Source organism: Nymphalis io, chromosome 29 (assembly GCF_905147045.1).
Source record: "Nymphalis io chromosome 29, ilAglIoxx1.1, whole genome shotgun sequence".
NCBI lineage: Eukaryota > Metazoa > Arthropoda > Insecta > Lepidoptera > Nymphalidae > Nymphalis > Nymphalis io.
In genome coordinates this window covers 1565332-1637420 of record NC_065916.1, presented here as the reverse complement: position 1 = coordinate 1637420, position 72089 = coordinate 1565332, and the positions used below count along the sequence as shown (strand labels likewise).

General features: G+C 38.8%; 1 protein-coding gene and 1 pseudogene across 1 annotated transcript; both read left to right on the top strand.

The window, feature by feature from the left end:
* Positions 1–28392: 28392 nt before the first annotated feature.
* LOC126779603 (uncharacterized) lies at positions 28393–39046 on the top strand. Its single transcript, XM_050503744.1, has 9 exons — positions 28393–28453; positions 29625–29684; positions 30449–30481; positions 30937–31062; positions 33326–33536; positions 34140–34247; positions 35151–35298; positions 37695–37884; positions 38905–39046. The coding sequence occupies exons 1-9, from the start codon at positions 28427–28429 to the stop codon at positions 39025–39027; spliced, it is 1026 nt and encodes a 341-aa protein (XP_050359701.1). The 5' UTR covers positions 28393–28426; the 3' UTR covers positions 39028–39046.
* A 15933-nt stretch (positions 39047–54979) lies between these two features.
* On the top strand, positions 54980–55968 carry LOC126779639 (uncharacterized; annotated as a pseudogene).
* The last annotated feature ends 16121 nt before the right edge of the window (positions 55969–72089 follow it).

Genomic DNA, 72089 nt, shown 5'->3' with positions numbered 1-72089 from the left:
CTTTTTACACTTTTGGTTGTGAAGGAGTCCGAATGTGAAACTAACGCTTAGCAATATGTTCGATAGTCTACTAACGGAACGAAATAAAAGTCACTAGTCGATACGGACACACGTATAATTCACTACATAATAAATAATATTTTAGGGATTGGAAATTTTTGAATAGCTTCTATTCTAGATTGATCAGGTTTTAAACCATCTTTATTTAAAACATGACAAAAAAAAATCGATTTCGTCTGCCATAAATACACATTTATTTTTATTTAATTTAAGGTTAGCTTTTATTAAGGCTTCAAAAACTTGTTGCACTCTAATTATATAGTCTTGTTTTGTTTTTGAATATACTATAATATCGTCTAAATAAACTAAGCAAATGTTACGCGAGATTTCCCTTTTTAAAACGTTGTTCATCATACGTTGAAATGTCGCGGGCGCTTTTTTTAAACCAATAGGCATATGAAGAAATTCATAATGACTGCGTACTAAAGGCTGTTTTTCTATTGAATCTCTATCCATTAAGATTTGATTAATTATTGGTACATTTTCAGTAAATGAATTATTATAGGTTTCATATAAATCTTTTATATTTAACAAATTATCATTTGTCAATTGGTAAACTAAAATTTCATTCGGTGGCAAAATTAATTTACGTTCCTTTAAATCACTTTTTGCATCCATTTGCTCCAGCTGTCATCCATTTATCCCAATCGCATTTGAGGGGCTGTTCATGAGAACAGCCCCTCAAATGCGATTGCCACATAGGAAAACAGAGGATGCTTCTATGAAGAAACATCCTCTGTTTTCCTATGTGACATTCTATTTTGAATATTTTGTCCTATAAAAGAATGGCACTTCAAACAAATAATTTCACCATACCAACATGTGTTTTTCAAATGTTGGTCTATGACAACGAATCTTGTATCATTCATTGACGCCATATCGATAGTCTATACGTCGAACCCCTAGCACCCGACATTGTTAAAACATCGTGCATCGATCGCATAACTACATATAATTATCACCACATTCAGGAATGTTCCCTCATGCTACATGAGCCCACCCTTGACACCTGGTGCATTGTATTCAGTCCTTCTCATGGTTCTCTAAGTACACTACACAAGAAGTGTTTATACTAGTGTTAGGTTTTAATGTTTTTTTTTTTAACTTTATCTCCTTTCTCATTTCTTTTGCCTTTAACCTTCAAACCTTTGGTCAGTTTTCCCTTCCCTTCTTCCAGTACTTTGTAATTTGGTTTAAATTTTTGCTTTTCATTCTCTTTTTCTTGAGCAGTTTCTTTGTTGGGTAATGAAGTTTAAATTTTACTTCGTTCACATTTTCTTTTACGTGCTTCTGATCTTTTTCTGGCAGCATTTGGCAACGGCGATAATTTATGGACAGCTTGGACAACGTCCAGATCAAAGCTAGTTGAAGGTTGAGGATTGCTTACTGTAGGTCGTGGTGAGATTTCCATAGATAGTTTTGTGAATTGTTACATTTTGGGGTATAGATGAGCTACCATCCAAGGCTAAATCAGTGGAAATTGCAGCACCTTCCTCACAGGAGCTTCACGTATTTAACGAATTCCCTGACTCTTCTTCTGGTGTATTGGTCATGTCTGCAGCTAAATAATCAATATCAGTAAACATGTCAAAATGCCCGTCAGACGAATATATGCCCGTGCATTTAAAGCCAGTTACCGCAATTTTCATCCATATTCACTACAAAATTATTCAATACTGTTGAAGCGCATATTGTTTTTAGAATGGCAACATTATTTTATTTTATCTACGTATAATTTTCTTTTTTACCTACCTACAAATTATTCTTATTCAATATCTTTCTTGTAACGTTAATGAACAATAAATCTATCTTGAAAACAGTAACTTTTTGATTTCCACAATCTCAAAACGAATACATTTGGCGACCGTGTGACAAAACGAATACATTAATTGCAATTTACGGAAACGATCAACTAGAAATAAGAAATACGCAATTACGTTTCGGCGGTTATTCGACGATCCAACTATTGCATCATCCGTTGCAAGAGTAACCCAGCTGGAAGAGTGATCGTATTTCTGAAGATATGAAAGACACTACAGAAGTCTGCGCGTAAATACAATCAACGCTTCGATCTAACTAATAAGCTAAGTGCCCAGCTATTTTCCAATTTTATACCCAATCCTACATCTAATACCTAATACCTATTTACCTATACCTATATACATTATTTTACTTTAAAACGTTCCTTAATCTCATTAGTTTTTATATACTAGTAAATATGATATATTTACGATTAATTAAAATATGAGAATATATTATTTACCTACCTACATTGAGAACATAAAATTTTAAATAATTTATAAAGCTGTTAGTATTTTCGTTCTTTGTTTTAACGAAGCATAAATATATAAATATATATAATTATTGAAAACGTATATGTATTTAACGTTTTTTTTGGCGACTATTTCAGCTTAATCGAGACGAAGCTGTGCGGCCATTTTGTACGTGCAACGGGTATTGCGATTCGTGATTCGCGAGCCAGGTGACACCAAATTGAGGAGGGTGAGCGATTATTTTAATTATTAATACGGTTTTATTATTATTATTACTATTTTGATTTAATATCAAAAATGATTAGCGACAGTAATTTTTAGTATGATCTAAAGACATTACTTACTAAGCGTTCTTCTATGAAAGGTCGTATTACTAAATTTAAAAATTATATTGATACTATTTCAATAAAGGAGGATTTATTTATCGGAATCAATTTATTTATCGGAATTATCAATTAAATTAGAAAAAAATTGTTTATTAGCTATTCAATAAGAATAGTTGCAAGATTCAATTGATGTTTTAAATTCAGATAATTTGGCATTGGCAATAAATGAGCGAGATGCTATTGAGCAAGATTGTGCGACATGTATTGCGATTGCTCAAACTATTATTACTGATTCTAACAGTCGTAAAGACGAGCAAAATACCTCTTCCTTGTCTCGATGTCATCACGATCATTTTGAAACAGAATATAAATTACCGCAATTACAAATTAGTAAGTTCAATGGTGCCTAGTTTCGATGGCTGGAGTTTCGTAACACTTTCTTATCAGTTGTACACAATAACGATCGCATTAAGCCTATTCATAAATTTCATTATTTGACATCATATTTAGAAGGTGATGCCGCTCGCATTATTTCAAAAATTGAGGTTTCCGAGGCTAACTATGATGATGCGTGGCGCTTGCTATGTGAAAGATATGACAATAACGACAGCTAATAAATCATCATTTAAATGCTCTTTTTAAAATTGATCAATTGAGTCGCGAATCTGATCGATCCCTAGGTTTTCTTGTGGAGCACGTTACAAAGAACTTGCGCGTTTTGTGTAGTCTTGGTCAGCCTACTCAGCACTGGGATATATTAATAATACACATAGTGTCATCTAAACTAAGCACGTACGTAGGATGAGGTATCTAAGATAGCTCAATTTAATAATTTCTTAACAAATCGTGCTGATATACTAAAAACATTACATCGTAATAAAATAGATAGACTAAAGGCGTCAGGTAGCTCTTCACGGCCTACAGGCCCTAATTTTAATAGTGAACGAGCGAAATCTTTTAGATCTTTGCAAAACAATTGTAACAATTTTAAATCTTGCGTTATTTGCAACGGAGATCACAAAATATATGAATGTGGCATATTTAAACGAAAGAATTTTGATTAAAACTATGCCTGAATTGTTTAAGGGGAGGACATCAAACTTATAATTGTAAACTAGACCCTTGTCGTACTTGAAACACAATACATTGCTTCATCAAACGAAAGAATTCGATACCAATTTGTCTTCTTTAAATACTACGTTTACTAATACTATTTGGAAGTCAATCATCATTTATTAGCAAACTATTAAAAGAATATTTAAGTCTCGAATCAATCCAAATAAATAAAATTAGCGTTATAGGTATTGGCAAAAACTCGTCTGACCACATAACAGAGAGTTGCATTGCTCAACTTAGTTCAATACAACTTGCCGATCCCAATTTCAACATTCCATCGTCCATCGATGTACTCAGTGGTGCAGACTTGTTTTGGGATGTTCTAGGTAACGACGAGCAGTCATTGGGTCCCGGTCTTATTAAACTAAGAATTTATAAACTTGGCTGGCTAATTACAGCTGCTATTTCTACCAATTTGCGTACAACTAAGAAAATTCAAAGTTTTAATTCTGTTATAATCAGTCAACAAGATGAAATTTGCAGACGTTGCAACGTGGCAATGGAAACATTTTGTCTTGAAAAAAATATAAACATATAAATTAATAAATACATGTCGGGAAACATCGTTCTCATTGTAATCATCATTAGGGCCTGGCCACACTTTCTGGCGGTGCGGTGCGCGGTGCGGCGGGAGACGCGGCAGACGGCGTGATTTGTGGTGGTATGTCTTAGCTAGACTAGTTACGACCGCGGTAGCGTCAGCAGTGGACATATTTAGAGAACGGCTAAACTATTAAAATAACCATATCAAAAGTGGCACGGCATTGCCTTGAAGCAAGTGCGTACTTAGCTCAAGATATCTGTGGCATACTTCATAGGTTGTATACAATTTGTTTTCGCCGCTCACCGCTTGCCGGCTCGTTCGAAGGTTGTTTGAAATGCTTAATGAAGCCCACGGCGTCGCGGCGTGGATGTGGTGGGCGACGATGCAGGCGACGCCCACACCTAGATTTATTTGTTAATTATAAAATTTTTTGTTATGAATGTTCTCATCAATCATTTCCTAGTCTTTGAAGTAAGCTGATTGATAATAATGAAATGAATGAATGATAATAATAGAAAACCGTAAAATATTTTTTTAACGGTTTTTGTTAGAATCTTACTTTTTTTCATTTGTCCCTTGGCTTTATTACTTCTCCACCTGGAGTTTAACAATTCTTCTAATTGCCGACACAGTCGGTCAGCTTTAATTTGGCCTTGAGGCCCTTGTTGTGGCCTCGGTATATGGCCATAAATAGAACAAGATAAAACTATTTTGATGCATTACTGAGTAGTTCAATAGACTACATTTAAGTACTTACTACTTACCTATCGGGTAGCGAGGACATGAGGTCATGATCTTAGCTGATCAGCTGTTGTTAATCGTTCGGTTGCAGTAGTAAGAAAATGAAGGTTAAATGAAAAACTTCAACTATTATGGCTATTTCTGGTTCCAGACAATCGCGATTAGAATCATGATCATGATTGTCAGGAACATCTGCTTCTGTATCAACAGGTTCAGTGGAATTTTCACTCAATAATTTTTCGTTCATTATCCCATAAACATCTTACCCCCTACTGCGCTCGCCAACACGCCTGCCCAGCGCGGCGAGTATGGGCAAACCACCTCCCTAAATGGCAGATGCGCCCAAAAAAAGGCCCCCAGTTACCGGCAAGCCCGCTAGGCCCGACCAAGGTAGCGGTCGCGGTATCGGCAGGGCAGGGGGTGCTAAGAATCACCGGTTCACGGCAGGCTACCGTATAAAACGACTGAAAATGGCAACGTATAATGGACGCTCGATGAGGCTGGACCATCACCTCGCCGAATTAGAAGTAGAGTTAAGTCATATAAACTGGCATATACTGGGGTTATCTGAAGTCCGAAGACAGGGGGAGGACACGATAACTCTAGAGTCCGGTAACTTACTCTACTTCCGCGAAGGTGATAACCTCTCCCAGGGTGGTGTCGGTTTTCTAGTCAAAAAGGATCTCATTAGCAGCATTGTGGAAATCAGTAGTGTGTCGAACCGGGTAGCGTACCTTGTCCTAAAACTTTCCGACAGGTACTCCCTGAAGGTTGTACAGGTATATGCGCCGACTTCGACATACTCTGATGATGTGGTCGAAGCGATGTACGAGGACATCGCAAAGGCCCTCAACGACACCTCGAGGGCCCACTACAATGTTGTTATGGGAGACTTTAATGCTAAAGTGGGAGTACAAGATAGCGGTGAATCGAAAGTCGGACCTTACGGCTTGGGCTACAGAAATCACAGGGGGCAAATGCTGGTAAACTTTCTCGAAGCGCAGGGGCTTTTTTTGATGAATTCTTTCTTTCAAAAGAAGCCTCAGAGGAGGTGGACCTGGCGAAGCCCCGATAACGTGACAAGGAACGAGATAGACTTTATCATTTCGAATAAAAGGCACATATTTAGAGATGTTTCAGTGATCAACAGGTTTAATACCGGAAGTGATCACCGCTTGGTTCGAGGCACTCTAAATATCAACTTAAAAGCCGAAAGATCGAGAATGATGAGGTCTACTCTCCGACCTACCATGCTCCAAGCTGCTCAAGGCTCCGAAAAGTTCCAAATGGAACTTCAAAATCAATTCACCGCGTTGGAAACCATAAACAGCATTGATGAGAGAACCGACACGCTGGTCAAAATACTGCAAAACACATCCCGCAAGTGTTTTCCGCCACAGAGAAGAGACAACGCACCAAAACTCTCTGCTGAGACACTCGAGCTCATGAGAAAACGACGAGAACTACCATCGTTTTTGTCAGATAAGGCCTTAAACCGAACAATAAAAACGCTGACGCGACGCGATCTCCGACGCTCCAATACCCGTGCTATCAAGGCTGCGATTGAGCAAAATCGGGGATCGAAAGTGTTCGCTCGCAAGTTTGGGAGGCCGCGTCTGACAAAACTTAAAACTGAAAATGGTGGGGTCGTTACCTCTAGGCCTGAGATTATCGGAGAAGTAGAGAGGTTTTATGGGCAGTTGTTCTCTTCAAGATCGGATAAACCCATGGGAATCAGTATTGATGACCAGCGCGCCCCTCTTATGCGCCATTACTCCGAGGAGCTCCCGGTCGTTGACCAAGGAGAGATTAGGGCGGCTCTAGAACAGCTTAAAAACAACAAATCTCCGGGAGATGACGGAATCACAACAGAATTGCTTAAGGCAGGCGGGACTCCGGTCCTGAAAGAGCTAGCAAGCCTCTTTAATTCCGTCATCCAACATGGCAAGACCCCGGAAACGTGGAGCGGGAGTGAGGTGGTACTGTTTTTCAAGAAAGGTGATAAAACCCTCTTGAAAAACTACAGACCAATCTCCCTCCTGAGTCACGTGTATAAGCTGTTCTCAAGAGTCGTCACGAACCGTCTCGCCAGACGACTTGACGAGTTCCAGCCCCCAGAGCAAGCCGGCTTTCGATCAGGCTACAGCACCGTGGACCACATCCATACTGTTCGGCAGATTGTGCAGAAGACCGAAGAGTACAATCAGCCGCTGTGTATGGCATTTGTGGACTACGAGAAAGCCTTCGACTCCATCGAAACCTGGGCAGTGCTCGACTCATTGCAGAGATGTCATATCGATTGGAGATATATCGAGGTACTGAGATGTCTGTACAACGCCGCTACAATGACTGTCCACATCCAGGACTGTAAGACGAAGGCGATCCAATTGCGCAGAGGGGTGAGACAGGGGGATGTAATATCCCCGAAACTGTTCACCAACGCGTTGGAAGACGTTTTCAAAACGCTGGATTGGACTAGGTATGGAGTCAATGTAAACGGCGAGTACATCTCACACCTTCGATTTGCCGACGATATCGTCATCATAGCAGAGTCGCTGGAACAACTCACCGAAATGCTGCGTAGCCTAGGCGAGTCTTCCCGGTGTGTCGGTCTCGGCATGAACTTGGACAAGACCAAGGTCATGTTCAATAGGCATGTCGTGCCGGGACCGATATACGTCGAGGGCAAACCTCTCGAAGTTGTTAGTGAATATACCTACCTAGGACAGATTATACAAATCGGTAGGAACAACTTCGAGAAGGAAGCCGATCGAAGAATTCGCTTGGGATGGGCAGCATTTGGCAACCTTCGTCAAGTCCTCAAGTCGTCTATACCGCAATGTTTGAAGACGAAAGTCTTCAACCAATGCGTCTTACCTGCCATGACATACGGTGCCGAAACGTGGACACTAACTGCGGGACTAGTCCACAAATTCAAAGTCGCTCAGCGTGCTATGGAGCGAGCTATGCTCGGAGTATCTTTGAAGGATTAGATCAGAAATGAGAATATCCGGAAAAGAACCGGAGTCACCGACATAGCTTGCAAAATTAGCAGGCTGAAGTGGCAGTGGGCTGGTCACGTATGTCGTAGGACCGATGGCCGTTGGAGCAGACGAGTCCTAGAGTGGAGACCGCGAATCGGCAAGCGCAGCGTAGGGCGCCCTCCAGCCAGGTGGACCGACGACCTTAAGAAGGTGGCGGGCACCAACTGGATGCGGAAGGCGGAGGACAGGGAGCTTTGGCGCACCTTGGGAGAGGCCTATGTTCAGCAGTGGACAACGATTGGCTGTTGATTGATTGATTGAATTTTTCGTTCCAAGGAAATGTTTCATCTTTCTCCCATTTGTCTCCAAATTGTTTTACCATGAGAGACTTTACGTTTGCTTTCTTCAGAGCACTTGGAAATTTATTTTCGTTAAGTGCCATTGGCTAGGGATGTGTCTTTCTTGATTTTAAGATGCTAAACCGTTTTCTTTCCTGATCAGACTCGTTAGCCAACTTGCGGAAGGTTCTCACCTCATATAGAGTTTTAGTTTGTCTCATTGTTCCTCGTCGTGAATAACATTATATTTTTTCAAATGAATACGTCTTAAATCTAGAGGTGTAACTTTAAGTAACGAAAAAAAGCGTGACCGTATGTATTTGTTATTATAACAATTAGTACTCGTTACTATAGTATCGTTATATATTACTCGTTACTTCTCATGAGAAATTCGGATTACTGTTTTCAAAATTTTACCTGTGAGCTTATGTTATATCACAGTAACATCGCAATCCATTATGCATCAATTATAATGAAAAAGCAACGAATAGGTGAATAATATTTAAATACAACAATAGATAATAATTTTTAAATAACATTCTCACCATCAATCAACATAAAAATAGTTTTGCTTAGAATGTAATTAAACATCAAAAATGAAATAAAACATGGCAAACAAAATTAGAACAACAACAAAAATCTTTTGTTCTTAAAATAAAATTAAACATATTTTAAACAAAACTAAAACAACAAAGAAAATCTTTTTCTTTAGAATGAAATTGAACCAATATATAATAACTAGAGTACCGCAATTGTTATAGACAGAGTTAACATTTAACATCTGTGACTTGCTCGTCGCGCCATTTCGGTAAAAAAACATATTAAATAAAAACATTTTATGGCCGGAATCTCTGGTTCATATTCAAAAATAAAATCTTTTCCATTCGCTTCGGTTGAATAGAGGTGCGCCTCGCACTTAATATTTGGCCCGATTAGGAAAAAGTTCTTTCAGATGGTACCGATGTAGCCATTACTGATACATATTTTTCAGACAAGTTTGAGAGTTCAGGGTATAGAATTGTCCACGCCTGCAACCATCTTGATATTGCGTCATGGTAATTATGCTGCTGCTAACTGTAGAGTTCGAAGCAAACGCTGACATTGGCAAAGCGTCAAAATCTTCCCATATTGAGGTGTAGCTAACGTCGATTCGTTTTCGTTAGGTTCTATTGGCTGCTTATGAAAGTTAATTTCATTTTGCAGCTCAGTTTTCAATGCATCTTTGGCAAACTTGTAACTTGATGCATCAAACTTAATGCCATCTTCTTAAAACGAGGGTCTAACAGTGCTGCTTTAGATAACACTGGGTGCCTGTAACAATTCTTGAATCTCCTTTTAAATTCCGTCATTATTTTATTTGTTCATTTATTTATTTATTAGATCACCTACAAAGTACACACAGATACATGATAGCACACAGTTCATAAAATAAAAAATAAAAGAAGTGGTACCTCAATTACAGATGATAACTGCATGAACAATATAACAAGGTAACATATACATTATAGCACAAAAAAAAAAACAAATAAAAGACAAATCAAAATTTCAAGTTACAAAACAAAAAAAAAACAATGAATAAAAAAGTAATAAATTAAAATAAAAATAATAATGAAAACCAATATTAATAATTAAGTAAATAATAATAATAACAGCCTTTATCAGACACATTTTTGCTACATTTTAAATTAATGAAATTATCACACTGGTAAATTGACATCGACAACTTAGTCTGTTAGCCACTTTTGGCAAAGGCCTCCTCCATTCCTTTCCATTCTATTTTATTTAGTGCGGTCCTGGTCCATGTATTCCCTGCTGTTGCTTTAATTTCATCTTCCCACCTTCGTTTCCTTTTAGCGTTTCTGGGATACCAGAAAACCAAAGTTTTGTTCCATTTCTCAGTACCTCTTATTATATGACCTGCCCATTTCCACTTGAGTTTCCGAATTCTAGTTATTACGTCGTCTACTTTCGTGCGCTCTCTAATGGTTCTATTTTGTATTCTGTCGCTTTTCCTGATATTCAGCATGCTCCTCTCCATCTCTGTTTGGCATGTCTTAATTTTTTCATTTAGTGCTTTGGTGAGTGCCCAAGTTTGACAGCCATAAGTGAGTACTGGCAGCACACAGGTATTATATAGCTTATTCTTAACAAACATCTTAGTTTCTTTATTTTTCATAACTTCTTTTAGTCTCCAATAACTTTTCCAAGCGTTACCTATTCTTGTGTCTATTTCTTTTGACATTGAATTAGTTGGTGAGATGAGTTGGCCTAAGTAAGTGTACTCTTTTACATATTCGATGGGTTCACCATTTAATACAATATAAATAAATAAAATAAATAATTTGGGAGTTAGGGGGTCTCCTTGGCGTATGCCTCTATTAAATTTTATTTCTTTTCCTTGTGTATCTTACTTTATTTTAGCTGTACTGTTTGCGTATATATTTTTCAAAATTCTTATGTATTTATGTCCAACTCCTTGGTTTTTTAGGCTTAACCAGATGCTTTCATGTTCTATTGAATCAAAAGCCTTGTTGTAATCTATGAAGCAACAGTAGAATGGTACATTATATTTTCTATTCTTTTCAAAGATTTGCCTTACTACGTGTGTGTGGTCTACTGTTGAGAATTTAAGGCGTTAAATCCGGCTTGTTCTCTAGGTTGGTTCTCGTCTAGAGTTCTAGTTATTCGGTGAAGAATAACCTTTGCAAATACTTTGTATATATTGGATATTAGGCTTATAGGTCTATAGTTATTTATTTGACTCTTATCACCCTTTTTATGGAGAAGTATTATAGTGGAATTCTTCCACTGAGATGGTATTGTTTCGGTTTGTAGTATGTCGTTATAAATAAGTTTTAGTATATGTACAACAACTTTTTACAGTCGATTAGTAGTTCATTGCTGATACATTGATGCTACCACTAGTGATTCTCTTTTGTTAAGATAGGATTGAAACCACTCCTATAAACATCCTGAGATGCCATATTCAGATATAAGAAGCCTAAAGTGGGGAACCTTGTCGAACGCTTTACTGAAGTCAGTGTAAATAACATCAACTACCTAACGAGAATCAACAGCAGTCGATATGGCATTAATGAATGATACAAGATTGGTTGTCATAGACCTACATTTGAAAAAACTTGCTCAATAATATTATAACTTTTTCTGGAGTCTCTCCTCCTACTACTTTTAACCATTGTTTAGCAAAATTTAAATAATTATATAACGTAAGAATATCACCCTTATACGTTGTTCAAAATTTAAAAGTTCTTTTGGATCCATAGACTTTTATAAGTACTTATGAATCGTCAAGCGCTACTACCGGATCGGAATGTGGATTCTACTTAAAAGAACCGGCAAGAAACTCAGTAGTTACTCTTTTTTGTGCAAAAATATTTGTATCAATTACATACAATTAGTTCCTGCGCGAGATCCCGCAATCAATCAAACCACGCATTGCAATGCCTGGATCCTAAATGCACTAAGTATGTTTTGCAGACGATGCAACGTGGCAATACAAACATTTTGTCATAAAATAAAATATTAACATACATATTAATAAATATATGTCGGGAAACATCGTTCTCATTGACATCATCATTAGGGCCTAGCCACACTTTCTGGCGGTGCGGCGCGCGGTGCTGCGGGAGACGCGGCAGGCGGCGTGATTTGTGCTGCTATGCCATAGCTAGACTAGTTACGACCGCGGTGGCGTCAGCAGTGAACGTATTTATAGAACGGCTAAACTATTAAAATGACCCTATCAAAAGTGGCACGGTATTGCCTTGAAACATATTGCCGCTCGATAAAGCCCACGGCGCCGCGGCGTGGATGTGGTGTCGCCGCAGGCAACGGGCTTGCCCGATGTCGCCGCCGCTGCGGAGACCCCCGTGTTGTGGAGGCGGTGACGTCACTGACGGTATGACGGCGTTAGCAGTGGTGGTGGAGGATGTAGCAATGAAGAAGGGAATGAAAGAAAGGAAGGGAATGAAAGGAAGGGAAGGGAAGGGTAAACTGTGTCCAAATTAATTTGCTTGGGCAACACATTGTATCTTTAAAAAGAAAAGGTACCTTGTATAGAATAAGAAGGAATAAAATCCAACATAATTTGATATGTGGCAGAAATTTGGGATGGACAGACTGTACGTGCAGAATCTCTGGTCAAGGATGGTAGATTCTCTTTGATCGTGGAGCCTGAAAAATATGAAGAACATGAATACACTTGTTAATAGAAGAAAATACACTAATAAACAAAGACTACAAGCAAAAAATAAACTAGCATCGAAACCTCTCTCATTAATTCCAGCTTAAACAATAACAGCAGTCAAACCCATTACGCCCAACACCCTCTCTTCTGAAGCACTGAGAGTTTGTCTTCTGCTTGGGCCAGCACCAGTACCAGAAGCATCACCACGTATCGCCAAAGCTTTTTCTTAGTTATTTGTTCATTTTTGTTATGAATGTTTTCATCAATCATTTCCTAGTCTTTGAAGTAAGCTGATTGATAATAATGAAAGAATGAATGATAATCTTCTTCTGCCTAGCGTTTTCCCGGCCTACTAACACCAGGGTCCGCTTTCCTGCATCTATGCCTCCACTTTGCCCGATCTAAAGCGTCCTCCTTAGTGAGATCGTGCTCTCTCATATCGTCCCTTACAACATCGAGCCAGCGCTTTTGGGGCCTGAAGCGGGGTCTAGGGCCTTCGACAACAAAGTCCAGGCATCGGTTCCCGACATAGTCTGGTGGTCTGCAGCTAATGTGGCCAAACCAACGCAGACGGCTTTCCTGCAACTTATCCGCTACATCGCAAACTCCAAGGCTACCACGGATGTGCTCGTTACGAATGCGATCTAGTCGCGTAACGCCACACATCCACCGCAGCATCTTCATTTCTTCGACGTGAAGTTGTTGAACGTGTCTCGCGAGAGCTGGCCACGTCTCGCTGCCGTACAATAAGACTGGTCGGATGATGCACTTGTACACAAGGCCTTTTAAGTTCACCGGTATCCTGCGATCACAGATTACCCCGCTGACTTCCCGCCATTTGGACCAGGCTGCGTTAATTCGACGCTGCTCTGACGTCGTGGTCGATTATACTAGACTCGTGCAGTACGGACCCGAGGTATTGAAACATTTCCGTCTTGATAACGGATTCTCCGCCTATCTTTATGGGTTCTGGGTCCGTACTGCCAGAGGCCATATACTCGGTCTTCGCAACATTTAGCATTAGACCTCCCCTCTCTAGCACTCCCTTCCACTGGCTCACCTTTTGCTCCAATACCTGTTTATCCTCATCTACAAGTGCAATGTCATCAGCATACATCATGAGCCAGGGAGACGGCTCATGGGCTATCACTGTGACAGCGTCAAGCACAACACTGAATAGAAAAGGATTCAGGGCTGAGCCTTGGTGGACACCAACTGTGATCGGGAAAGGGTGTGTGTCGCCAACGGCGGTCCTTACTATTGATTCCGAATTATGGTACATGTCTCGGATAATGTCAATATATGTAGATTTGTGGCACGTTCTTCATCTTCAAAGCCCACCATATAATTTGGAGTGGGACGCAGTCAAATGCCTTCTGCAGGTCTAGAAACGCCATGTACAGCGGCTTCTTCTTTTCCCTGTGGGCCTCGGCCAGTATTCTTAGGGCGAAGATGGGGTCTATGGTTCCATAGCCTGGGCGAAACCCATATTGACATTCCAAGACAGTACATTCTTGCCGGAGCCTTGAATCGATTACGCGTTCGAAGAGTTTTATGGTGTGGCACATAACTTTAATACCGCGGTAGCTTTCGCAGTCCTGTACACTACCTTTGCCTTTATATACTGGAGTAATGATACACAATCTCCAAGAATTGGGCATCTTTCTTTTCATTCATTTTCTATTTTACTCTCTAGAGTTATATTTTTATTTGTTAAGAACGTTAGGTCAGTTTTAATCATATCTTGTTCTATTGTAAGAGACTCAGTAGTCGACTTTATATTACTTACTTGTGTTTTAATTACAGTAATATCATCCGTGATTTTTTCTATGAAGTTTTTTGGACTGTTAGTTCTTAATGTCAATGTTGACATAATATTAGACATTTGCTGCCGTATTTCACTCAATTCATCCCTTATATGGTCATCCTGTTCATAATGTTTCCGTTTGCTGCGAAACGTTGTTTTAGTTGCGCCCGAAAATTCTTCTGTCGAATTCACTTTTGTAAGGTTCGGTTGTGATTCACTCCGTACTACGCTTGTGGCACTTCCAGTCGGAGATCTTACTACACTCATGTTGTTCTGTCACTTGCGTATGACGTTGTGCGTAGAGGACGAAAAATTATGAGCTCGTCTCGTTTCGCCGAGGTGGCGAGTGGAGGGCTAGTCCGTCACCGGCTTGAGGTATTATAATGTCAAAGGTCGTAACAACTCACAATATTTGTTGTCTCATCTCCTGGTTTAACAACGCAGACTCAGAATCACTCTTATAAAATTGAAAGAATACGCTGTCGTTCTATCTCTTCTCAATCCATTTTTTACTAAGTACCTACAAAAAACACAAATTAAATACATTGAACTTTATATCAGCAACTTTAATTGTAAACAACAACAAAAAAACAAATATGAAAGGATAAATACACCGAAGTTACGTTAGCTACAGTCGAAAGGCCGAAAAAAAACCAAAAACTTTAAAACTAATTTAATTAATTAAAATTAATTTTACAATTAAACTTAATGTACAACCTACTCGATGTAAGCTTTACAATACAATAATGGTGGTAAAGAAACTTATTTCAAAATTGCAATTTAGCATTTCCGAGAAATTCACGGTATTGTTTGGTTCGATGGAAATCTACGTCAGCTATCTTCCTGGAGCAGGTTTGTGTAACTCTGATAATAATAAAAATAATATTTATATACAATATGAGTGTTCTACCATATTAATGCTTAACGCGGCTTTCCCTTCTAACTTGCTCAATAATAACATAACTTTTTCTGAAGTCTCTCCTCCTACTACTTTTAACCATTGTTTAGCACAATTTAAATAATTATATAACGTAAGAATATCACCGTTATACGTTGGTACAAAATTTAAAACTTCTTTTGGATCGCTAAAATCACTAGACAAATTATTTGTCGAACTTTCAATACCCTCTATATTAGATGGAGGATGATTCACATCACTCTTATTTTTATATACAAAAGTAGGGGATTATAGATAGAAAGGAATTTTGAAAACGGATATGCTACTCAGCACTTACAGCAAATTAATACTGATTGTTGTCCTCAGCATTCTCTTTCTTCTTTTGACGTTGCAATTTCTTTTGTAGTCCTCAGCAATGGTATTAAGATACTACGTAAAACTTTTGAACGGGATTTTATGATCGCGTTTATATTTTTAATGAATTTAGCGAAGTTTCTACGCTGCTGAACTCACGTTGGATCAAATATGATCAAAATATTTGAAAAATAAATACTTTTAGAAAATAATTTTATTAAATATTTAATAAAATTAACAAAACTATACTAAAACAACTCTACTAAGTAAGGTGAGTGAATCCTGTGTTCTCTTCAGTATTAAGTCTTTTTATAGGCAGCCGGAGTGGTGGGACGCAGTACAAAGCGATATCTAGAAATGTTCCTTTGTCTTTTTAATTACTTCATTGCTTTCGTTGGGTCTTTGTGTTCGTCAGTTCATCGAAAAATGGCGTCTTGAATGTCGGCAAAACTGTTTCCGTAACTTTAGAAGTAGAATTAAAGTGGATTTAAGTGGTTAAGTGGAATATTGTTGTATTATAAATGAATATATATCGTTAACGGTTTGTTGTGCATAATACAGCGAAGTTATCAGCAATTCACTTGGAATATTTATAGATACGGTTTGTTTTTATCTATTACTGTTGTGATTGGAATAGTTATAGTATAGGTACATTACTGAGTAGTTTAATAGACTACGTTTAGTAAGTACTTACCCATCGGGTAGCGAGGACATGAGGTCATGACTTTAGCTGATCAGTTGTTGTTAAACGTTCGGTTACAGTAGTAAGAAACTGAATTTTATGCACCTCCGACAAGAACTTTATTTTATGTGTCCCAGTTGAATCACAAATTATCATATTTTTTTTCCTCAGGCAAACGTACATGCTGTACGTAACATGTTGTAAATACTGTTTTCATAATTATGTCTGGTCTGATCCTAAAAAATCAACAATCATTGCTAATGGCACTTAGTACCACACAGTCTATACGTCGAACCCCTAGCACCCGACATTGTTAAAACATCGTGCATCGATCGCATAACTACATATAATTATCACCACATTCAGGAATGTTCCCTCATGCTACATGAGCCCACCCTTGACACCTGGTGCATTGTATTCAGTTCTCCTCATCGTCCTCTAAGTACACTACACAAGAAGTGTTTATACTAGTGTTAGGTTTTAATGGTTTTTTTTTACAACTTTATCTCATTTCTCATTTCTTTTTCCTTTAACTTCAAACCTTTGGTCAGTTTTCTCTTCTCTTCTTCCAATACTTTGTACTTTGGTTTAAATTTTTGCTTTTCATTCTCTTTTTTTTGAGCAGTTTCTTTGTTGATGAAGTTAATAAGAATACAAAATATTTTTTAATTAAATTGACTTTTACAAGTACTTATGAATCGTAAAACGCTACTACCGAATCGGAATGTGGATTGTAACGAGAAGGACCGGCAAGAAACTCAGTAGTTACTCTTTTTTGTACAAAAATATTTGTATCTATTACATACAATTAGTTCCTGCACGAGATCCCGCAATCATTCAAATCACGCATTGCAAAGACTGGATCGTAAATGTAATAAGTACGTTTTGCAGACGTTGCAACGTGGCAATACAAACATTTTGTCTTGAAAAAAGTATTAACATATAAATTAATAAATACATGTCGGGAAACATCGTTCTCATTGTAATCATCATTAGGGCCTGGGCACACTTTCTGGCGATGCGGCGCGCGGTGCGGCGTGAGACGCGGCAGACGGCGTGATTTGTGGTGGTATGCCACAGCTAGACTAGTTACGACCGCGGTGGCGTCAGCAGTGGACGTATTTAGAGAACAGCTAAACTATTAAAATAACCCTATCAAAAGTGGCACGGTATTGCCTTGAAACAAGTGCGTACACAGCTCAAGAGATCTGTAGCGTAATTCATAGGTTGTCTACTTTTCGGTTCTTCATTGTACGAAGACATTTGAGTACTTCGTCAGATGTTACCGGTGCAACAAGTCCGAGATTAGTAGGCAGTTCTGGAGGAGAGACATTACCGTGTTGTGTGTTAAGTGTGAAAGAATGAATGATAATGATAGATAAAATGATGATAATAGAAAACCATAAAATATTTTTACAGCGGTCTTTGTTAGAATCTTACTTTTTCCATTTGTCCCTTGGCTTTACTACTCCTCCACCTGGAGTTTAACAATTCTTCTTATTCCTGCCACAGTCGTTCAGCTTTAATTCGACCTTGAGGCCCTTGCTGGGGCCTCGGTGTATCGCCATAACTAGAACGCGTTTTTCCAGCGATAAAGGGTCTCACAGACCTGTTCATTAGATATAAAAATTATTCCAATACTTTATAAAAAATAAAGTAAATATTTATTCGTGTTTAGTTGTTTAGGTATTTATGTAAATAAATGAAACATAAATATCATATTATATCATGTTTTAATCATATTTATTTGAGCTTTTAAAAAGAACGAAAAATATCAACAAAATCTTTCTCTTCCTCTTATATGTAATTCTATTATTAATTAACAGTCTTACTGTTTTAATTGCACTTTTTGTAGGAAACTAAATTATCTTTAGAAGAAAAAAAACCGCGATGGCCCTGTGGTAAGAACGCGTGAATCTTAACCGATGATCGTGGGTTCAAAACCGGGCAAGCGCCACTGAATTTTCATGTGCTTAATTTGTGATTATAATTCATCTCGTGCTTTACGGTGAAGGAAATCATCGTGAGGAAACCTGCATGTGTCTAATTTCACTGAAGTTCTGCCACATGTGAATTCTACCAACCCGCATTGGAGCAGCGTGGTGGAATAAGCTCCAAACCTTCTCCTTAAAAAGTGGAGAGGAGGCCTTTAGCCCAGCAGTGGGACATTCACAGGCTGTTACGGTTACGGTTACGGAAAAAAAACAATTAATCACTCCGAATCATTATCTTTGGTCCAGTCAGCACAGAAAGGTACAATATGTTCTAAACAAATACGTTTGTTGCAACTCTCGCAGGTGTAATTTGTTTTACGGTCATTCTTGGCTGGACACACTTGGCACCTTTTGCGAACATTAGCCTTTTTTGGCAAAAAAGATTGATTGAAGATTGAAGATTCAAGAAATCTTCCAATTTTTTTTTGCAACTCACGTGGTATCACTGATACATTATGGCGAAGTTTTAGGTGTTCCATTACAAGACCGAGGCCTGGGTTTTTTTTAAATCGCCTGCGTTTTGTTTTTAAGCAATTATTATTAATTTTGTTTATTTTTAAGCCATTAATGGCAGCTACGTTCAATGAGGCACAAAAAATTGCCAATGGCCACCTTTTCGAATTACGACTTACGTCGTACATAGCACTTAGCTCCTCGGCTTCATCCACGCCAAATTTTGTCGTGTTACAATATGTATTTATTTCAGGCTTGCGCTGTTCTCTTGTTGCTTCATCAACGGCGTCAAAGAAAACGCAAACTTTTCCTATCCGTTCGTCTATATCTGATCGTACGTAAGCATCAAGTGACCGTATCCACTATAATGAAATCTTACTCGGTAATAAATGTTACACTCACGATAACAATTAATTTATAATTATTATTATATGTTAAGATTAACTAAACAACAACTGCATCTACTATCACACATTCGAAAGTTTAAAACAATTTTACAAATAGTAGTCGAACATCATTATTGCAACGGCGACGGCACGCGGCACGATATGCTTCTTACGGTGGGCCGCGGGAGCCACGCTTACACTGCTGACATTGCATCGACCAATCATCGAGCGACGCTCACACTGCGGATATTTCATCGACCAATCATCGAGCGACGCTTACACAAACACATAAACGAATATCGAAAGATTGACATATCTTATCTGTAACGAAGACCGTTCAAAACAGTTGTACCATTCGAAAAATCAAACAGGTTTCACAGAATATATAACCGCGTAAAATAACTTTTTTTTAAATAATTAATGATAAAAATATTACTGATTTTGTTTGATCATCTCCCGCTGCCTTCCCGTCACTCCAATCGCGTGCTCTATGTATCGTTCACGTAATCCAATATACTCATCGATACTTACTCGTGACTTCCCGTAAAAAATCATTCGCATTCGGAACTCGAAAAAACCGTGGCACCCAATCATCGCCACTACATTACTTCAAAATACTGATTGTAATTACTTTAATGTCGATTATTATAATATAGTTGTTAATGTGTATTTAAGATTGTGTCACAGGTATGGGCCGACATACCATGTCTGAACTCGCTATTAACCGCGAAGCTTTCAATCAGTTTAGCCAACTTTAAATAATGCTGAGAAAGTTATAATAAAGAAACTTATTTCAAAATTGCAATTTAGTATTCCCGATAAATGCACATTATTGTTTGGTTCGAGGGAAATCTACGTCAGCTATCTTACTGGAGCAGGTTTGCGTAACTCTGATAATAATAAAAATAATATATATACAAAATGGCGCGACTTTTTACACTTTTGGTTGGGAAGGAGTCCGAATGTGAAACTAACGCTTAGCAATATGTTCGATAGTCTACTAACGGAACGAAATAAAAGTCACTAGTCGATACGGACACACGTATAATTCACTACATAATAAATTACTGGTGGTAGGGCTTTGTGCAAGCTCGTCTGGGTAGGTACCACCCACTCATCAGATATTCTACCGCAAAACAGCAATACTTGATATTGTTGTGTTCCGGTTTGAAGGGTGAGTGAGCCAGTGTAATTACAGGCACAAGGGACATAAAATCTTAGTTCCCAAGGTTGGTGGCGCATTGGCTATAAGCGATGGTTGACATTTCTTAGAATGCCAATGTCTAAGGGCGTTTGGTGACCACTTACCATAAGGTGGCCCATATGCTCGTCCACCTTCCTATTCTATAAAAAAAAAAAAATGATGTTTTAGGGATTGGAAATTTTTGAATAGCTTCTGTTCTAGATTGATCAGGTTTTAAACCATCTTTATTTAAAACATGACAAAAAAAAATCGATTTCGTCTGTCATAAATACACATTTATTTTTATTTAATTTAAGTTTTTTTTTTTTTTATAGAATAGGAAGGCGGACGAGCATATGGGCCACCTGATGGTAAGTGGTCACCAAACGCCCTTAGACATTAGCATTGATAAATAGGTATATGATAGGACGTTGATAAATAGGTTCATTATCTATTAAATTAATGTTATGTTTATTAGATGTAGTTGCACTAATTGGTACATTTTCAGTAAATGAATTATTATAGGTTTCATATAAATCTTTTATATTTAACAAATTATCATTTGTCAATTGGTAAACTAAAATTTCATTCGGTGGCAAAATTAATTTACGTTCCTTTAGACCACTTTTTGCATGCATTTGCTCCAGCTGTCATCCATTTATCCCAATGCGATTCGATCAAATGCGATTGCCACATAGGGAAACAGAGGATGCTTCTATGAAGAAACATCCTCTGTTTTCCTATGTGACATTCTATTTTGAATATTTTGTCCTATAAAAGAATGGCACTTCAAACAAATAATTTCACCATACCAACATGTATTTTTCAATTGTTGGTCTATGACAACGAATCTTGTATCATTCATTGACGCCATATCGATAGTCTATACGTCGAACCCCTAGCACCCGACATTGTTAAAACATCGTGCATCGATCGCATAACTACATATAATTATCACCACATTCAGGAATGTTCCCTCATGCTACATGAGCCCACCCTTGACACCTGGTGCATTGTATTCAGTCCTTCTCATGGTTCTCTAAGTACACTACACAAGAAGTGTTTATACTAGTGTTAGGTTTTAATGGTTTTTTTTTTTTAACTTTATCTCCTTTCTCATTTCTTTTGCCTTTAACCTTCAAACCTTTGGTCAGTTTTCCCTTCCCTTCTTCCAATACTTAGAAATTTGGTTTAAATTTTTGCTTTTCATTCTCTTTTTCTTGAGCAGTTTCTTTGTTGGGTAATGAAGTTAAAATTTGACTTCGTTCACATTTTCTTTTACGTGCTTCTGATCTTTTTCTGGCAGCATTTGGCAACGGTGATAATTTATGGACAGCTTGGACAACGTCCAGATCAAAGCTAGTTGAAGGTTGAGGATTGCTTACTGTAGGTCGTGGTGAGATTTCCATAGATAGTTTTGTGAATTGTTACATTTTGGGGTATAGATGAGCTACCATCCAAGGCTAAATCAGTGGAAATTACAGCACCTTCCTCACAGGAGCTTCACGTATTTAACGAATTCCCTAACTCTTCTTCTGGTGTATTGGTCATGTCTGCAGCTAAATAATCAATATCAGTAAACATGTCAAAATGCCCGTCAGACGAATATATGCCCGTGCATTTAAAGCCAGTTACCGCAATTTTCATCCATATTCACTACAAAATTATTCAATACTGTTGAAGCGCACATTGTTTTTAGAATGGAAACATTATTTTATTTTGTCTACGTATAATTTTCTTTTTTACCTACCTACAAATTATTCTTATTCAATATCTTTCTTGTAACGTTAATGAACAATAAATCTATCTTGAAAACAATAACTTTTTGATTTCCACAATCTCAAAAAGAATAAATTTGGCGACCGTGTGACAAAACGAATACATTAATTGCAATTTACGTAAACGATCAACGAGAAATAAGAAATACGCAATTACGTTTCGGCGGTTATTCGACGATCCAACTATTGCATCATCCGTTGCAAGAGTAACCCAGCTGGAAGAGTGATTGTATTTCTGAAGATAAGAAAGACACTACAGAAGTCTGCGCGTAAATACAATCAACGCTTCGATCTAACTAATAAGCTAAGTGCCCAGCTGTTTTCCAATTTTATACCCAATCCTACATCTAATACCTAATACCTATTTACCTATACCTATATACATTATTTTACTTTAAAACGTTCCTTAATCTCATTTGTTTTTTATATACTAGTAAATATGATATATTTACGATTAATTAAAATATGAGAATATATTATGTACCTACCTACATTGAGAACATAAAATTTTAAATAATTTATAAAGCTGTTAGTATTTTCGTTCTTTGTTTTAACGAAGCATAAATATATATAATTATTGAAAACGTATATGTATTTAACGTTTTTTTGCCAACTATTTCAGCTTAATCGAGACGAAGCTGTGTGGCCATTTTGTACGTGCAACGCGTGCAATTGCGATTCGTGATTCGCGAGCCAGGTGACACCAAATTGAGGAGAGTGAGCGATTATTTTAATTATTAATACGATTTTATTATTATTCTTACTATTTTGATTTAATATCAAAAATGATTAGCGACAGTAATTTTTAGTATGATCTAAAGACATTACTTACTAAGCGTTCTTCTATAAAAGGTCGTATTACTAAATTTAAAAATTATATTGATACTATTTCAATAAAGGAGGATTTATTTATCGGAATCAATTTATTTATCGGAACCAATTCAATTATCGGAATTATCAATTAAATTAGAAAAATTTCGTTTATTAGCTATTCAATACGAACAGTTGAAAGATTCAAATAATGTTTTAAATTCAGATAATTTGGCATTGGAAATAAATCAGCGAGATGCTATTGAGCAAGATTGTGCGACATGTATTGCGATTGCTCAAACTATTATTATTGATTCTAACAGTCACAAAGACGAGCAAAATACCTCTACTTGCCTCAATGTCATCACGATCATTTTGAAACGGAATATAAATTACCACAATTACAAATTAATAAGTTCGATGGCGCCTACTTTCGATGGCTGGAGTTTCGTGACACTTTCTAATCAGTTGTACACAGTAACGATCGCATTAAGCCTATTCATAAATTTCATTATTTGACATTATATTTAGAAGGTGATGCCGCACGCATTATTTCGAATATTGAGGTTTCCGAGGCTAACTATGATAATGCGTGGCGCTTGCCATGTGAGAGATATGACAATAAACGACAGCTAATAAATCATCATTTAAATGTTCTTTTTAAAATTGATCAGTTGAGTCGCGAGTCTGATCGATCCCTACGTTTTCTTGTGTACCACGTTACAAAGAACTTGCGCGCTTTGTGTAGTCTTGGTCAGCCCACTCAGCACTGGGATATATTAATGATTCACATAGTGTCATCTAAACTAGACACGTATACTTTACTAGATGGGAGGACATGCGTAGCTCCTTGGATGAGGTACCTACGCTAGCTCAATTTAATAATTTCTTAACAGATCGTGCTGATATACTAGAAACATTACATCGTAATAAAATAGATAGACTAAGGCGTCAGGTAGCTCTTCACGGCCTAAAGGCCCTAATTTTAATAGTGAACGAGCTCATACGAAATCTTTTACATCTTTGCAAAATAATTGTAACAATTTTAAATCTTGCGTTATTTGCAACGGAGATCACAAAATATATGAATGTGGCATATTTAAACGAAAAAATTTTGATGAAAATGTTTGCTGATGTTCAAAGATTAAAACTATGCATGAATTGTTTAAGGGGAGGACATCCAACTTATAATTGTAAACTAGACCCTTGTCGTACTTGTAACACAATACATTGCTTCATTAAACGAAAGAATTCGATACCAATTTGTCTTCTTTAACTACTACGTTTACTAATACTATGTGGAAGTCAATCATCATTTATTAGCAAACTATTAAAAGAATATTTAAGTCTCGAATCAAGCCAAATAAATAAAAGTAGCGTTATAGGTATTGGCAACAACTCCTCTAACCACATAACAGAGAGTTGCATTGCTCAACTTAGTTCAATACACGAAAAATATTATGTAACGCTAGCTTGTTTTGTGCTTAAAGAGTTAACAGGTTCGATTCCTGCTGCTCCTATTTACTTAGATAATTTAAAACTATTAAAGAAATTAAAACTTGCCGATCCCAATTTCAACATTCCATCGTCCATCGATGTACTCATTGGTGCAGACTTGTTTCGGGATGTTCTAGGTAACGACGAGCAGTCATTGGGTCCAGGTCTGATTAAACTAAGAAGTTCTAAACTTGGCTGGCTAATCACAGATGCTATTTCTACCAATTTGTGTACAACTAAGAAAATTCAAAGTCATAATTCTGTTATAATCAGTCAACAAGATGAAAGCATACAAAAATTATTACAAAAATCTTGGAGTTTTGAAGAGGTTTCACATAAAGCTTACTAATATCAAAAAGGTTTGTGAGCAACATTTTATAAAACATACTATTCGCTCGCCTAGTGGGAGATTTTCAGTTCAACTACCTTTAATCGACACACCTGATTGCCTAGGTGACTCTTACAAAATGGCACTACAAAGATTTCTTAATTTGGAAAGACGATTTAGGAGAAATTTACAATTAAAAACCAAAAAAAAGACTCGCACTCCTAAAACACTGGGTCAGGTTGGTAAAACATATCCCTAGAGAGGAGCTCGAGCGTCAGTGGCTCGTTGTTTCTCAGAGTGTGTGTCCAAAATATCATCGGAAAATAAAACATTTGAAGCGCCTCTGACATTTCCATCACTTACTTTATGATCAATAAGCTTGGTGTGATATGCAGAGGGAACCAATACTCCTGAGACGCTAAAGGGCCTCCAGGATAAACATCCTTTACCAATACAACCTTCTCAACCTTGCTTTCTCCCTGTAGACTCTATAACGCCTCTACATATTTCCAAAGATGCTATCCATTCTGGGATATATTCTTTCTCGAATGGTTCTGCTGGAGGTTTGGAAGGTCTTACTCCACAGCACCTAAAAGACTTGTTAAGTCCCTCAGTTCTTAATTCGAAAAATTAAAAAAAAATAATTCGGGAATTAGCAAATTTAGTTAACTTAATGTTCTCTGGTCGAGTTCCAGAAACAATCGCACCGGTCCTTTATGGTGCAAATTTAATAGCTTTATTAAAAAAAGATGGAGGAGTCCCATTGCAAGATCCCATTGCAGTTGGCAGCACCATTCGGCGACTAGCTTCTAAGATATGTTGCAATATATTAAGAAGCAAATTAAAAAATAAATTCATACCACAACAACTGGGTTTTGGTATAAAGGGAGGATGTGAAGCGGCAGTCCATTCTGCTAGAACCTTTGTAAGTCATTCGAAAATTATGAAATTTTCTTCAAAATTGATGTTCGGAATGCGTTCATCTCGGTTGATCGGGGAGCTACGTTAAAAGAAATTCAAAAAGAAATTCCAGAAATATTCGACTATATGTTATGATGGCAATGTTATGGTTCTCCCACAAAATTATTGTTTGGCGAGCACGAAATTAATTCATCAGTAAGTTGTCAGCAAGGTGACCCGCTTGGCCCCGCCATATTTAGTTTGGTTATACATCCAATAATTTCATTATTAAATTCAAAATTTAATTTATGGTACCTCGATGATGGTACACATCATCAAACATAATTTTAAGTGATTTAAACCTTTTAATCCCTAATATTATTACGGTGCCCAAGCACATTCTTTAACTTTACTAGGCGCTCCAATATTTGATGATGCATTTCTTCCCTTAATAAATTCAAAATTAGAAAAGTTTAACCTCATTTCGAAGCGTTTATTAGACATTAAGCCACACATAGCCATTTTCATTCTTCGGACATGTTTATTTGCCCCAAAGTTTATGTATTTATTACGCAGCAGCCCCTTTTGGAAATTTCCTTCTATTACAGCCGCTATTGATGCCTTACTTAAAGACACCATCGCCAAAATTCTAAATTTACATTTCGATACACGTTCTTGGACACAAGCAACTCTTCCAGTCAAATATGGTGGCTTAGGTATACGGTCTACGTCATCTCTGGCGCTCCCAGCTTTCTTGGCCTCTGCTAATGGTTCTATATCTCTCGTCAGTCGGATATTAAGCTTTCCAAGTTCGACTGATCTTGTAGTGAAGGATCTTGCTGAGGCTAAGACAGCTTGAAGTGTTTCTTGCCCTGATGAAGTATTTCCCTCAGATATAATTTGTCAGAAGAACTGGGATTCACCCCGCATTAAACTTACACACAATTTGCTCCTATCCCAGTGTACTTCAGATACAGACCGTGCAAGACTGCTAGCTGTATCTGAAAGAGAGTCAGGCCACTGGCTTCAGGCTCTCCCTTCTAAAAATCTAGGGACAGTACTTGATCGGGCAACGATACGCCGTATCGTTCATCGTACATCGCCGTATGTCTTCGCTTACGCTGAAAGGTGTGCGAGCCTTATACATGTCCCTGTGGTACCCAGGTGGACCATTTCGGACGTCATGGACCTAGCTGCCGCAAAAGCGCCGGCCGTGCATATCGTCATGGATCTCTTAATGACATACTTCGTCGGGTTTTTGCCACAGCATCGATTCCTACTACTTTGGAACCGAATGGTTTATGCAGAGATGATGGCAAAAGACCCGATGGAGCGACATTAGTGCCATGGTCGATGGGACGTGTTCTTGTGTGGGATGCAACTTGCGTAGATACGCTGGTGGTATCTCATATCAAGAATACGTCTCGTAAGGCCAGTGCAGCCGCTGAAACTGCTCAAATACTCAAGCGCCGCAATTATTCACTTTTATGCAACGATTATGAAATTGCGGGGCTGGGTTTTGAAACATTGGGTCAAGACATTAGAGTCGACGTGAGAGTAATGCCAAGAAGGTCAAGATGGTCAGTTATAGGTACAGACACATTTCGGAAGGAGGGAAGTAGCTGAAATTCCCTTCTTTTGGCGGAAAACAAACACGCCTGCGTCTAAGATGCATTGAACTTGACCAGATTGGCATCGCCCCAATCGAACACTGCCTTAAGGGTCACGCTCAGGCGTTCTACCATGGCCTCTCTCTGAGCCTGGATTTGGGCCTCACTAACTCGCGCGTTGGACTTGTATCTCTCGACAACTGTGCAATCATCTGCGTACCCATGGATACCGGGCATAAGCTCTATTAATACGAACAGTTCAGTTTAATAAAGAGCTTTGCTGGTGGTAGACCTTTGTGCAAGCTCGTCTGGGTAAGTACCAACCACTCATTAGAAGTTCTACCGCAAAACAGCAGTACTTGGTATTGTTGTATTCCGGTTTGAAGTGTGAGTGAGCCAATTATAGGCACAAGGGACATAACATCTTAGTTCCCAAGGTCGGTGGCGCATTGGTGATGTAAGCGAAGGTAAACATTTCTTACAGTTCCAATGTCTATGGGCGTTGGTGACCACTTACCATCAGGTGGCCCATATACTCGTCCGCCTTCCTATTCTATATGAAAAAACAAATAGCTCTTCAAATTTGGTTACTTCGTGCCGTTTCGCTCGGAGCGAAATATAAAAGAGCGATATATATCTTACAAGCGAAGAGATATATATCTAATTTCTTCTTACTAATATATTTTGCGTAACTCTAATCCTAACTACCCAACCGGACATCATATTGCAGACGTCATGGTACAGAAACCATCATAAGGTTCCTAATAACACCACTCACAGGCGGGTGATAATTTTAAGCACTTACAGTAACAGTAACAGCCTGTAAATGTCCCACTGCTGGGCTAAGGCCTCCTCTCCCTTTTGAGGAGAAGGTTTGGAGCTTATTCCACCACGCTGCTCCAATGCGGGTTGGTAGAATACACATGTGGCATAATTTCAATGAAATTAGACATATGCAGGTTTCCTCACGATGTTTTCCTTCACCGTCAAGCAGGAGGTGAATTATAATCACTTATGAAATATATAACGCACCAATTTTATGTTACCTTTTTATGTTCTTAGATTTTTTAATTGGTTTATTACTTTTACGTTCAATTTGTATGTTTTTTTTTTGTTTTAATAGTTTATCGTGGTAACGATTGTTGGTGCTTAAAATAATGTCGGCGTTTTTTAGAACATGTGTCGTAAGTTAATATTTATATTATATATTTTTTTATACATAACTGTAAATAAAATTAAAATTTTCAAAACTATATTATATATTTGTTGCATAGATATATATTATGAAATAGGTAGGCGTACTGCAAATGGGCCAAGTGATGGTAAGTGGTCAACATCGCCAATGTACCACCAACCTCAGGAAGTGAGATTTCCTTTGTGGCTGTACTTACACTGGCTCAATACCATAATATTGAATACATATTGTTATTAGTTGCCCTTTTATGTATAATAATAATAAAACTATTGTTTTATCCAATACTAAATGATATAATGAAGTTTTTTTTTTTATTATGAGGAATTTTTCTCTACGCGACCATATTTATATTTACTATCAAATGTTAGCATACACATGTTAGTTAGTACTACACACTATCTTCGCTTCTATGCTCTTAATAATAGCTATTTTTGCTGAGCAATTAGATAGTTAGATAGAATTAGACAACTGATGGTAGGGCTTTGTGCAAGCTCGTCTGGGTAGGTACCACCCATTCATCAGATATTCTACCGCAAAACAGCAGTACTTGTTATTGTTGTGTTCCGGTTTGAAGGGTGAGTGAGCCAGTGTAATTACAGGCACAAGGGACATAAAATCTTAGTTCCCAAGGTTGGTGGCGCATTGGCTAAAAGCGATGGTTGACATTTCTTACAATTCCAATGTCTAAGGGCGTTTGGTGACCACTTTCCATCAGGTGGCCCATATGCTCGTCCACCTTCCTATTCTATAAAAAAAAAAAACAAAAGGGCCACCTGATGCTAAATGGAATCTACTGAGACAAACCTATCTGGATGACCTATGATTTGTGATTAAGGAGATTAATAAATATTTCATATTAATACTTAATTTATTTTATTTAGTTTTCTCATATTAAATTGATTTTATTATAGTTTATAAATAAGTATGTTGTAATATATTTCTGTAATTGGTCTTTTTAATATTTTTCGAATTGCAACACCGTCTTTTTAGAAAAGGCGGTAAAAACAAGTCGTAACCGTTGAGAGCTGTAATAAATCGCTGCCGACTTGGATATTAGGTTTTATTTATTATCATACACGCTCATAGATATTGTCACCAAGAAAAATTCAATTCATTTGCCAGCCTGCCTGCTTATTTACTTGTTTCATATTTCGTTACAGATATTCGCGACATTTTACTGCACGTCAGCTAATAGTGATGGTCTGTCGTCGTTTCAATTGGTAAGTTTATATTCGTAAAAAACATTTAATTCACAGTTTACGCGGAACTAAATTCGGAGGATCAAACCGTAATGACTGGTGGTAGGGATTTGTGCAAGCTTGTCTGGGTACGACCCACTCATCAGATATTGTACCGCAAAACAGTAGTACTCGGTATTGTTGTGTTACGGTTTGAAGGGTGAGTGAGCCAGTGCAATTACAGGCACAAGAGACATAACATCTTAGTCCCCAAGGTTGGTGGCGCATTGGCGATGTAAGCGATGGTTAACATTTCTTACAATGCCAATATCTATGAGCGTTGGTGACCATCATTAATAATCATCATTAACCATCAGGTTGCCCATATGCTCGTCCGCCTAACTAAGCAATAAAAAAAATGAAATGCTTTTCACTTTACAATTATTGTTCCACTTTATATAATCAAAAGCGAATATTTAGACAGCGCAGAAAATTGACGTAATGAATAAGCGCCATCTATCGTCATCGGGTTGTAACACATGAGTTGATTAATATATTTGTATTAAATATTGAGACTGCCTCGTTGGTCTAGTAAATGCTACGTGTATTTCAATTCCGCATTTTAGCAGCATGGGAACTTCAAACCTTCACCTTTAAGGGTTCTACCCCAATTGGACATAACACGGGCGAAGTCGCTGACAGAAACTAGTATTAAACAAATACTTTTTGATTTCGATTCTTATGTGAATCTTGTAGATATATATTTATCATAAAATAGATTACTTTTTGATTAATTTCTCTTTCAGCTTGCTCGATTATCTTTCCCGACTGTGGAAACGGTAAGTTAAGAACTTTTCTTTGAAGACAATAAGAGGAACTAACGTAATACAACAGTCTTAAGAAAATATGTATAATAGAGTATAAATATAATTACATAAATATGCAAAGACAACAGTTAAATACTGCCGTCATCTTTTATCCTGTCAGTGTCACCAGGAAGTGTTTGGGCGAAAGTGGAGTACCAGTGACACACGACCACTTATGACCACATTCTCTTTATAACTGAAAATCACATATTCAACTTAAACCCACTACAAGCTGTTATTCCTTTGTTTGTTATTGTTTTTTCATTTGGTAGCTAATGAGCTGATTATAAATATAAACAAATTTGGAAATAACACTAAATAGACATTGGTGATGTATATAAGCATTTATTATATATATGTAGCTATAACTCCCTTATCCTTAAAATCGGAACACAACTGAACCTAAGATTTTTTTAACACATTTCTAGAAACCCTACAATATGCCGAGCAGCAAGGAAATAGACCCGAAACACAGTTACGCAGATGAGAAGTTTGAGAAATTAATGGACTATACGAAATATATGAATAGTAGAATTAAAGAGCCACATAATCCTGTAAGTGTGTGTGTGCGTGTGTGTGTATAAAATGTTGGATTGGATTATCTGTGTAGTGGCTAGATATATGCAGATCCCGAGGTCCAGGGTTCAAAGGCCGGGCTGATATAATAAAAGTTAAGTTTTTCTGTCGATAAGTTCTCCCGTGCCTCGGAAACTTGTGCACTATAGTATGTCGTCAGGAGGCACTATAACCCGATCCGAATATTTGAAGCCGGGACCTTGAGTTCTGGCTTGATTTTATAAGCTAGCCACTTAGTATGACTGAGTTCTCGCCTGCACGGTACAGGGGCGCGGGGGTATAACGACTGTGTCCGTTTACATAGACCGGTTTAGAGAGGAGAGTACATTTTTATTGCGTTTAAGAGTTTTGAGGTCATTGAAATAGTCGATTTTTCCAGCCGGTCTATTTGAAAAGGCTTTGTCGGTTCCGGCCTGTTCCAAGTGTATAAGCCGCACCGGTCTTTGTGAAAAGAAGAACGCCGTTTGATGCTCTCTGTGCCGGTCTATGTGAGTGGACACTAAGTGGACTGAAGGAGGTGTGGGCGGCGATTAGCTAACCGCGTAGCCTAGTTGGCTGTTCTGTCTAAAATGCGTTCGACGCCTGCACCTCCCTTTAGTAGTCATACCCCGCGCAGACGAGGAGTCATTAAATCAGTCATACTATAAACTAATATGGTTATGATGCGGTACACAATTAGTTAATATATTATCAATACATGTTGCAGTGGATTTAGTGATTGTAGTTGGTAGATATCATTAGAAACAAAGATATATTTATTAAATCCAAATTAATTAGACAATACATTTGCCATTATTTTCTTAAATAATTCACATCACCCGCTAAATACGCGTACAACAATGACACGCTCAAGCTCTGCACAGGCTATTTCAATAGTCTGCCCAATAGAAAGGCTCACACAGTGTCGTAGCGCAAATGTCACCTGTCTAACGACCAGGCTATCAATATAACAGTGCAAATATCAGTTCTCAATATAACGATGTCCTAAAGACCAGTCTGCCTGTATTATAGCGCAAATGTCAGCCGTCAATATAATGACGTCTTGACGTCCGGTCTGCCTGTATTATAGTGCAAATGTCAGCCGTCATTATTATGACGTCTTGACGTCCGGTCTGCCTGTATTATAACGCAAATGTCAGCCGTCAATATTATGATGTCTTGACGTCCGGTCTGCCTGTATTATAACGCAAATGTCAGCCGTCAATATTATGACGTCTTGACGTCCGGTCTGCTTGTATTTAAACGCAAATGTCAGCCGTCAATATTATGACGTCTTGACGTCTGGGCTGCCTGTATTTAAACGCAAATGTCAGCCGTCAATATTATGACGCCTTGACGTCCAGTCTGCCTGTATTATATATAATTCAAGACGTCATAATATTGTTCAATCTGCTTCTTTGGTCTAGTGGCTTGGTGTAAAGCCGTTGGTCTTCTTTTTTTATGAGAATTATGAGAGTGAGGGAATAGAGAGTGCACCTGTATTTGCGCACTCACTTGTGCACTATAATATCTCCTGCGCAGTTTGCTAATCTCTCTTGAGATTGCTATGGCCGAAATCGGTCTGGGGGAAATTATTATGTCAAATTATTATTATTACACTGCTCAATAGAAGCAGTGGTCTGGTCAACCAAAAATTTGGTTGGTTTTGTAAAAATAAAAGATTTACTAAGATGTACATTTAAAGAAATTAAAATAATGACTTCCGCTTCTCAATATGTATTTCATATTGTTTTGTAAGTACACAAAAACATAAAATATTTTCACAGAAATTGTGACGTACATACTGTTAACACCAGGAACAAGTATAAACTTACAACCACTATTACTAGATACAGGATTAGTAAGTCTTTTATGGGACAATGTATACGCTTTTACAACAGGCATCCAGAAAACGTTCAAAAATATTCAATTGTGAAATTTAAAAGGATTGTTAAGGAACGCTTGTGTGCTAATGGATATTACACATCCGACGACTTTTTGGATGATTGCACACCCTGGGAATGAAACGATAGCATTTAAGTTATTTTAAATAAAAACAAATTATTCTGTTACTGTGTAAATTACCTATGATTGTAAAAGATGAGATATAAAAAAACCCGCTGAGTTTCATTCCCCGGTTCATCTCAGGTCTGAGGTGTTTATTTCCGAAACCGATGGTAGATTTATGACAATCAATAAGTAAGTGTAACGCTTCTATATTGAATAAAGATTTTTGACTTTAATGCATTCAAACTTTTTTAGACTGAACGGAGCGAAATCCTAAAATCGTCAGAGAAGAAATTATATGCCTTTATAGACACTCACATAAAAGACTTGAAGCGGTTGCTGTTTGAAACCGACATGGCGCTCATGTCCATGGTACTGCTGAAGATGAATAAAAAAATGGACACTTCAGAGGCGAAGATAAAGTCTACTCAGGCGAAAATACCATTCGGATTGTACACCAGTCCAGGTTAGCACCAAAAGTACCACTACGTAAGGGTATGTATCACCCACTCAGCCCCACATTCCAGCTCATGATGTTATTCATGGAAAATGTTTCTTTCGCAACCTCCTACAGCGAAACTCACCACTACTTGCAGCTGACGGTCGGTTTGCTTATTAGCTATATAAGATCTACGATCCATGTCATCAGCCGGCTTACATTACTTTTGTAAATGCAACGCTACCTCCCGGACCATACCGCCAAACTGCAATACTTCGTATAGTTGTGGTCCAGCTTAAAGTATGGCACTTCTGTGTTTAAAAGCTTTGGTCTTATTTATTATTATTTTTAAAATTAATTTGTTTTTGTTAGTCAATTAATTTGAATGTTCATCCTTTATTTATTAATTTATGTTATGAGCATGCGGTGTACACAAGCTTAGGAATATAATCTAGCTTAAATTTTTATAAGTTCGTAAATTTAATGTATATCCCGATTGTATTCTATTTGTGTACCTAAATAAATACTCTTAGAAAGGGTACTAGGATATATCCTGGCAATTTGGCTAGTCTCTTGAATGCGATGAAAATGATTTTATATTTTAATTATCATTGGTTTACTCTTTAATAGAATTCAAATGTCTTGGTACGTCATACTACATCGCTTCTCCTCATAACCAAGAAGACGTCCAGATGATACTCTCCAGTGAGAGAAAACCGCACTGCTATACTTTCAGAGGTAAGTTTGGAAGAAAGAACATTTTCTTTTTAAATACGCATAGAAGATTACATATTAACAGTAGTATTGACTGACTTGACGGAAGTCCTGGGTTCAATTCCCGGGTCGGGCCAATAAAAAGTTATTGTTTTTTTGTCAGAAAATTCTTAGTAGCAACCCGGAGTCTGGAAGTTGGAAGTGTGTACACTCCCGTACCTCGGAAAGCACGTAAAGCCGTTGGTCCTGCGCCTGAACTCTTTCCGGTCGTGTCGGATTATGAGAGTTAGGGAATAGAGAGTGCACCTGTGTTTGCGGACACACTTGTCACTATAATATCTCCTTGTGACTATAATAGTTGGGTAATCTCTCTTGAGATTGACCGCCGTGGCCGAAATCGATCTGGAGGACATTATTATTAGTATGAGTATTATTATAGTCTTTACTTGATGGTAAAGCTGTTTATAAGCACGTCTGAGTGGGTACCGCAAAATGATCACATATTCAACCGCCAAACGACAATACTTAGTATTCTTGTGTTCCACTTTGAAGAGTTAATGAATAAATGTACAGACACAATGGACATAACATTTTAGTTTCTTAGGTTAGTGGCGCGATAGAATTAATAATTAATATTTCTCCTTACATTGGCTATGGGCGTTAGTGGTCATATACCATTAGGCAGGCCTGGACTTATAGATCCCCTTTATCGATGTAGAGTAAAACTACATTATCTTTGGCTGAATAGGGCTTCTAGGTACTAGGCATATAGACCAAGGTATGATTGCGGGGCTGCAATCAGGTGATATTTACACGTCCGCCTATTTATTATATAAGAAAAAAAAAAAAACAAATCGCTTCTAACTACGTCATTCTAAAGATTTATTATAGATATATTTATTTTCTATTTGCTATGACGTATTGCAGGTGCGTTCGCGTTTTCTGGCTTCTATCATCGTCACTCCGAAACCACGTACGTGGGTCCGCACGCTGAACAGTTTCAAGCTAAAGATCCAAGCCAAGGTCTCTACTGCCATTCCGATGACAACTGGAGCGACGCGCAGTGTATCTATAAGTATAAACGATATTTATCGATCGCTTATAACGAAATAATCCTAATAGGAAAATGTAAGGTCGGTAAAATATTATACAATTAATATCCACATTCTGGAAACTTAGGGTAGCAAGTTATTTATATATGGTGTTTACTATACAGTAACAGCCTTTGAATGTCCCACTGCTGGGCTAAGGCCTCATCTCCCTTTTTGAGGAGAAGGTATGGAGCTTATTCCACCACGCTGCTCCAATATGGGTTGGTGGAATACACATGTGGAAGAAATTCAGTGAAATTAAACGCATGTAGGTTTCCTCACGATGTTTTCCTTTACCGTAAAGCACAAGATGAATTATAATCACAAATTAAACACATGAAAATTCAGTAGTGCTTGCTCGGGTTTTAACCCACGATCATCGGTTAAGATTCACAAGTTCTAACCACTGGGCCATCTCGGATTTTGTATCTACTATATGAAAGCTTAAATAGATACAAATAAAAATTAAAAATAGCTATTGTACAAATCGTAACCACGTGGAATGAATGGGTGAAAAGTGAACCAGCCCTCCTGTCACTAGTATATATATAGTATTAATCCTGTGTTCGAGAGGTTACTTAAACAAGACCAAGAACAAAATGCAAAACTTACGTAGAGGACAACGATTGGTCCTGCAACGAAAAATTAAAATAATAACGGCCTGACCTATCAATTGAGTAAAACGCATATCATTCAATACGTTTTTTATTTTAATTCCGATCGTTAACATACTGTTAAGTATGTTTTTTTTTTTTTTTATAGAATAGGAAGGTGGACGAGCATATGGGCCACCTGATGGTAAGTGGTCACCAAACGCCCTTAGACATTGGCATTCTAAGAAATGTCAACCATCGCTTATAGCCAATGCGCCACCAACCTTGGAAACTAAGATTTTATGTCCCTTGTGCCTGTAATTACACTGGCTCACTCACCCTTCAAACCGGAACACAACAATATCAAGTATTGCTGTTTTGCGGTAGAATATCTGATGAGTGGGTGGTACCTACCCAGACGAGCTTGCACAAAGCCCTACCACCAGTACATACCATGTGATTAAATGAAATGAAATGTTGATTTCATGACACAGGTCTATCGCCTAGAACAAATCTATGTACTTTATGTATGTAGCTTTTTATATAATAATAGTGATTTTATTTATTTATTTTCAGTAATATAAAACTGTACTTATATTTGTAAGGCTATGTTTTTCACAATAAATGATTACTATTATTATTACATTAGATTAAATAACAATTATCTACTTTATACTTAATAATATTAAATAAGAAAAATAATATACAAATCATATAATATATAATTATAAATTTGAAGTCAGTCTGGTCAGTGTCGTCTTAAAGTGCAGACGTGTCTTATGTTGTAACTCGAGTGAAGCTTTAAGTGAAAAACGGTTAACAATATGTCAAATCATTAGAAAGTACTAAAAATTTCTATGGTTTCACCTTTGATCAGATGACAAGGTTACGTGTGTGTAGTCTATGTCGGATACATGTCATAAATAACACGTAAAAAATTAAATAATCAAAATTAATATATACAGTGACAATATTTGGATGACCTCTTTATTGTCTGTGTGTGAGTGTGTGTGTGGAATGTGTGCCAGTTAAAGCCCTTGTTGTTGTGGTTTAACCTCGTGGGATTCTGGTCCTTAGTCGGTGGGGATGATAATAGGTCAGTCCATAATTGGGTCATCTTTATTATTATTTCTAACCACTTGGACGCGAGTCCAACATCAAAATAGTGCGTTGAGATCCTGTTAGTTTTTTTTGAGGTATTTTGTTTTTTTATATTTGTGTTTTAATGAAGAAAGCATAGGTCAATAATAATTAATTTTTTACTTTATGTTGACGCGAACCTTTGTAAATGTTGTGTACACTTGTAAACATATTATACAATTGTAGGGTACACATATACATATCATAAGTTGATTATTTTTCTTTGGATAATATATATTGCAACTATTTAATATGTAAATTATTAGTCTTATTAAATAAATAAATAACTACTTGCCAGCCTGTCTGCCTAGCTAGTACATGAAAAAAAAACTATCCTACAAATTGTGTACCACCTGTGCGAGTTGCTTGTTGAAATAAACTCCGGCTCCTCAAAAATGTGAGGAAATCTACTCCAGGATCTTAAGATGTGAATACTATAAAAAGTAGTAAAGTCGTCTATGTTTTCATCTTGATATCATTCATAAGATAGAATTGAAAGTCCGCCTCGAGGCCGCGTGTGAGCAAGGTCTGTCAGTTAACTCAGCAACAATACGGAAATAGTATATAAACAATAATACACAGGAGTGAGGTATTTATAGACTTTTAAAGAAAAGCATATACTTATGTGTGTATTGTTTTTATTACAGGATAAATCCTCGAGAAGAATTCCCTGAGTCAGTGGAGTACGAGCCGAAAGTCTCGTACTACTGCGGACCCTATCGCTACTTCATTCCCGCCACCACTGACATCAGATGCATCTTCTCAATATTCTCCATGAACTTCATCTTGCGTTTTGGATACGATGGAGTCACCTACAAGAGCTCGGATTTGACATTTGTTAGTATATTTTTTATTTAAAGTAGGAGTATAGATAAACGAACCTTAGATTAAAATATTCCACCGCCGTCGCTTGCAGCTTTACTGTATAACGCACTATAACCAGTTCTCGATTAATATATCTCTATTTATAATACAAAACTATTACACTTAAGTACTTATATACACTTTAATTTACGTCCAGTTTCAATTACAATTTACCATGTTTTCGCGAATCCATATGACTATACTATAGACTATTAAAGATCGATAGATAATTCAAGAACTCATATTATGGTTGGAATAGGCTATGGAAGTGTCGTCACGGTAGCATGCGAAAGCGATCCCGTGGCGCTCCTCGTTAAGACGAAAGGGTACCGCTGGTTTTTTAGTGGATATTCCGATGTTCGGGACGAACTCGGCGCCTTGGAAACCGGCAAGCCCCACATACCCCCCACTGTTCCCGTGGGGGAAACGAGTAACGAGTTTTTCCAGCGTTAAAAAAAAAGGCTATTGAAGTGAATGAAATGAAAGTCAAAATCAAGTGTTACTTGTTTATTAATTGTCGAAAATCTACCGCTCGTTTAGAAAGAAACACTTCTTAAATAGTTCATATGGAGATATTTTCTAATATTTTGTGGTAGGGCTTTGTGCAAGCCCGTCCCGGTTCCCCCACCTCATGTGGGGGAAACACGTGATGTGTTTTTCCAGCGAGAAAAAAAAGACCCGTCTCGGTAGGTACCAACCTTTCAATATATATTATACCTCCAAACAGTAATATTTAGTTGTGTTCCGGTTGGAAAGGTGAAGCCAATGTGTAGTGTATTATTTGCAAAGTTATTTTGTAGGTTTTTCAATAGTTAAGCTGTTACTTAGTTGTATGAGATGGATACTGTGGGTTCTTGTAACTGTGGGAGCACATAGACTTATAACTAGCGTAATGTATTTAAACCTTGTCATGTGTATTACTTGTTGGAGATCCTATTAAAAAAAATTGTGTGTATGAGTCAAATTTAATTTTAAAACCATTAATATTTTCAGATGTATCAAAATGGGCAAGTGTTTTACACGGATGAGCCGTGGGCCGGCATGTCCTGCTGGAACTGGGCCTGCAAATGGCGCCACAATCAGAACCAGCGATCCAATGAATTCTTCGTGAATTAAAATGTTATTTTATATCTTAAAATTATTTGTGTTCAAACCTTTTTATTTAAAATAGGAACTAGCCAAATACTGTAATAAATAATATTATTAATACTTGATATGATGATATATAATGTCAATAGCGGGAGTCTCTCAGAAAGGAATGTTTGTTAAGTGGTTTTCTATTATTGCTTAATTAACTTGCCTGTAATTTTAGAAGATTCATTTCATTTTATTTCGTGTACAGGACGTAATTGAGTGCTCCAATTCGAAAAATGGCTAAGTCCACTTTCTACGTCCACAAGGCAAAGATAAAATAAATTATTTTATGGATGCTATTACTAGGAATTTTAGTGCATGTTATTCACATAAAAGAGAACTATGAATGAATAGGTTTTGTTATTTAGGAGGCGTTTATTATTTAAACAATATATAAAATCAAAAAAGCTTATTTGTGTTTATAATTCATCTCAGGCATGACGGTGAAGGAAAACATCGTAAGGAATCCTGCATGTGTCTAATTTCACTGAAATGCTGCCATATGTGTATTTCATCAACCCACATTGGAGCAGCGTGGTGGAATTAAGGTAGCGGTATCGGCAAGGCAGGGGCATCATGGCAGGGTATCATAAAAAACGACTACATATGGCAACGTATAATGGACGCTCGTTAAGGCTGGACCATCAACTCGCCGAATTAGAAGTAGAGTTAAGTTATAAAAACTAACATATACTGGGGTTATCTGAAGTCCGAAGAGAGGGGAGGACACGATAACTCTAGAGTCCGGTAAGTTACCTCTACTTCCGCGAAGGTGATAAACTCTCTCAGGGTGGTGTCGGTTTTCTAGTCAAAAAGGATCTCATTAGCAGCATTGTAGTGTGTCGAACTGGGGGAGTCGAGATGTCCAGGGGGTTTTTCAGGTTATACATCTATTTAGAGATTATTATTCAAGATTTTTTCCCCTTAAAAAAGGCACTACAATTTATATTAGGTCCTTACATATGAAATTAGCATTTTGTCGTACTGACCACATTGATCTGAAATATCTCCTCTTTGGTTAAGAATTCCAAATTCAAATTTATGAATTGATTTTGCTGGTACATTTGAATTTTGAAAACTCTTTCATTTGTTTTTTCCTCATTATTTTTTTCTTTGGCGTCGCACAATGGAAAACATGAAATATCAGTATATTTACGAGTACGAGATCTACCGTGGCACCAGTGCTGCAGAAACAGCTCGAAGGATTAATGATGTATACGGCGGTGGTGTTGCAAAAGAAAGCACGGTACGTTTTTGGTTCCAACGTTTTCGTTCTGGTAATTCGACCTTCAGAACCAACCTCGTGGACGGCCAGAGACCAAAGTGGAAAATGAAGAATTAAAGGCTTTTGTGGAAGCGAATCCATCAGAAAGCACTTCCGAGATAGCTGCAGGCTTCGGGGTAAGTAAAAACACTGTATTAATCCACTTGAAGCAAATCGGGAAAGTAAAAAAACTTGAACGATGGGTACCTCATGAATTGAGTGAATCGAACTCGCAAACACGCATCGACTGCTGTGTTACTTTGCTCAACCGACACAATAATGAAGGGATTTAAAATCGAATCATTACTTGTGATGAAAAGTGGATACTGTACGATAATTGGAAGCGCTCGTCACAATGGCTGAACCAATGGAGACCCAGCCAAATCCTGCCCTAAACGAAAATTGACTCAGAAAAAGTTACTTGTAAGTGTTTGGTGGACTAGCGCCGGTGTCGTTCACTACAGCTTTCTAAAATCTGGCCAAACATGAAGGAAGAACTAGCTGCTAAACAACCGAGATTGGTCAATCGCTCTAGGCCACTGCTGCTTCACGACAACGCAAGACCACACACTGCACAACAAACAACCACTAAGTTAGATGAGCTACAATTGGAATGTCTGCGACATCCACCGTACACCCCGGACCTCACTCCAACAGATTACAATTTTTTTCCGAAATTTGTACAACTTCTTACAAGGAAAAAAATTCAACTCCGATGCGGCAGTCCTAACCGCCTTTAAAGAGTTTATTAATTCTCACCCCATGGTTTTTTTAGTAAAGGGATCAATGAACTACCTTTGAGATGGCAAAAGTGCATAGATAACATCGGTGCATACTTTGATATATTCCTCCCGTACAAAACGCCAATTTCATATGTAAGGACCTAATATCAAACCTCGAACCCGATTTTTTTTTCCAATTGTGTTTTATTTTTAATTTAAAATTATCTTATATAATACATATCCCATCACCCTTTGATACCAACTTGGGGGTTTTCAATTTTCAATTTACAATAAACTGAAACAATAACTAAAGAAAAGTACAAAAAGCTCTGAAAATAATTTATTAATAGAATATGAGCAAAAAGCAAAAAAAATGTATGCCACGAAAAGTTAAGAAAATCTAAATTTGAAGAAAGAAAAGTTAATGAATGAGGAATTTCAAGTTGGTCCCCTAGGGGAACATTCTGAAGGTTGTTCCACACGTTCTATCCTAACATTTCATCGTCTTCGATCGGTTCCGATGTTAACACTTGACCGAATTCCCAGAATGCCACCCAAATGAATGGATTTAATTCCAAATGTGTTTTTTTTTAAGTTATATTATTTTGTTCGTTCTTGTATTGCGTCTCGAGTGTTTTTGCTCTGCAAGTATGTCCCTATGTCGTAATTGCTTGCCGAGTATAATACACAATTTTCGATCAGTAGAGAGGCAATAGTGTCAGCGTCTTGGGTACAATGCCACAGGACAATCTTTGAGACGGCGTGTTTTTGCTATAAATTTATAATGTGTATTTTGTTTTATTATTTTAATTTTATATATTATAAAAATGACTGTACATAGATCAGTAATTGATTTATATATCTTACTTCGGTGTTCATGACTCGTACTGCTTATAATTTCCATTGTTGGAATTGATTGTCTGTTATTCTACACTCATCCATGAAACATGCATTTCATACAAATTTGCGAAGTTGAATGATGAATTTGGTTGTAATCCTGTCAGTATCGTAGTTATAGTGCATTTCCACTAAAATATTTCATAATCATAGTTTTTCCTGTGCTCGGGGGTCCGTAGAAAATTAAATTGTTTCTTTCTCCGGTTCCTGAATAGAAGTGATGATTAGTTAATATTAATTATGTTACATATGTATTCTAAGTTGGATATTCCGTCTAATATTATATTCATATCGTTGGCTCGTATTTAATTTCACGCATTTTTGTTTTTATCGTTGTAGCATTTGTTGTTGGGATTCCTGTAATACCAATGTTTTTGAAACTGATAAAGCGGTTTTGAGTTCGTTGAAGTTTCTTGTAAACTGAATGGTAATCCCTTGAGACGTTCTGCGTAGTTGTTTCTCCTTCTTCAAAAGCTTGGTTTTCACATAAGTATAACACAAGCTTTTGATTTTATTGTTGTTGTTGTTGTATGTTTTAAAATGCATTCGATTTATTTCCAAGTTCATCGCATGGCATTTGTTGATATTAAACAGTAGTTGGAACTGTGTATTATGTCTTAATTGGATGTAGTTTCGCCTGTAACCAATCGTCGACGTGTGTCAATCGCCTTACCCCCTGGCCACAGCCAAGAGCGGCGCGGATTGCGGCGCGGCGTGAGGCGCGGCAAGTGCTGGTCGCGCGCTTCGGGTGACACAAAAAATGGGTGATTACTAATTTGACTATGGTACATATATAAACAAATACCTAGTTATAAACAAATTAATACTTTTATTTATCTATATAGGTTAGAAACAGCTGTTCTAGAGGTGCAACAATTTTTTTAAATTAACTTTAGCTTACAAGTCTTCGTGTATGCGGCCAAATATATAATACCGTGCCACTTTTGATAAGGGCATTTTAATAGTTTAGCCGTTCTCTAAATACGTCCACCGCTGACGCCGCCGCGGTCGCAACTAGTCTAGCTGTGGCATACGACCACAAATCACTCCGCCTGCCGCGTCTCCCGCCGCACCGCGCGCCGCATCGCCAGAATATGTGGCCCTAATCCCCACCCTCGTGAGGTTCGGCAATGGCGGGTGGAGGCCCGAGAATGAATTCGCCCAATGGGCGGAGAAACTAGGTGTCCCGGGTGCTAGTCGGGACCTCGTTGCGGCCATTCGACCGGTGTTGAAGGAGTGGGTCGAGCGCAAGCAAACGTATCACCTCACACAGCTTTTGACCGGCCGCGGTTGTTTTGGCCTGTGTGAGGTGGTTGGTAGGGAACCCTCGGTGGTGTGCCACCATTGTGGCGGAGGAGCCGTGGATGCGGCCGCGGTCGCAACTAGTCTAGCTGTGGCATACCACCGCAAATCACGCCACCTGCCGCGTCTCCCGCCGCACCGCCAGAAACTGTAACCAGGCCCTTATAGGGTTCCGCGCAGTAACGCGCCGCTGGTCCGTACCGTCAGGCGGTGTACGTGTGTTAGGCATCAACGGATTACTTGCAAGACAACGCAACGTAAGGCCCGCTTTACCGCCTGCCGCGGCGGTGCGCGGCGTCGTGTGTTAAACGCCTTAGTAATTGTTGATTCAGTTAAATAACAAAAAATTGTTATATAGATTGTGACAATTCCTTTTGATAGCAATTGATATTATAATTATGGTTGTCATTAGGTGAATAATTAGAGCTTCGATTATGGATTCCGCAGGCGCTGACTAGAAACCACCGACGTACTTCTTATATGCGGTATCAAACAGTACGCCGAAGTCGGCGTACCAGTCCCGTTGCAAGCAACGTGCAAGGTCCGAGCGTGTTACTGAGCCGCAGTCATGACATTTTTGTTGTAAAATATGAAAACGAGAATTTTAGTATATTTCCGGGAGTTTCCCAGCATATATTGTTTCTTCAAAAGTTTATACAGGTGGCTTGTAAAACACCAACATCGTCGCTGGACTAGGTAGCTAACACCATAAGCAACGACTTTAAATATTATTTGATTATTGTAAATACGCTGATTCCACTTTTCAGTTGTTCTATTTGATGAACTGGTTGGAAATGCACCTACTTTAGGGTCCCCGGTCATTAATAACAATTAAAATTGAACAATAGATTTGACATGGGGACATCGTGCCTATTATTGAGTAAAAATAAATTAAAAAAATACTTTAGAATTAATAGATATATAAAAACACACTAAAATTAATAAAATCAAAAATATTTGCATAAATTATGATAATATTTATAAAGAACGAAATGTAAATTTAAAGAAATTAAAATATTAACTGTCGCTTCTCTAACATATTGTGTAATGTTTTGTTTGTACGGAAGGTGAAAAAAAAATACATTTAAATACCACTAAAAGCTAAAATCGTATCATGAAACGTCAATTAACGAACGACAAGTGTCAAGTAGGCCGCTCAAATTATTTAAGACGTCGTTATTTTTGAGAGTGGTCGCCAGCTATCTTAAATCTATTTTCGTTGTTTTATAAACTTTAAAAATGTCGTTATTTTTACTTGTTGACGATGAAACGACATCTCGTAGCAGTCGTAGGAATGAAGAAAAGTTGAACGCTTTTGAAAATATTATGATAACCTGTTTCAAAGTCGGTTCCGTGTTTCTAAAGACACCGTGTTGTACCTAGAGTCATTGTTTGGCAAGGACATCGCGCCTTTGACGAAACAAAATCGAGCATTACAGCCAAGAGACCAAATTTTGATAACACTACGATATTACGCTACTGGCAATTATCAAAAAGTGATAGGAGATATATTCCATGTCGAACAAGTTACTGTTCACCGTGTGGTACATAAGGTTACGCCTGCAATTGCAAAACTTAAATGCCATTTCATTAAAAGGGCCGATTCCCAAGAACGCAGAGATTGCCAAAAGACTTTTATTCCATAGCAGGATTTCCGAAAATTTTGGGAGCTATTGATTGTACACACATAAAAATCAATTTATCAGGTACTTTTATATACATTAGTACTAGGAGTAATGTAAATGGAACTCAATGATTAATTTTAATATTCAATGAATAATGAGTTGAAAGGTTTCGGAACAGAAAATAATTTTTTTCATTAAATGTTCAAATGGTGTGTGATGCAAAATTATGTATCCAGAATGTGATAGCAAGATGGCCAGGCTTTCTACATGACAGTACATTTTTTAATGACTCTCCGTTATGTGCTCAAATTGAGCGTAGTGATTATGCCAATTTTGTACTTTTAGGGGATAGTGATTACTACCCATGTCGACATTATTTGCTAACCCCTTTACCTCCTGTACCCCTTTAAAATCCATGTACACTCGCAGAGTACTCGCCTATACACGGTCATAAATACATCGGCTCAGCGTTAAAAAATCGTTAAAATTCGAAATCCATGCTAATCACGATAAAAACGAGTTCTCATGAATAATAAACGTGTGATTCACCGGGATAAGTGTTTGTGGCGCTTTACTACTAACAGTTCCTGAGGGAGAAGACAGCAAATTCCCAAGAGAATAGCTTATAGAAGGTGTGTCATCTATAAAAAATTGTAAATATCCAATAAGAGCGGAAAAACACCTATCCTCAGACTCCCTCCACGAAGAGATCGGACAAGAACCGGTGGAGTTATTAGGGTGAACATATATAAGAAAATAACCCTACAATCCACTTGGTCTGCACGCGGCAACGCGAAACACATGTTCGTGGTAAATCGCATAGGGCGCCGCTGTGGACGCGACATAACTGAGGTCTCCACCCCATCTGAGGAGCAGAAACACCACATAGGAGCTGGCTGCCAGGTGAGGGTCCGGGGAACCTACCCTTCCCCTCCATAAGACCCCATTGCGACGGCTCATTAAAACCGTCTCAAGGAGATCCTTCCAAAAAAAAAGCTCCCCCACAAGCTCTTATTCTTGACTGAATGATATCTTGAGCTAAAAATGCACTTGTTTCTAGGCAATACCGTGCCACTTTTGATAGGGTCATTTTAATAGTTAACCTGTTCTCTAAATACGTCCACTACTGACGCCACCGCGGTCGCAACTAGTCTAGCTGTGGCATACGATTACAAATCACTCCGCCTGCCGCTTCTCCCGCCGCACCGCGCGCCTTACCGCCAGAAAGTGTGGCCAGGCCCTAAACTATTGCCGAACCTTCGAAGGGTTCGGCAATGGCGGGCGGAGGCCCGAGAAAGACTTTGCCCAATGGGCGGAGAGACTAGGTGTCCCGGGTGCTAGTCGGGACCTCGTTGCGGCCATTCGGCCGGTGTTGAAGGAGTGGGTCGAGCTCAAGCACGGCCTACCCACGTATCACCTCACACAGCTTTTGACCGGCCGCGGTTGCTTTGGCCGGTACCTGTGTGAGGTGGTTGGTAGGGAACCCTCGGTGGTGTGCCACCATTGTGGCGGAGGAGCCGTGGATGCGGCCGAACATAAGCGCGCAGAGTGCCCGGCGTGGGCGGAGCCTCGCGCCGTCCTATCCACGGCTGTAGGAGGGGACCAGTCGTTTCCGGCCCTCGTCGAGAAGGTAGCCAGAAGCGAAGAGATCTGGGCGGCAGTGTCCGCGTTTGGCGGTTTATAATTAAAAACGCTCCCGCAACGAAGGAGACCGGGTCGACGGTGAAGGGCCTTCGCAGGCCGAACGCTGCCGCAGTGAGGAGGTATAGTTGGCGGCGGAGTATTGATCTGCCGCAGGGCGTCGAGCCCTGATGCCCAGCCTCCAGTGGCTGATCTCTCCTTTTCGGGTTACTTTCGCTCCTATTCTTGACTGAATGATATCTTGAGCTAAGAACGCTCTTGTTTCAAGACAATACTGAGCCACTTTTGATAGGGTCGTTTTAATAGTTTAGCTGTTCTCTAAATACGTCCACTACTGACGCCACCGCGGTCGCAACTAGTCTAACTGTGACATACCACCGCAAATCATGCCGCCTGCCGCGTCTATCACCGTACCGTGCCACAAAAAAAACACGCCACCTCCTACGTCCACACAAGATACTTTAAGGTCACATCCACCGAGATGATCGCATAACGTCTTTTGTTTGAACGCCGAAAGACAAGATGGTCGCTCGTGAGTCTATTGTCTATGACTGACTACGTCACTTGTAGGTGTGGCCACTCATGCGCATTATTTATTATTTTTGTGTATAAATAGTGTGTTGTCCTTTAAGTAATAATGCATTCTTTTGTATACGCTTGATATAAACAAAGTCTAAATTCGCTTGACTTTTTGTTCTTACCGTCAATACTTCGAACTAATTAAATATTATAAGTAAGTGGTATCTGTATATATAGCCATACCACTTCAATTTCATTTGATTTATTATGTATGTAAACGAAAATAACTAAATCTGGGCTAGTGCTTTAATATGGACTAGTAACAATTTTCAGAAACAAATTCAGAAAATTTAATACTTTGTTAATATAATTATCTAATGTTAAACGTAAAGGTAGTTTTAAAGATGTAATATTTGAGTTGAAACAAAAAATATTTTTTATTAAAAGCAAATTGTTAGATAAATATAGTGATCCAGTAATCGTAGAAGAAATAATGGAACCTTATAATAAATATGGCTCGGAATACTTTAAAAAATAGTTTGCCTATTTATAGGCTTTTTATAGGCCTTCTATATCTAACTGGTATTTACCGATCAAGTAGACAAAATTTGAGCGATTTATGGGCTACTCATAGCAAAGGTGTGGATATTTTTTGGCTTGTATTGTTTTTGCAGAGATTTCATTTTATTCAAAGTTCTTTGACCTTTAATGATATTTCTTCCCATCAGCAAAGAATGCAACTACTGTCAATCTGGCTGCAATTAGAGAATTTTTTAAAGTATAAGTAGAAAACTGTAAAAAAATTTACATACCAAGTGATTGTCTAACTATTGACGAAATGCTTGTAGCTTTCCGAGGTAGATGTAAATTTCGTCAATATATACCATACAAACCTGCTAAATACGGGATAAAAATAATTGACCATATTGTACAGCTTATTACCAAAACAAACAGAAACGTAACATTTGATTTAATAACGTAATAGTAACGCAATTTAAAAAGGGGGCCATTGATAATTTTTTATGCCTCATTGAAAATAGCTGCCATTAATGGCCTAATAACAAATAAAATTAATAATAATTGCTTAAAAACAAAACGCAGGCGATTTATAAAAACCCAGGCCTCGGTCTTGTGGAACACCTAAAACTTCGCCATAATGTATCAGTGATTCCACGTGAGTTGCGACAAAAAATTGGAAAATTTCTTGGTGAATCTTCAAGAGAACCTCCGGCAAAAAAGGCTAATTTTCGCAAAAGGTGCCAAGTGTGTCCAGCCAAGAAAGACCGTAAAACAAATTACACCTGCGAGAGTTGCAACAAACATATTTGTTTCGAAAATATTGTACCTTTCTGTGCTGACTGTAACAAAGATAATGATTCGGGGTGATTAATTGTTTTTTTTTTCTTCTAAAGATAATTACTTAGGTGATTATTTGAGGGATTAGTCGAAATAAAACTCTTGAACGAGACGCTGTATTTTACTGATCACCTTCGTCTGTACCAATATACTAACTTTATTAAAGTGCGTGTTTAAAGGAAAACGTTATTATAATAGCCGAGCCGGTTGGCGTGCTTGCCTTTTACGCCGAAGGTTGTGGTTTCGATTCCCACCCAGGATAGATATTTGTGTGCATGAACATGTCTGTTTGTCCCGAGTCTGGGTGTAATTATCTATATAAGTATGTATTTACAAAAAGAAAAATAGTATATGTAGTATATTAGTTGTCTGGTTTCCATAGTACAAGCTCTGTACAAGCTTAATTTGGGATCAGATGGCCGTGTATGAAAAATGTCCCAGGATATTATAATTTATTAGAAAAACGATATTATAAACACCATCATTTATGTGCTTGCTGTATGAGCATACATATTTTAAAATATTATTCCACGATGTAACGTAAGTTTGTATCCTTTGTTGGAGATCCTTCTTAAATAATACTCTCCCGACCGATTTCGGCCACGGCGACCGCTTCAACTCCCTGCATGGTGTCGTTCATGTGCTCGCATGTGGCTTATGTAGCCAATCTTCTTACTGATGTTCCTCGCGCATAGCGGACATGTGAGCACTCCATTGATATAATTTTAGTTGATTGCCGCGCGTGGTCGGGCTTTCAACTGGTCGCGTCCCGAGTCGACGTTCGGACGTCGTTGAGTGAGGTTGTGTTTACTGCGAAGATTGTTCGATTTGATGAATTCAAACGACATCTGGCGTTGTAAAACTGTGTTGTTATCTCTTATGCGGCACATCTGGACATTCTGCTTTGTACATGGACTTTTGTTTTGCCTAATGAGTGGATTTATTGTTTCGGACTAGGTCTTTGTAGACCCTGTTTTTTTTTGTTTTGTAATTGTTATAGTGCTATTGTTATTCGTGTAGGACTATTTGTTTTCGGCGATGGACGTCGACACTGAGTTGCCGTCCGACGCCTTGATTGGCCGAAAAAGGCCTTATGATGGGCTCACCACTTCTGACTCCGACTCCGATACGGAGACGGAAACGACAATGGCTGCCAAAAGTAAGCTTGATAGTCGAAGTAAATTAGCGTCGAGGAGGCGTGGTAGTGGCCTCGTTCGGGCTAAGGCCGAGCTCAAGGAGAAGGTCGCCGAGGCCAAGGAGGAGGCATTTGAGCGTTCCTTGAGGAGTAGGACGTTCAAAAAGGACGTTTCGCAGGCGATACTGGACTCCGAAGAGTCCGCATCAGAAGCTAGGGAGGATCCTGCGAAGATGAACACAGAGGAACTTCGCGCACAGGCTGGCCGCAATGCAGCCCTCATTTTGGACGTGGCGCAAAAATCCTCCCTAGCGTCTCGCACGGAAGCGGAGGAGACACGAAAACTCCGTGCCGATAATGTCCGCCTGCGTAAGGAAGGTCGGTCTCAAGGACGAAATAAAGGCTAAACAAGATAGATAACGAAATGAAGATATCTATATTAATTGCGTCTAAGGGGACCAGACATACCAATTGCTAGCTAATTTGTCGAGTCCAAAAAAACCCGCAGATATAAGTTTTATCGAAGAGGTGGAGTTATTGCGGCATACATACGACATTATAGCGAAATAGGTATGTTTTCCATAAATGATCTTGGTAGCCCAAACAGTTCATTTGACCTTAGATACACACACATTTCCTTGTAATCTTCATTCTGACACTCCACCTAATTGGAACCCCTCTTTAAGCCGCGTTAAAACCATCAAGTATCTTGGATGTTATGTTTGATAAACATTTAAAATGAGATTCTCATATTTTTCTTAACTCTAGTTGTTGGAGCGCCTGATTATTATTTGAAGCATCAATTTAAACCGGTGTACTGTCAACTTAATTTTACTTATAATTACCGCTCACCGTCACCGTTTGATGGTGATTAGCGTTCTTACCGGCAACGAGTTAATACACGTTTTCTAAGTTATCCAAATTCGCCTGTTTTATTTCGTCGAGCCAGTTATTCCTGTACATGGTCCATTATCGAGTCTGATTATATCTACTTATGTATAAAGAAGATAATTAATGAATCAGAAATATTAATTAACAACGGAATTAAAAATAACTGCAACTTGAGGAGTTACATGTTGGCAGAGTGAATTTGGATTAAGTACACACATTTCAACGGTGTTAAGTATTCTTGTGGATAATATCGTCACCCAACACTCGTACGTTAATACAACCATTTAACTTTAATATATATTGTTTGTACCTGTATTAATTATTTTAATTAAGTACCAACTTGCATTGTGAGTGGTTCTCATTTTTCATATTATATAAATATGATTAGTAGAAATAATATACATACAATACTAAAAATATTATTGTAGAAGTAATTACTTCGTTTTATAATTTCAAAATTGCATTTAAGAGACATACATTCAATTATTACAGTTGCGTAGGTACTTGTTAAATATAATGTATTAATAAGTGTTAGGTATTTTTACAATCCATTTACTTTTAGTATAGTTAATTAAGCCGTAGTGTACTTTAAATAATTATTTATTTACTAATATATTAAGAAACACGTGTAGGTTAAATAAAATTTGCCGTTTTAAATTTAATAATTATATTGTTAACATTTACTTTAAAGATTACCTATTTACGTTGTTAAATAAAATAAAATTAATTCTAAAACATAGTGCCTAAAGTTTGTAATTAAAATAGTACATAGTTATATACTTGCTATTGTTTACATTACACGTCGACGACGACCGAATTCCAGTATGTCCGAGGAAAGGGAGTTAGTAAAAAAGCGTGGATGTTTTAAAAGTCGCTTAACAGCATTTATTAATTACCTCGATGCATTAAATGATAAAAAATTAAGCAGCTGTGATGTCACTGAATTGCAATTACGGAGGGAACGGATCGAGTTGTTGTACGTGCAATATGGTGAGATACATTTGCCTTTAGAATGTATAGTTGACGATGTAAAATGTACAGTTTTCTGAGCGTTCAGAGTTTGAATCATTATATTATAAAGGCATTGTCTAGATCGCAAGAATTTTAGTTAGAATAAAGTTTTACTATAAAGGCAATGAGTCTATATGTAGTGATAGGAATACAGGTGTCAGTATTCTATTCTATATAAGCCTATTAAGTTGCCTACAATACAGCCACCACGGTTTAATGGGTGTTATAGTAATTGGCTAGAATTTCGTGAAACTTTTACTAGCCTCATCCATAATAATGATAAAATTGACCAAATACACAAATTCCATTATCTGCGAGCTTCTCTGGAGGGATCTGCTGCTGTGATTATTCAATCGATTGAGTTTTAGTAATTATACAGTTGCTTGGAGTTTAATATGCGATCGTTATGATAATAAAAGATTATTAGTGCAGAATCACGTGTCAGTCTTATTTAATATCGAAGCTGTTACTAGGGAGTCTTCTGTGGCATTAAAAGGGTTGATAGACCAATTAAATAAAAACTTGCGTTCTTTAGAATCCTTAGGTGAGCCAGTTAAACAATGGGACACTTTATTAATATATTTAGTTACTCGCAAGTTAGATCAGAAGTCTTATCGTGAGTGGGAGGAGTTTAAGGGCTGTGTTGACAAGAATAGCAAAATCACATTCGATGCATTCATTCATACGCGCGCTGACTTAGTTGAAACTTTAGAGTTATCACGCAATAATACGCCTGTGACTAATAAATACATTCCAAAGATAAAATCCATGGTAACGACACAGAGTCCTGGTTGTCCAAGCCCTGAATCTGTCACTAAGACTTGTCCCTGTTGTAAAGGTGACCACAGTCTAACTAATTGTTCACAGTTCCTTGCATTAAGTAATGAAGCTCGTCTTAAGTTAATACCGAATTATAAAGTGTGTTACAACTGCTTTCGTTCAGGTCATTTTGTTAACAATTGTAAAAAAACCAGGGTGCAAATTATGTAAGCGTAGGCACAATATATTTTCACGCCTCTGATATTAAAGGTAATCGCTATGACATGGATAACAATATATCAGCGTCTCAGTCAACGTCTGATGCGCCTGAGCGCTCGATTCACACTGGCGCTGGTAAAGTCGCTTTATCTGCGAACCTCTCGCCTTCGTATAGCAAAAATAATAATAAGCAGCGCGGCGTGTTATTATCAACCGCTTTAGTTAAAGTATATGATCATAATTGTGTTGAACATATAGTGCGTGTGGCACTCGACAGTGGCAGCACATTATGCTTTATGACGGAGCGATTATGTAAACGGCTCAAGTTATACACTAAACAAGTAGATGAGTTTGGCATTAATAACGTGAATTCTCGCGTAGGCAATACATGTCAGGTTAAAATGACGTCACTAGATAACAGCTATAGTGCTAAGTTATTTTGTTTTGTATTGCCCTTAATAACAAATGACATGCCCTGTTGTGAAGTTGATTTGTCTAACCGTTCTAAGTTTAGCCGACCCTACTTTCTACCAACCGTCAGAAGTAGATATTTTAATTGGTGCTGATCTCTTCTGGGACTTGCTAGGTTTTGAAAAAAATAAGTTAGGTGTTGGAAAGCCTGTTTTATGTGAAACCAAACTAGGCTGTTTGTTGATCGTTTCTGGCCCCGTTACCTATTATAATGGTAAATTATTTAATAAAATGTCATGTAATTTTACTCAAACTAGTTCTCATGATGATACTGATTTTGATTTCATTCGTAACAATTTAATGCAATTTTGGAATCTCGAGATTAACTCTCAGTTATCTGATTATATGCCAGAAGAAAGGCTGTGTGAGGAACATTTTATTAAAAATAGTGTTCATATCCCTTTAAAGAAAGACCCTTCTATTCTTGGTGACTCATTTCGTAAGGCTAGTAATTGCGTATACTCTCTTGAACGTAGACTTAGAACTAAACCCGATAATAGTAAATTATATCATGAGTTTATGTCTGAATATGCGAAATTTAGGCCACATGACTGAGAATAAAGAGATAGACTTGAATGCCAATAATTATTTCATTCCGCATCACGGAGTACTACGCGAATATAGTAGCACTACTAAACTTCGTGTAGTATTCAACGCAAGTTGCCCTACTTCATCAGGAGTTTCTTTCAATGATTTACAGATGGTAGGTCCTACGGTTCTGGATGATCTGCTGTCCATACTTCTACGGTTTCGACAGTATAGGTATGTTTTATCAGCCGATGTTGTAAAAATGTACCGACAAATTGTAGTCCATCCATCTGATAGGCACTTGCAGCAGGTAATTTGGCGTGAAGTGATTTCAACTAATCCAGTGAAGGTTTTTAAATTAAACATTGTCACATACGGTACAGCTAGTGCACCATTTCTTGCGACGCGTTGTCTTAAGCGATTAGGTTTGGAGTGCACTAATGATAAGATTGCCACTATTATAAAACACGATTTTTATATTCGTAATGAAATCACCAATATACTTGCATCAGCTTGTATGTTACTTAGGAAGTGGAAATCTAATTCACCTCAAGTAGTATCGGCGGATTCTCAATTATCATTAGACTTAAATATGGGATCCGGTAAACATAATTAATTATTAGGACTTGACTGATTTGCTACTTCCGACGAATTGGATTTCATAATTGGCTCCAAGATTCCCTCTCATAATAGTACTAAACGTGAGTTGCTGTCAGTAATTGCACGTTTTTTTGACCCTTTAGGTCTTTTATCACCCTTTGTAGTCTCCATGAAAATATTATTCCAAAGAATGTGGTTAGATAAAATATCATGGGACGAACATTTACCTTCCAAACTCAATTCCAGTTGGAGTGCTATTGTCAAGACTCTGCCTCTTTTAAATAATTATCGGATTCCACGCGTTGTGATATGCAATCCATGTCAAATGTTAGAACTCCATGTATTTAAAGACTCATCTGAGCGCGCGTACGGTGTATGTGCTTATATCCGCAGTGTCAATAATGAGGGTGAGTGCATGATTCGTTTATTGATGTCTAAGAGTCGCGTGGCACCGATCAAACCTACCACCATTCCACGATTGGAATTATGCGGTGCTTTATTGGGAGCTCGAGCTTATGAGAAGGTTGTAAGCTGACTTCGAGTCAAGTTCGACCGAGTTTATTGTTGGACTGACTCAACCATCGTCCTGGGATGGTTACAAATGTTGCCCTTTAAGCTTAAGTGGTGGAACGATCCTGAATTTTTAAAAAATAAATCCCATTGGCCGACTCAAGTTAATTTAGAATTCGAAACGTTACCTGAAACTCGTCCTCATATTTCACTGACTGCTGTCGCAGATAATATTAAAGATAACACATTAATAGATTTTAGTTTTTCGGAGGTAGGCGCAACAAAGTAAACACATTATAATCAGTTCTCGTTTTTAAATAATATTTAATATTTGTTTCAACAAGTGTAATAATAAATAAAATGTACCTGTGAGTTCAGTTATCCACCGGCTTCAACATTAAATAATTGTTTGAACCCTATTCTAAATTACTAATCTAAAAATTTGCCACATCACTGCCTACCACTCACTTTTACAAACACTACAATGGATCAGCTTTAAAAATCGATTGAGCAGCTAGCGGCCACGTTCACAGCTCAAATGAACGAGTTGCAGAGGGAAGTTCGATCGTTCATTCCTGCAGCCAGCCCGACGTCCAATATACATGCGCAATTTAGTGCATTTCGAGCTTTTGTGATGACGGCGCTGGAGAACTTGCAGGTGCAGCTTCAAATTCCCTCCAGACAGCAGGAGGACATGGAGGTCCGATCCAGAAGGAATATGTTGCTTGTTCATGGTGTGCCCCAAACCCACAATGAAGACCCAGCGGAGATTGTGTGCAAGGTGTTAAGAGAGCGGCTATTCTTGGCAGAAATCACAGTAAGCAATATTAAGAGGTGCCATCGCTTGGGCCGTACAAATAATAGGAATAAGCATCGTGCTATCTTGATAAAATTCTGTAATCAGGGGCTCCGCAATAAGATATGGTACGGCAAATGTAAATTAAAGGGTAGCGGTATCACATTGTCTGAATTTCTGATAAAGGGCCGACACGAAGCGTTTGTTGCGGCGCGCAAACGATTTGGGGTATCCCGCAGCTGGACGAGGGATGGCTGTGTTGTTGTGGTCGGCCCTGACGGCAAGCACCATCGAATCGTCTCTGTGGCCGAGGTTGACGCTATTCCGGAGTCGGCTGGCAGCGTCACCAGTGCAAGCCACGTTGTGACAGCGGCGCCGGCAACTTTGATGCAGGTGGGAGCAGGGAAGCAGACCTGAGTGGCTTCGATTACCCCGAAACTAAATGTTAATGTTAGGCCCAGAAAGCCCTATAGAAAATAGTTCTATTTAACTCATCTGTGTAATCTTTGTTTATTTTCTTGTATTGATTAACTTGTTAGTTATAAGCGTCTTAAATAGCGTTTAAAATTTTCGATTTTCATTACTTTTTTTTAAAAAGCAACTCTTTGACTATATTACTTTGATTTATATTTGATTACGCTGCAATGGAAGTCGCACTCTTAACGAGTGACGCGGGCTCACTATTTCACGGCTTCTTTGCAACTGTTTATCTTATAATTCTAATGACCGTCACAGGCCTCGTAATTCGTTGCGTTGCTACTACTATTGCGTTGTTCAGTTGTAATGCTATTTGTTACACAGGTAGGCAATTTATTTTACCATATGTTCAACTTATTAACTGTGTTAATTGCACTTCATTTAAATTAGTGCTACCTTATATTTATATATGTATGTATGTATGTATGTGTGTGTGTATATATATGTATATGTATGTATATGCGTATGTGCATGTGTACACACATGTACATGTATATATATGTATGTATATATATAAGACAATTACTAATTTTTATTGCAAGAGGAGAAATAAAACTTCAATTTGTTGCTCTGTAAACAAAGGATGCAAAATTTTATTTATCGAGTAGGTCACACAATCATAATAAACTTTACAAAAATAGCACAGTCTTACCTGTAAACAAAGAAACGACAATAAAAGTTTACTGTTATCACCTCTCGATTGCACTAATTAAACTTATTACAATTAACTTTAAATCAAAAAACACCAATTCATGCAAATTCTTCTTTGACAATGACAGCCAGCTTGGCCGGAAAGTTGCGTGTTAGCCGCCTCCAGTCGCGCCACCTCCTCCGTCACCGTGAGGGCCCTTAGATCCGCCACCGCACCTTTAATGGTGTCGACGCCTCCTGCACTGCCCTGTCCAGCGCGGCAGACATCTGCGGCACGTCCTCGGTCACGCCGGGTTGGCGTTTCCGAGCACGGGCAGCCCTCTAATCCGTGGCCACCTTGGCTGCCGCACTGTACGCGGCCAGTGCGTCCTCCACCTCGTACCGCCGCTCCTTTGCCTCAGCGGCCTTCTGCTCCTCGCGGGAGCGCCCGAGGCCGACGTATTGGCCCGTCGTGGGCGGTCGACCACGCCCCCTTTTGGGGGAGGGCTTCACCCATTTGCTTCACTTCACTCATAGCCACGTCGCTCTCGGAGCACGAGCAGCTCTCCGGCCCAGGACGGGGCCGCTTCTCCACCTTCCGCCGACGACAGGCGGTGTCTCTTGAAGAGACCGTTATCACGCTGGTGGCCGACAAGTCCGACTCTGAGAGCCGCTCCAGCCGGACCACCAGTTCTTTTGACACGCCAGGGTCTTTGGTTTCGGCGCGCGTCATCGGGGCGCCCGCCTCCACCGTCATGTTGTCCGTTAGATCGCCAGGGTTGTTGGTTTTTAGATTTATTTTCTTTCTTTGCATATTAAGTCCCACGAGTATGGGGGAAATAAAAAAAAAAAAAGTCCACCAAGGCAATGCCCCCTGTACTTTGGTAACCCTATATACACCGTGAGGTCGGGTGGTATCACGGGTTCTACAAACTAATGTTTTTATTGAGGTTGTCTCCTCTTGGCCCAGCCGGTTAAGGCAAGGCCCTCGGTCCCACCACGGGCTGCGAGACATGTCCACAACACCCAGATGGGGAAACGAGTTCGGGAGGCGGTGACCATAGTCTGTCCACTCAGCATCGATACCGATACTGAGCGAACCCGCCTCTCCCACCTCCTTTCTCCGGCAGCCCAAAAAGACCCCGGAGACCTGGCAACTACTCCAGTCGCCGACCACCGTGTGACTACAGAATCGGGAGGCCCGCCAACAAAATAAAATAAAACAAATCAAAATAAAACAAGAGCAAAGAAAGACAGTAAAACAAAACAAAACCAAAAGGAAACAAACCAAAACAAAATGGAACAGAAAAGAAAGAAACCAAAAGTGTTCCTTCCTGCCACCTACTGCTTGCCACGAAGCCGCTCGCATAGTCCACTCTGCTGAACAGAGAAGTACCAGGAACGGCCCGTGGCATTACCGTCGCGTCAGTCTCAGCCGCGGTCGACAGGCACTCCGAGAAAACATCGGATTACTTGTCGACCCTGTTGCCCAGGGTGCACCACGTGGAGGTGACTGACATGCACCCATTTTTCTTTGTACCTGTGTCTAGGTCATTCTTAGGACTTAGTGTTTATGCAAGATATGTAATAAGTTCGGAGTGTTTATTTTTTTTTTTTAAATTGTATACATACTTAGTATATTGCATTACAAAGTAAAATAATATTATTCGGTGGACTCAACCGAGAAATTGTTGCCGATTTGGAGCTGTTGGAGCCTCTGCTGTTTTATAGAAGAGAGGCTGCTTGTCCAGTGGCCTGCTGTTGCTGCTGGTGCTTTTGGCTGCTTCGCACTGCTTTTACTTATTTGCTCACTCATTATGACACAGCGTTCAGAGTTTGCACTATCCTGCTTATCTATTTAAATCTATCACTTAATTTTAACTAATGTGAACTTAATTGACCAAATACTGTCAACGGCCCACCCCCTGATTTTTATGTTGTAAATTTTATTATCTTTATGACGAGTTTAATTAATGTAGGGTCTTGATGGAACGAACCCCTTACACACGTGAACCCCGTGACAGTTTTTGCGCCCAACGTTTGAGGTCTTTGACAGTATTTTTAGCATTTTTGTGATCTTTTGCTGTCAAAATTTTTTGGTTATAAGTTAGATTTGTTTTTATTAGTGGTTGGCATCTTTAACTGCATTTCATTTTGTAGTCCTATTTTTATACTTATTTTAGAATATTGCTAATATTATATATTTTTTGTGTCTGGCTTAGCTTAAGGTTAAGTTTATTTAAGTTACTTTAAATATCTTACTGTGTTATATTATTGTTCAGCATTGTGGCTTCTGGTCATTTAAGTTTAATTTTGCACTTTTGATTCTTGCTTTTAGCTATTGCATCATACGCTTTAATACTTTTTAAAATGGAGGATTGTTCAATTAATTTTAATTTACTACATAAGTATGAGTTACAATCGTTAATGTCTAAGTATATTTTTTTTCAAATTCACTTTGATCCTGTGTACTGTCCGCAGTACAATACTGTTGAGCGTTATAACCGTACTGTTATGACTGCCGTTTCTTCTTTAGTGGGATCATCGCACGTGGGATGTCAATATACCAAAAATCCTATTTGCAATGAACACTTCGGTGAACGATGTCACTTCGTTTACTCCTTTTGATGTTAGTTCATTTTTCTGAACTTAGAATTTGTCGTTTGGTTTGCGTTGTTAGTATGTTGATAAGTTAATTACTTTAAAAGATGTTTTTGTTAGTGTTAAGAATGAGTTGAAGGAGGCTCATGATAAAAATTCTAAGTATTATTATATTATAAGCGTCGTAGGGTAATAAGTTTTGAGGTTGGTGATTTTGTTTGGATGCGAACATACAAAGTTCCTCTCCCAATTATTTTTCATAGACATCTCCACTAAGCTCATTTCTAGTCAGTAATCATTTTGAACATCTTCACATAGATATTGTTGGATGTCATCATATTGTCAAGGCTACAGATATATCTTAATTATAATAGACAGAGCGATAGGAGGGCCGGAAGTAGAACCGTTAAAAGACGCGTCAGCTGAAAGTGTTTCAGCGGCCCTTTACAACCGCTGGACAGATCACGGCCGGCAATTTGAATTGCATCTATTCAGTAATCTCGCAAAATATATTTTTATATTGGGTATATCAAAAATTTGTACCACTGTATATCACTCGCAAGCCAACGGCATGATAGATCGATGGCACAGAACGCTTAAAGCAGCTTTAATGTCACGCGGAAATACCGAGGATTGGGTAAACGAACTGTCCACCGTCTTAGTAGGCTTAAAAGCTAGCTTACGTGACGATACGGGCATATCCGCAGCCGAGTATGAGCCTATGGAACAAGTATAAAACTCCCAGGAGATTTTTTTGAGCCGTCAACACCGATATCTCCTAATAATGAGATATTTTTACAGAATTTGCGAGAAAAAATTCGAAATTTAGCAACAGTTCCTATAAAACCGCATAGTCAAGATGAAATTTTTATACATCCTGCTTTGAAGTCATGCATACATGTTCATTCGTTGTGACTCTATAACAAAGCCCTTGACACCTCCTTACTCAGGACCGCATAAGCCAAAGAACGTGGAGAAAAACATTTTCCAGTTATAATCAATGGCGATATTAAAACAATATCTATAGATCGCTTAAGGCCTGGATTTCTAGTAGACAATGACTCAGAAACACGCTCTCCCAAATAAATCGAAAGAATGCATAACAAACTCCGAGGCACTTACCAACACATCAAATGAAAACAATTTAGAGCAACATAGAACACGACCCGGGAGACTTGTAAAGCCGACAGTGCGTTTTATGCCATTATAAAACATTTATATACGTTCTTATAGTTATGTAATTGTAATATTGTATTCCATTTGTTTTTATTTTTGTCTTACTACTTTTTTTTCAAATTTTTTTATATAAACTTTTTTTTAAAGGAAGGGAATTATTGTGCTTACCTATAAATTCATTTTTTATTGCACGTTAGCACTTTTGATTTGTTTGAATAATGTTCCCTACACGCTATCGCGCTCAAGAGTCACTATCGGAACTTCGCCTCTAACGCACGTGTAAAACTAATTTAGATCGTTATTAAATATAGTTCATATATATCGGAGTACTTGTTCTTTTACTTCACACTTACAACAACGAATATTAGACAAAGATTTTTATTATTATTAAATTTATTTACACTATTTATTTTCAACACACAAAACCACAACAAACAATAAAACGCCGCAAACAAATTACTAATAATTAGCGGGCGACGAAACGACTGAACTATTTCAAAGAATGACGAAATCTATTAAAAATTCAAATTACCTATTAACCCTAAATTTAAAAAAATCCAAATCCAACGGGAATTACCGTAACAGCCTGTGAATTTCCCACTGCTGGGCTAAAGGCCTCCGCACCTCTTTTTGAGGAGATGGTTTGGAGCTTATTCCACCACGCTGCTCCAATGCGGGTTGGTGGAATACACATGTGGCAGAATTTCAGTGAAATTAGACACATGCAGGTTTCCTCACGATGTTTTCCTTCACCGTCAAGCACGAGATGAATTATAATCACAAATTAAGCACATGAAAATTCAGTGGTGCTTGCCCGGGTTTGAAACCACGATCGTCGGTTAAGATTCACGCGTTCTAACCACTAGGCCAACGGGAATCGCACATCGCGAATTAGCAACCCATATTGTGCTTTATTACCAAGGCATAACGTAAACATTGTTAAACAGTCATACTGGTGGTAGGGCTTTGTGGAAGCTCATCTGAGTAGTACCTACTCATCAGATATTCTACCGCAAAACAGCAGTACTTGGTATTGTTGCGTTCCGGTTTGATGGGTGAGCCAGTGTAAATAAGTCACATACGACATTCCAAAAGAATAAAGACTAAATGAGGTTTAATATCACTACATCCACCCACACTTTAATTTAAAACATAGTCTTGGAAGCGAATAGGAAGTCTGCGCTCTCTATTTGATCTACGTAAATTTTATTCCTCTTCTGTTGAACGAGAGTGACCTACTGTAGTTGGCTGCTCTTCTGTAGATTCATATGCTTCACTTCCAGGTGAAGAAGAATCAATAGAATCGTATGTATTATCTTCCCTTGCTGAATGATTTTCTACATCACTCTATATTTCATTGGAAGATAAACCTCTTCGACTAGCGGTTGATATTTACTGGCGCGATTGAATCTTCGCATAAGAGCATGATCTGAATGAATTAACCAGCTCGGCGCAGATACACCATTTGCTGATCTTCTAGTGTGCACAAATATTCTTTCATGCAGCGTGCAATTTGTAGCAGTACAAACAAGAGAACGGATTGAATGTAATGCTTGAGGCAGGGCTAATTTCCAAGTCTGAATAGACATAGATAGAGCGTAATGATAGTTGTACAGGTTTCCATATAGTAGCGTTAAGGCGTTCTATTTGACCATTCCCTTGAGGGTTGTGTGGTGTAGTTCGACTCGTGGCAATACCACGATTATATAGGAATTGTTTAAAATCGGAAGACAAGAATGCTTTAGCACGATCAGAATGTATAAAACATGGCATACAAAAAATGAGAAAAATTTCATTTAGATGTAATATTTCGTTATCTATCTTGTTAACTTTAAATTACATATCCAGTGTATGTACATACGAAGACCGTAAAAGCCTGTAAATGTCCCACTGCTGGGCTAAAGGGGCTCTCACTTTTTTGAGAAGGTTTGGAGCTTATTCCACCACGCTGCTCCAGATACGAAGACCACGCACCGCTATTCACATCGAACTCATTTAATTTGCCAATTGACGTTATTTATTTATTTATTAAGGATCTCCTAGGAGGTTACACACTTACGAGTACATTACATCGTGGATCAAAATTTATAATATGTGTGCACCTTCAATTAAAGGATAAATAATGATATTTACAATAACGTTTTCCTAATAAATTTCCTAATAAATAATTATAATAGGGTTTCCCTTTAAACACGCACTTTAATAAAGTTCATCGCTCGTCGCCACCGTAGTATATTGGTACAGACGAAGGTGATCAGCAAAACACAGCGTCTCGTTCAAGAGTTTTGTTTCAACTAATCCCTCATACGAAGCTCCCTACCTACCGACGTTGACTTTATAACAAAAATAAGTATACCCTACAATCACGAAATGACCTATCGTTGTCAACTTGAGTCTGCAGTACCTATACTAGAGTTATTTTATGAAGTAACCAAAGAAATGAGTGCAGAAAAAAATGTCACATCGTCGAAAGTGAGTAACATAAGCCGTATTACAAATCACTTAAAAAGTCGTTTACGAAATGGAAGCACACTTTCAGAAATCAATGCAGAATTGCAAACATTAGACCAAGAAATTGATCGCCGATTCTCTAACATAGAGAATACGGTCATTAACGCTCAAGACACTATCTTTGATCCTAGATTTAAACAAAAAGGGTTTAAAGACCAAAAATATTATGAAAGAGCTTTAGCTAATTAAAAACAAAACGTAGGAAGAATTAGCCTGTGTAGTGATATTAATTATCATTTAGTCTTTATTCTTTTATAATGTCATATGTCACTTATTTACTTATTATGTGGAATAAAACCTTCAAGTCAAGGTTTTGTCTTATTACAATTTATTTCACATAATTATTTTCCGTTTGACGTTGATTCCTCCGATAGTTCCGCAGCGAAACATTGGGAACATTAGAAAAAAACATTTGAAAGCTTTCTATCGTCTTCTGATTTACTTCACACAACTGAAAAGGTACTCACTACTCAAAAAAATTGAATTTACTAATGAACCATGTTTCATCAAATATAATTACCTATATTAGTGAATATTCTACATATGCAATAGCACTGGCCATAATGGATAAACTTTTTATAAAACCAAAAAATATAATTTTTGCCAGACACAATCTAGCTACGAGAAAATAGAAAATTTAAGAGTCGGTAGAGAACAATTTACAAGTTTTAAAACAATTAGCGAACGAATGTGATTTTAAAAATGTTGATGCAGAAATAAATAAAATGATAATATACGTGAAGCATTTATTTCCGGAGTTCAGTCCAACAAAATAAGGTAACGTCTACTTGAAAATTTAAACTTATAACTTGGTGACGCTTACAATCAAACATTGTCTAGAAGTAGCTGAAGTTAGCTCGAAAAATTATAATATCAGCGTAAATGCTATTCAAAATAATAATCCTAAAGCTACTAATCTTGTACGAACAGAAACATCTGAAATATGACAATACAAATAGTACTAAACGAGTAACTAATTTTAAACGGAAGTGCTATTTCTGTGGCGATCGCATTCATCTTCGTTAAAATTGTCCAGAAGTTGATGTAATTTGCCAAATGTGTGGAAAAAGGCCATTTAGCTAATGTCTGTCGCAGTAAAAGATATAGTAATGCGGCAACAACTGAGCAATGTGAATCGTCCGCATGCATAATAGCTGTTTCTCCATTAAGAAAAGCAACTCTGCCTGCCTACATAAAAGGAAAAAGAGCACACGTTCTAATCGATACTGGGAGGTCAGTTGGCTATATTTATGAGAATTTCTTTAAACGTTGCGGTTTAAAAAGTCGGCCTAGTAATAAAAGAATTTCAATGGAATCAACTGATTTTACATCAGTAGTTGAGAGTGAAATTACTGTACCAGGTAGAATAGAAGATCACGATTATGAAGGTTTAAATTTACTTATTGTAAAAAACCTATTTGCTGATTTAATAATAGGTCATATGTTGATATACTGGAAAATCATTCTTTTCTAGAGTTTTCATTTGGTGGATCTAAAGAACCGATTAAAGTTTGTAATGTAGCACAAGCATCAATCCCTGTTTCTGTCATCGGTTCCTTTATTTGCAAATATATCTCCCGAATGCAGGCCAATAGCAATTAAATCTCGCCGATTTAGTCAAGATTGTGTGAATGTTATAAACCTTTTATTGTTCAAGAAATTAGAAAACTTTTAGCTGATGGTATAATTGAAAAGAGTACTTCGCCTTGGCGAGCTCAGGTCTTAATAACAAAAAATGAAAATCATAAAAAACGTCTTGTTATAGACTATTTACAAACAATAAATAAATATACACAATTGGATGAATACCCGCTTCCAAATTTAGAAGAAATAATTTCTCAAATATCGAAGTATTTTGTCTTTAGCACAATAGACTTCCAAAGTGCCGAACACCAAGTACCGATACTAGCGACGAGAATTGTCCTTAAAATAGTTGGAGGTGCACCAAGTGTTCCGGTGCACCTGTAACGGGAGTAAAACATTGCGGTTCTGTATTCGGACAATTGCTGACGAAGTCGCGAATGTGTGCGAAAGCGTTCCCGTGGCTTCGCCGCATAGCAACGAGAGGGACATCTTGGGGTTTTAGTTGGTAAGAGTCCGACAAAACTCCCTCGCCTCCCCGGGCGGGGATGGTAAGAAGAAAGAGACATTTAAATACAGACGAAAGATAACAATGAACTTCTTCTGTCCCAGTCGGCGTCCGCGGCCGCGGAAAATAGCTGGACGGAAGTGGCGAAGAGAGGTAAAAAGAAGAAAGGCGCAAACCAAAGGCGAAGACCAAAGCCGCTGATAGTGGCAAGCCCACTAGCAAATTGCAGCTTCCTCGATCGACTTGCGGCGGTGGTTATCACTTTGCAGCCTGAAGCCATTGAACAGGGATTGATCTATGCCGAAATATTAGCCGATGCTAAAGGTAAGATTAACCTGGCACGTTGCGGCATCAATAGTCTCCGGTTTAAAAAAGCAGCAAGTGGGGCTCGATTTCTTGAAATACCGGGTGCAACGATCGGTGATAAGCAATTATAATACTAAGTTTGCATCTAACAAACGCAAAACTGATAGGGATTGCCGGACTAATCAGTTATAACAAGTCAACAATACAATTACTTGAGCTCGATTCTATATTACAGAATAAATAAGTAGATCAATATTTACTCACTCACTCACAGTTACCAACGTAAAATGCAAATGACCAACTGGCTTCTCAAATGTGTGTGTCGAGGTCAGCGCCGTCCAGCGTCCAAAACGACCAAAGCGAAGCATGGCTGTCCAAAAAGCGGCACCGCGTAGGAATGCCCCTCAGCCATCCGCGGAGCCGGCTGCCACACCGAACACGTGGAGCGCTGCTGTTGGGCGGAAAACGAAAAATGTCCCACTGCTGGGCTAAAGGCCTCCGCACCTCTTTTTGAGGAGATGGTTTGGAGCTTATTCCACCACGCTGCTCCAATGCGGGTTGGTGGAATACAGTGTGGCAGAATTTCAGTGAAATTAGACACATGCAGGTTTCCTCACGATGTTTTCCTTCACCGTCAAGCACGAGATGAATTATAATCACAAATTAAGCACATGAAAATTCAGTGGTGCTTGCCCGGGTTTGAAACCACGATCGTCGGTTAAGATTCACGCGTTCTAACCACTAGGCCAACGGGAATTGCACATCGCGAATTAGCAACCCATATTGTGCTTTATTACCAAGGCATAACGTAAACATTGTTAAGCAGTGATACTGGTGGTAGGGCTTTGTGGAAGCTCATCTGAGTAGTACCTACTCATCAGATATTCTACCGCAAAACAGCAGTACTTGGTATTGTTGCGTTCCGGTTTGATAGGTGAGCCAGTGTAAATAAGTCACATACGACATTACAAAAGAATAAAGACTAAATGAGGTTTAATATCACTACATCCACCCACACTTTAATTTAAAACATTGTCTTGGAAGCGAATAGGAAGTCTGCGCTCTCTATTTGATCTATGTAAATTTTATTCCTCTTATGTTGAACGAGAGTGACCTACTGTAGTTGGCTGCTCTTCTGTACATTTTTTTTTTTTTATATTCGCCGGGAGGGCAAATGACTCTACTCCACCTGATGGTAAGTGGTAGTAGAGTCCAAACGCGACGACGGCCAGTACAGACGGGAAAAACGTTCTGCACTAGCCGCCTTCGCCTTGCCGGCCCGCAAGATGCCTCTTCACGCCTCGTTTGAAGGAACCCGGGTTGTAAGAGGAGGGGAAAACGTGAGCTGGTAAGGAATTCCATTTTTTGGAAGTGCGACAAAGAAAGGAGTTGCCAAATTTCTTTGTTCGCGATGGAATTGATGTCACAGTTAGGCGGTGACATCGAGAACCAGCTCGCGTGGACTTAAGAAGGAAGGGGGAAGCAGGAATTAGAGAGAATAATTCCTCAGAGCACTCGCCGTGATACAGTCGATAGAAAGCGCTCAGTGCTGCTATCTCACGACGCAATTGTAAAGGTTCAAGGGTGTTTGTGACCTTTACGTCGCCAATAATGCGTACGGCACGTCGCTGCAACCGGTCCAAGGCCTCAAGTAGGTACTTAGCGGAGCCATCGCAAAGGTGCGAGCAATATTCCAGACAAGACCGTACCTGTGTTTTGTACAGCAGGCACAGTTGTTGTGGCGTGAAAAAGCACCGCACCTTGTTCAGAACTCCGAGTTTCCGTGAAGCTGTTTTTATAACAGCCTCGATGTAATCCCTTGGTAAGGTCGCAGCGAACGTCAATCCCCAGCATGGCGATTTTGCTTTGCATCACCAGCGAAGTACCACAGAGGGAGGGAAGAGGGGAAAATGTTGACTTTTTAAAGGAAGGGAATTATTGTGCTTTCCTATAAATTCATTTATTATTGCACGTTAGCACTTTTTGATTTGTTTGTATAATGTTCCCTACACGCTATCGCGCTCAAGAGTCGCTATCGGAACTTCGGCTTTAACGCACGTGTAAATAAGCTTCACTTCCAGGTGAAGAAGAATCAATAGAATCGTATGTATTATCTTCCCTTGCTGAATGATTTTCTACATCACTCTATATTTCATTGGAAGATAAATTGTCTTCTGTGAATCTACATATTTCTCCATTATTTTGACGTAAATTTGCGATTAAATTGCGATTTGACATAGTAGTTTCTCTACCATCTGACAAACGAACGTGAGAATAATCAGGATTTACGTGAAGCAATTCCACCTCTTCGACTGGTGGTTGATATTTACTGGCGCGATTGAACCTTCGCATAAGAGCATGATCTGAATGAATTAACCAGCTCGGCACAGATACACATTTGCTGATCTTCTAGTGTGCACAAAAATTCTTTCATGCGGCGTGCAATTTGTAGCAGTACAAACAAGAGAACGGATTGAATGTAATGCTTGAGGCAGGGCTAATTCCCAAGTCTGAATAGACATGTTCTTCGAGCGTAATGCTAGTTGTACAGCTTTCCATATAGTAGCGTTAAGGCGTTCTACTTGACCATTCCCTTGAGGGTTGTGTGGTGTAGTTCGACTCGTGGCAATACCACGATTATATAGGAATTTTTTTAAATCGAAAGACAAGAATGCTTTAGCACGATCAGAATGTATAAAACATGGCATACAAAAAATGAAAAATTTAATTTAGATGTTTAATATTTCGTTATCTATCTTGTTAACTTTAAATTACATATCCAGTGTATGTTCATACGAAGACCGTAACAGCCTGTAAATGTCCCACTGCTGGGCTAAAGGCCTCCTCTCACTTTTTTGAGAAGGTTTGGAGCTTATTCCACCACGCTGCTCCAGATACGAAGACCACGCACCGCTATTCACATCGAACTCATTTAATTAGCCGATTGACATTATTTATTTTTTAAGGATCTCCACCAAAGGTTGTATACACACTTACGAGTACATTACATCGTGGAACAATATTTTAAAATATGTGTGCTCCTTCAATTAAAGGATAAATAATGATATTTATAATAACGTTTTCCTAATAAATTTCCTAATAAATAATTATAATAAGGTTTCCCTTTAAACACGCACTTTAATAAAGTTTATCGCTCGTCGCCACCGTAGTATATTGGTACAGACGAAGGTGATCAGCAAAACACAGCGTCTCGTTCAAGAGTTTTATTTCGACTAATCCCTCATACGAAGCTCCCTACCTACCGACGTTAAGTTTATAATAAAAATAAGTACACCCTTCAACCACGAAATGACCTATCGTTGTCAACTTGAATCTGCAGTACCTATACTAGAGTTAGATTATGAAGTAACCAAAGAAATGAGTACAGAAAAAAATGTCACATTGTCGAAAGTGAGTCACATAAGCCGTATTATGACAAATCACTTAAAAGTCGTTTACGAGGTGGAAGCACACTCAGAAATCAATGCAGTATTGCAAACATTAGACCAAGAAATTGATCGCCGATTCTCTAACATAGAAAATACGGTCATTAACGCTCAAGACCCTATCTTTGATCCTAGATTTAAACAAAAAGGGTTTAAAGACCAAAAATATTATGAAAGAGCTTTAGCTGATTAAAAACAAAACGTAGGAAGAATTAGCCTGTGTAGTGATATTAATTATCATTTAGTCTTTATTCTTTTATAATGTCATATGTCACTAATTTACTTATTATGTGGAATAAAACTTTCAAATCAAGGTTTTATCTTATTACAATTTATTCCTTATAATTATTTATTGTTCATACAAAATGGATAAATACTTAAGACCTGATCGTTTAGACGTTGATCCCTCCGATAATTCCGCAGCGAAACATGGGGAACATTAGAAACGAACATTTGAAAGCTTTCTATCGTCTTCTGATTTACTTCAGACGACTGAAAAGGTACTCACTACTAATAAAAAAATGGATTTACTAATTAACCATGTTTCTCAAATATCGAAGTATTTTGTATTTAGCACAATAGACTCGCAAAATGCCTATCACCAAGTACCGATACTAGCGACGAGAATAGTCCTTAAAATAGTTGGAGGTGCACCAAGTGTTCCGGTGCACCTGTAACGGGAGTAAAACATAGGGGATCTGTATTCGGACAATTGCTGACGAAGTCGCGAATGGGTGCGAAAGCGTTCCCGTGGCTTCGCCGCATAGCAACGAGAGGGACATCTTGGGGTTTTAGTTGGTAAGAGTCCGACATAACTCCCTCGCCTCCTCGGGCGGGGATGGTAAGAAGAAGAAAAAAAAAGAAGAAAGAGACATTTCAATACAGACGAAAGATAACAATGAACTTCTTCTGTCCCAGTCGGCGTCCGCGGCCGCGGAAAATAGCTGGACGGAAGTGGCGAAAAGAGGTAAAAAGAAGAAAGGCGCAAACATGAAGAAGACCAAAGCCGCTGATAGTGGCAAGCCCACTAGCAAATTGCAGCTTCCTCGATCGACTTGCGGCGGTGGTTATCACTTTGCAGCCTGAAGCCATTGAACAGGGATTGATCTATGCCGAAACATTAGCCGATGCTAAAGGCAAGATTAACCTGGCACGTTGCGGCATCAATAGTCTCCGGTTTAAAAAAGCAGCAAGTGGGGCTCGATTTCTTGAAATACCGGGTACAGCGATCGGTGATAAGCAATTATAATACTAAGTTTGCATCTAACAAACGCAAAACTGATAGGGATTGCCGGACCAATCAGCTATAACAAGTCAACAATACAATTACTTGAGCTCGATTCTATATTACAGAATAAATAAGTAGATCAATATTTACTCATTCACTTACAGTTACCAACGTAAAATGCAAATGACCAACTGGCTTCTCTAATTAGGCTATGATGAGACCGAGTTATTACTTAAACGATTAATATAACATTGAACTTATTTCTCCTTCCTACCCCATCCCTTCCTTATTATACACTTTATAAATATTTTTTGTATATTATATTTTGTTTCATTAAATTCTAATCTATTTTACGTTTGTATTGCACAAATAATACCTAAATAATTCTGCTGTCGAATTAGAGGGCGTTAGTAGCTACGACACAGTATTATACTGTTGTAGTTACTATCGTATATATTGTTTACTATACGTACAAATTGTTCAAATTAAATAAATAAATTCAGGCTCTCCCTTCCCAAAATCTAGAGACAGTACTTGGATTGGGCAACGACACGCATCGCCGTATACCTTCGTTTAGGTTTAAAAGTGTGTGGGGTGCATGTCAGTCACCTCCACGTGGTGCACCCTGGGCAACGGGGTCGACCAGCAATCCGATGTTTTTCCGGAATGCTTGTCGATCGCGGCTGAGACTGACGCGGCGGAAGTGTCGCGGGCCGCTCCTGGGACTTCTCTGTTGCGCAGAGTTGACCAGCGAGCGGCTCCGTGGCAAATAGGAGGACTCCGGGGTCCTTTTGGGCCGCCGGAGAGAGAGAGGAGGAGTTGGTCTCCGGAGTCCTTTCGGGCTGCCGGAGACAGGAGTAGAGGAGTAGAGGAGGAGGGAGAGGCGGGTTCGTCCAGTTTCGGTGTCGATGCTGGGCGGACAGACTTCGGTCACCGCCTTCTCGAACTCGTTTCCCCATCCAGGCGCCAGCCTGTGGTGGGACCGAGGGCCTTGCCTTCACCGGCCGGGTCGAGAGGAGAAAACCTCAATAAAAAACAACAGGTGGGTCGCTCACCCAAAGCGACGGCCGCAGGTGGGGTCGCGGTGGTGTGCTAACGCGTTCCCGTAACCCCGCCACCATGCGGTGAGAAGGAAACGAGGAGGTTTTAGTGGGTAGGACGATGGCCTTCTGCCCCGTGAGTACCACATACCCGTCCCGGTCGTGTCCGGGCGGCAGGCGTAAATGCCTTTCCTCCTCGGAAAAAAAAAAAAAAAAAAAAAGGTTTAAAAGTGTGTGGGGTGCATGTCAGTCACCTCCACGTGGTGCACCCTGGGCAACGGGGTCGACAAGTAATGCAATGTTCTCGGAGTGCCTGTCGACCGCGGCTGAGACTGACGCGACGGTAATGCCACGGGCCGTTCCTGGTACTTCTCTGTTCAGCAGACTGGACTGTGCGAGCGGCTTTGTGGCAAATTGAAGGTGGAAGGAAGAAGTTCTCTGCTTTCTTTCTTTGTTTTGTTTTGTTCTTCTTCCGTTTTGTTTCGTTTCGTTTTGTTTTCTTCTGTTTCATTTTTGTTAATTTTGTTCTGTTTTATTTTCTTCTGCTGCCGGAGAAAGGAGGTGGGAGAGGCGGGTTCGCCCAGTGTCGGTATCGATGCTGGGTGGACAGACTAAAAGGTCACCGCCTCGAGTTTGAGAGGTTTCCCCATCCGGGTGTTGTGGACATGTCTCGCAGCCCGTGGTGGGGCCGAGGGCCTTGCCTTAACCGGCTGGGACAAGAGGAGACAACCTCAATAAAAAACATTAGTTTGTAGATCCCGTGATACCACCCGACCTCACGGTGTATATAGGGTTACCAAGGCACAGGGGGCTCTGCCTTGGTGTACTTTTTACTTTCCCCATACTCGTGGGATTAAATATGGAGAAATTTATGAATACCAAAAACAACAACGGACTCGGCAATAACTTGGACAAAGATAACATGGCGGTGGAGGCGGGCGCCCCGATGGCGCGCGCCGAAACCTGGCGTGTGTAAAGAACTGGTGGTCCGGTTGGAACGACTCTCAGAGTCCGACTCGTCGGCCACCAGCATGGTGATGGTCTCTTCAAGAGACCCCGCCTGTCGTCGGCGGAAGGGCGAGAAGCGGCCCCGTCATGAGCCGGAGAGCTGCTCGGGCTCCGAGAGCGACGCGGCGATGAGCGAAGGCGGCTGCTCAGAGTCGGGCATAAGCAAATGGCTGAAGCCCTCCCCCAAAAGGGGGCGTCCAGCCACGTGGAGGGCCGTGGTCGCGAGGAACAGGCCAAAGAAGGCCGAGAAGACGAGCGCCAAGCCAGCGGCGGCGAAGACGACTTC

What these genes read in the sequence shown, in the direction of transcription:
- LOC126779603 (XM_050503744.1), top strand. Translation starts at nt 28,427, where the DNA reads ATGTCGGCGTTTTTTAGAACATGTGTC. An exon ending in GCACTGCTATACTTTCAGAG is followed by an intron (nt 34,248 to 35,150) that starts GTAAGTTTGGAA and finishes GACGTATTGCAG; the next exon opens with GTGCGTTCGCGTTTTCTGGC. An exon ending in GACGCGCAGTGTATCTATAA is followed by an intron (nt 35,299 to 37,694) that starts GTATAAACGATA and finishes TTTTTATTACAG; the next exon opens with GATAAATCCTCGAGAAGAAT.